The sequence below is a fragment of the Salmo trutta genome, chromosome 38, assembly GCF_901001165.1.
Source record: "Salmo trutta chromosome 38, fSalTru1.1, whole genome shotgun sequence".
NCBI classification, from domain to species: Eukaryota; Metazoa; Chordata; class Actinopteri; order Salmoniformes; family Salmonidae; genus Salmo; species Salmo trutta.
Window position 1 is genome coordinate 6,114,015 of NC_042994.1, and position 72,089 is coordinate 6,186,103.

The 72,089-nt window shown below is 41.9% G+C and overlaps 3 protein-coding genes and 1 pseudogene across 8 annotated transcripts in view; 1 reads left to right on the forward strand and 3 right to left on the reverse strand.

Annotated features, from left to right (window-relative positions):
• Nucleotides 1-14,577, reverse strand: part of LOC115178052 (ral guanine nucleotide dissociation stimulator-like 1) — a 17,240-nt gene extending 2,663 nt beyond the window's left edge. Inside the window, exons 1-15 of one of the 2 annotated variants that reach the window (XM_029739076.1) lie at nt 14,441-14,577; nt 13,835-13,981; nt 11,969-12,179; nt 6,761-6,931; nt 6,436-6,584; nt 5,185-5,229; nt 4,927-5,096; nt 4,546-4,715; nt 4,163-4,450; nt 3,891-3,994; nt 3,610-3,694; nt 2,127-2,195; nt 1,088-1,174; nt 848-880; nt 518-735 (exon numbers count right to left, since the gene is read on the reverse strand). In XM_029739076.1, coding sequence (XP_029594936.1) covers nt 518-735; nt 848-880; nt 1,088-1,174; nt 2,127-2,195; nt 3,610-3,694; nt 3,891-3,994; nt 4,163-4,450; nt 4,546-4,715; nt 4,927-5,096; nt 5,185-5,229; nt 6,436-6,584; nt 6,761-6,931; nt 11,969-12,148 — 1,769 coding nt within the window. In that variant the 5' untranslated portion in view covers nt 12,149-12,179; nt 13,835-13,981; nt 14,441-14,577. Of the gene's footprint in view, nt 1-517; nt 736-847; nt 881-1,087; nt 1,175-2,126; nt 2,196-3,609; nt 3,695-3,890; nt 3,995-4,162; nt 4,451-4,545; nt 4,716-4,926; nt 5,097-5,184; nt 5,230-6,435; nt 6,585-6,760; nt 6,932-9,276; nt 9,672-11,968; nt 12,180-13,834; nt 13,982-14,440 lie in introns of those variants that run through there. The other variant, XM_029739077.1, reaches the window with a different exon arrangement.
• Nucleotides 14,578-23,273: 8,696 nt separating this feature from the next.
• Nucleotides 23,274-30,777, reverse strand: LOC115178819 (coiled-coil domain-containing protein 151-like). Of its 2 annotated transcripts, XM_029740160.1 has the most exons (14): nt 30,523-30,777; nt 29,875-29,996; nt 29,575-29,652; nt 29,262-29,441; nt 29,033-29,068; nt 28,796-28,897; nt 28,358-28,483; nt 27,776-27,898; nt 26,861-27,007; nt 26,389-26,549; nt 25,949-26,105; nt 25,642-25,791; nt 23,949-24,033; nt 23,274-23,854 (listed from the first exon to the last, which is right to left on the reverse strand). In XM_029740160.1, exons 1-14 carry the CDS (start codon nt 30,599-30,601, stop codon nt 23,724-23,726), a joined length of 1,677 nt encoding a protein of 558 aa, XP_029596020.1. In that variant the 5' UTR covers nt 30,602-30,777; the 3' UTR covers nt 23,274-23,723. The 2 variants fall into 2 exon arrangements, with proteins under 2 accessions (XP_029596020.1, XP_029596021.1); XM_029740161.1 differs by lacking the exon at nt 29,033-29,068.
• Nucleotides 30,778-31,046: 269 nt separating this feature from the next.
• On the reverse strand, nt 31,047-58,618 carry LOC115178818 (choline transporter-like protein 2). 4 transcript variants are annotated; one of them, XM_029740158.1, is made up of 20 exons: nt 58,444-58,615; nt 50,854-50,902; nt 50,639-50,712; nt 50,162-50,246; nt 45,530-45,731; nt 45,379-45,439; nt 45,103-45,229; nt 43,384-43,467; nt 42,824-42,936; nt 42,289-42,420; nt 39,853-40,045; nt 39,421-39,505; nt 38,953-39,215; nt 38,592-38,686; nt 38,064-38,167; nt 37,352-37,425; nt 37,068-37,138; nt 36,853-36,941; nt 36,523-36,607; nt 31,047-33,918 (listed from the first exon to the last, which is right to left on the reverse strand). In XM_029740158.1, the coding sequence occupies exons 1-20, from the start codon at nt 58,484-58,486 to the stop codon at nt 33,806-33,808; spliced, it is 2,142 nt and encodes a 713-aa protein (XP_029596018.1). In that variant the 5' UTR covers nt 58,487-58,615; the 3' UTR covers nt 31,047-33,805. The 4 variants fall into 4 exon arrangements, with proteins under 4 accessions (XP_029596018.1, XP_029596019.1, XP_029596015.1 ...); XM_029740159.1 differs by lacking the exon at nt 58,444-58,615 and adding an exon at nt 52,244-52,499; XM_029740155.1 differs by lacking the exon at nt 31,047-33,918 and adding an exon at nt 34,235-36,273 and having other exon boundaries at nt 58,444-58,618.
• Nucleotides 58,619-64,881: 6,263 nt separating this feature from the next.
• Nucleotides 64,882-69,879, forward strand: LOC115178505 (glutaryl-CoA dehydrogenase, mitochondrial-like; annotated as a pseudogene).
• Nucleotides 69,880-72,089: the final 2,210 nt, after the last annotated feature.

The window sequence follows — 72,089 nt, forward strand, 5'->3', positions numbered from 1 at the left end:
ACCCTGATGAAGGCATTAGCCAAGATGCGCTGGTGTGTTTTAATAATGCTGTAGCCCACGCAAAGGCTTTTTAACTTTCAAACCCAAACGAGCGCCTGGACTTTGATTTTTTTAACACCACTTAACAATCATTTGTGGATATCATTTTTCCTTTAGCTTTTCAATGACTATTCCCCTCCAAGAGCACCTGCTGTTGTTTGGGAATACCTGCAGGACTATTGCTACTTCTTTTCCCTCAATAGATTAGGTATATTCCTAACATACATTGTCTTTAGCCAATGGCAGGAGTGTATTCTGTATTTATTAGGATCCCCATTAAATCACTAAATATACTCCTGTCTGTCATTGGCCGAAGACAAAGATGACAGGAGTGGAATGTTAGCTAGAAAAAGACTGGTACCCAGCCTAGCAACAACACAGTGGAGTATTGTATTTGGGTAGACAGTGGCACAGGGTAAATAATAAATTATGTCAGAAAGGATTCCTGACATTTTGGCCATAAGAAGGTCAGACTTACGAGGCGAGCTTCTTGTTGAGCAGGCGCTGGCTCCAGGAAGAGGGTGAGTTTGGACAAGGGTCAACCGGATGCTCCAGAGCGCGGGACAGCTCATAACTTTCCTGGTCATTGAGCATGGTGTGGTTCTGCAGCCAGGCTGAGATGGTCTGGTCTACCGGGAGGCTGTAGCAGGAGCAGAACGCCTGCAGCTGGCCGATCTGAGACAGGATCTCAAACTCCTGATAGAGGGAGGGAGGGAGTGTCATGATACATCCCACTTACACAGTACTGGTAACTGGTTACTGAGATTGGTTGCATTTCTTTTAAAAACCACTAGGGGGTGACACTTACCCGTCTACGTTTCTCAAAGTTAATGAGGCCACCCTGTGAATTGGGATACAAATAGGATTGAAATGAGCTCACATATCAGACCACTGTAAATGCAGAAAAATAATAGACAAGGAAATTGGGTCATATAAATAGGAGTGAAAAGTTGGGATGTTCTGACCACCAAAAAGTCTAGGAAGGCCACATCACAAAGCCACACTCGTATTGAATACATTGGGTTAGATATTAGAATTGTGATCTCACCTCTACTGTGTCTGTGAGTGCAGTATCCAGCATGGTGAGGACTGTCAGGTAGGTTCCCAGGTAGGGGACTACACCACTGGTAGGGCTCTGTTTGAGGGACGATAAGACACTACGTCATACAGCAGCCTATCCTAGATTATATACGCGTCCCAAATGGCACCCTATTCCTGCCTAGTGCACTCATTTTCACCAGAGCCTTGGTCAAAAGAAGTGCACTAAATAAGGAGTCATTGGGACATGTTCTAAACAATGTAAACAGTTTATATTATGTGAAGGACAATGGGATGGTACGTCAAAACAGTTCAGTGTTTATACAGAAAGCATAGACAGAATCATCACCTAACCTTTATATAACATTGACAACGCTGACCTGTGATGATCCACGATGACTAAAAAGGGTCTAAGTTAAGTTAACTTTGTACAACATCAATTCAAGTGTCATTAAAGTGAGCAAAAGGCAAGTGTTGTAATTTGAGCTGACTAAGAGTTTCCACTGGACGAGAGAATGGAAATTAAAAGGAGGAAGGTTGGAACGGAGAGAGATCTATATTAGGGAATCACTGTGTGACCCAAATGGCACCTTATTCCCTAAATAGTGCACTACTTTTGACCAGAAAGTATTGCACTATATAGAAAATAGGGGGCCATTCGGGAAGCATCCAGTAACACAGACAGAGGCTGCATGTAACTTGTTTTGGAGAAGTCGAAACTAGGACAGGTCAGGACCATTAAGGGGTATTCCTACCTCACTTCCTCTTTTCGCTCTAAAGCATTAGGAAGAGACTTGTTTGCTGAGCTAACAGTATTATTTTAGTCTTCTCCACGTATCTCGTGCTCTGTGGTCCAAAGTCAAAGAATAAGGAAGCCACATAATGTCGGCAGATTTGAATGGATTTGCACGATTGTTGTGGACAGTAACTGAATATTATCAGCATGCTAGCTGTTCATACAATATACTGTAGGTGCTCAGACAGAAGTTCTATCATTTTAGTACAGATCATGTTAGAACACCTAAAGCACGGGAAGGAAGTAGTCTTACCATCTGTTTAGACATGGGGCACAGCTGGGGTGACTTGGGGGTGGCGTTGTCATCCGGCTGGCTGCCATCCTAAAGAACAGCAAAAACAGTCACATTAGGCTTGGTTTAAAAAGGGCACGGAAAATCATTCAATTGCCATCCATTAGCCAAGAATCAATAAAGTCTTCTAAAGGTTCCTACACATGAGAGTGCTTGAAATAGCGTGCATTATTCACAGTCACACTACCTGCATCTACTTGTTTTGGGCTTAAACAAGTACCTGGAGTTTGATATGAGATGGGTGGGGCAATCATAGCAAGCCAAATAGCTGTTCTATAATAGTTCCTTGTACAGCGAGTGCAGTACAAGGTTAAGTTATTTAATTAATGAATAACTACTTAGTTCTTGTTATTATTGGGTGTGGTGTCTGATTGGTTGTCCCCCGTCATGATAAGGCTGAGATTGAGCATTGAATCACCAATAAAACCCAAGCACACACCCTTCTTTAGACAATCAGCCAGTGGTGGTTGGTGGTACTTTAAATGGGAGGACGGGCTCATAGTAATGGCTGGAACGGAATTCATGGAATTGTATCAAACACCTGGTTTTCCATGTGCTTAATACCATTCCATTAACTCCATCCATTATGAGCCATTCTCCCCTCACCAGCCTCCTCTGGAATCAACACATACCAAGTCACCTCCGCCTGGTAATAGATGTTGCTAGTTTTACCCGGAGGCATGTGTGGGTTCAGTCAAAGCGGTGTGACTCAATGTGCCCAGCCCAAAACTGGCAGTCATATTGAATACGCCACCTTTAGATGTGGGCCGTTTACAAAGCCAACAAGTAAAAGTGAATATAATATGATAGACAGTGCTATCAGATATGACTGACCCTATTTGATTGTGTGGCCAACGTATAAAGTACAATGGCTCTTTTGTGCTGAAGTGTACACTTCCGATATGATAACAGCCCTATCATTATACTGCATTAACACCCATATCAGTCTTTTAGTTGGCGGCAGGTAGCCTAGCAGTTAAGAGCGTTAAGAACTGGAAGGTCGCTGGTTCGGATCCCTGAGCTGACTTGGTGAAAAATCTGTCAATATGCCCTTGAGGATAGCACTTAACCCTAATTGCGTTTGCTAAATTATTAAAATGTAAATGAAAAAAAATGCTTATGGAACAGAACAGTAAATGTTGCTACTCAGGTGGAAAATGTATTTTTAAGTGGTGTTCTTACTGTTGAACTTGAACTCTACGGTTGTGTTTCCATTCTGTGTTTATTTTTTTTAATTGAACCTTTATTTAACTAGGCAAGTCAGTTAACAACAAATTCTTATTTACAATGACGGCCTACCGGGGAACAGTGGGTTAACTGCCATGTTCAGAACCACAGATTTTTTTTTACCTTGTCAGCTCGGGGATTCGATCCAGTGACCTTTCGGTAATTGGCCCAACGCTCTAACCATTACCATTATTTGGTTATATTCTGTGGTTCTTACCTCCACCAGGATCTCTCTGCTGGTCAGAACACAGTTCTCATCTGGGAACGTCTCACACAGCTGGTCGAAACAGGCCATACAATCCCTAAAATAAAATGAATTGTCAGTTTTCAAAAATGTGCAGTATGCATCTCAGCCACCATATTCAGGGTTGCTTTCCACTCAATGGAAAATATTCAAGTGGTTTTCAGTTCAGAAGTAGAGTAAATCTGGGTCTGAGAAACTTCAGAATCACTGGCTGACAAAATGTAAACCTGCTACCGTGCCTCTGCATATCTCACCTGTTGACGGCAGCCCAGGTCTTCTTGAGGCGGTACACAGCGTTGGACTGCAGGGCTGACAGGATGGCTCTTAGAGAAGAGAAGTTCTTCAGTGTTCTGCACTCCTACAGAGGACAGGACCGAACACAATGCCTACATTTAGCCACTTAAGAAACAGTTTTCCTGTTGCTTTCCTAAATATCTACATATTTTTTTTACAGCTAAACATGTCTCTAAAGATATCAAAATAAAGATAGAACATATATTTATGTATACCATCTGGGCTTGCTGACCTGTGCTATGGCGATCCACCGCTCTATCACCCTGGCCCTGAGGGTGGGGCTGGTGTGGGGGAGGAGAGGGGAGCTAGGGGCCATAGATGGACTCAGGGTTGAGGAGGAGACCGAGATCGGAGACTTTGGCGAGGAGCACAGCAGGGAGGTGATGACCCGGTTGGTGACGGCGTTGAACTGGGCAATGGTGGCGCGGACGGTGGGTGCCACGTTGCGGCTCTCCTTCTTGTCCCGCTGAGACCAGACACAGCCCAGGCACTGGAACGGGACCACTTTGATGAAGAGGTCCTACAGGAAGGAGGGAAATACACTTTGTAAGATTTGTCATTCATGCGGAATGATTGAACAGAAAGGATCGGGTCATAAAGATGATTAACACTTACAGAGTCCAATCGTGTCAGCTGCTCTGCCACTTCTATGACAGGGAAGTCCATAAAGTCTCCAGTCACCTCCTTCAGTACTTCCTCTCCTGATGCCTCCTCTCCTGACCCCTCCTCTTTCTGCTGACAATCACCATTATCTATTGGTGCAGACTGATGCAGACTAATGCGATCTAGGAAGAAAATAAGCAAAAAATAAGCAAAATCACAACTTGTAAGACTTCTACTGGTGAGGTAGGATGCCGTTTTTTGCTTGTGAAAGAAAGAGACAAGGATAAAAACTTGAAACAGCGAGGTACTACCTACATTTGTCCAATAAAACCCCGAGTTTGATTTCTGTTGAAAAACGTTTTTCGACGGTTTGCCTTACTGAACGCTACCAACCTTCTTCCTGGAGCTTCTTGAGCAGTGTCTCAGCTGTTTGTGCAAGGCGACGAAAGGCGAGGCGGTGACGGAGGTGGAAACAGAGCAGCCTCAGGGAGGAGTGCCGAGGGGGTTCCCTGAAGTCCTCCCTGTGTTCCTCTAGCCAGGTTCTGATCAGGGGCACCAGGGTGCTGGAGGAGGGGGTGGTGATTAATATCAAGGGTGTTTTATGGTGAGAAGACATTGTAGAAGTAGTTGAGAGAGTGAAGTTCCTCATACCTCCTTGGGCAGACTGTGTTGTCTAGGTTGGCAATCATATCATCCCTATGGAAATAGAGACATGCAGTACTTAGAAAAAAACAGAATGTTTGCTCAATGGTTACTGCTCCTACAAGGGATTTAGGGGCACAAAGCAATGTTTTGACCAACATGGTCTCTCCTCCCACGCCATGAATCTGACACGCAAGAGTAGCCCTTTACTAACATATAAACTACAGAGACCTGACCTTCGGCGGAAAGCCCATTGCTGTCGATTACAATCCATGTCCCATGGGGCTAGCATATGGTGACGTCAGTTTCATAAGGAAGCCTGTTGCTACCAGCGCAGCAGAAACGAGGGTGACAGCTTAAAAAACAATTAATCATTATCTCTAGGGTTCTAAATGTCATAGGTCAGAGCAGATAGCTTTAAACTCCAGTAAAAGGCTAACTACTGAACTGGTAAGGGGTCTTACTAGTCAATAGCTCAGAAAAGTTCAATACAATGTTATCGCAGAATAAGGTTCCCAGATTTTCCAGAAATCCCAGTTAGAGAATTCCTGGATATCGTGAGGGAATAAGCAGGAGATCCAGGAATCCTCCAACTATGATATCTGAAAACCTCAGTTGTATTTTTTTGGCAGAAAATATTATGAATAACCTATGAGGCAGCATTTTTAAAAAGGAGTCTTTAGACATTCTTGTTGGACCCGTCATGTGGTAGGTAATTAGGAACCGGTTAGGCAAACTCATAACTGAGTGATTGTTGCCTCCCACGACATCACACAAATATGTATGGGGTGAAACTGAATTATTCAAACTAGGACAGACTTACAACAGACTGGTAGTCCTGCATCATGCCAGATGCCTTCCAAATATTGTTGAAAGAGGTGCAACCGAAGTGCAGCCTCGGAGATTAGTCAGAGGTTATTAGTCTGATAAGATTTCAGGTCATTTTGTATGGGTCCTATCTAGGCAAGACTCAAGGGTTTACTTTACAAGATGTCTTTAGTCAACTGTTTCCAATTACTTTTCCCATTTACAAAAACATATACAGTTAAAGTTATCTTAACAGTAAGTGTCTGCTAAATACATTATCATATGACAAAACATTCAAAAGTAACATAGCATCATATAATCTCTGTAACCATCTCACCTCTGGATGAGCAACAGCACTGTGCCACATACCGAATTACATTTATGTTAAATGTATGTTGCTCTGAATAACAACAAAAAACAACAACCACCATGAAATCCTATTCTGTGTCTCACCTCTGGAAGAGCAGTTCTATGAGTGTGTTGGTGGTGGTGAAGGTTCTGTAGGTGGACAGAAACACTCTGACATAATCAGATTCCTGGTGTTCTGAGTCCAGCAGGTGGGTTACCAGGCGCTCCAGGGTCCCCGCTTTCAACCGACGCACCTTCAATCAAATACAAATCTACTTTATTCATAATGAACTTTTTACATTAGCAGTTGTCGCAAAGTGCTTGTCTCCCTCTCCCTACATATCTTTCCCTTTCTCCGCCTCTTGTCTATCCCCAGTCTTTCCTTCTCCACATCTCTCTCTGATCATTCATTCTCTCAAAGTGCTTTTACCTTCACTGTGTGGTACTGGATGAAGTTGAAAGCCGTTGGAGTCGACAGGGACATAGTGAGAGGCTCTGAGGGGTCCTGGGTGGAGGGGCTGGGGAGCACAGGCTCCCTACATAGCGTTATGCCGAACACAGCCCCCTCTTCCACCTCCTCCCCCCACTCCTGCACTGGGTCCTGGTGGGAGACAAAGGGAGTGGAGGTGAGACTTCAATAGAATAGAATAGTAATTGCACATTAAGGGTTGTTGACATTAGCCAAAAGTGCCATAACACACAGAATGAATCAAAATGGGTTTGCCGGTCCTACTAAATTCACAGATGTTCAACTTCAACTGCAGTGAAGTGGCCTACATTTTCCTCATGCTCTATGACACAAACACCACCAGCCAAATGTAGAGATCTTCACATTCAAAGCATTCAGGCAATGAGCAGTTTAAGTGAGAAGGTTAAGCACAGCTACGTCAATAGCACCGTTCCACAGATGCTGCTTTCAAACAACATAGAATTCTCAGTTCAATCTATGCAGCCACTGCAGAGGCATCAATTAGTCTGTCTAGCAGCTGGTATGAGAGCTTTTTAAACATTGATTGCACATCTCACAATGTTAAGGGACCAAATGTAAAACGTGTGGCACATTTTTAGCTAGACATCCATCTATGCAAAAGTAAATGCTGCAGAGGCACCTGCTATTAGATTGCATGCCTGTACAGCAACAGGTATGTGACATCATTAAATAGATATTATACATTCACAATGTATAGGGACCTAAACGTCAACGTGTGGCATGTTTTCAGCTAGACATGTTTTTGGTAATAGATGAATTTACTATACTGTATGATTATATCCCATCTGACTGGTATGAGGGCACATTATACATTTTGAAATGTATAATTGCTAGTTATAGACCTCCATGTCTAAAATGTGGAACGTTTTTAGCAAGACGTGCAACATCGTTGCTCCCTCCACTCAAGCTATACTACATCAACTCCCATTCCATCATCCAGAGCAAAGATAATATTCAATCTCCATCAAAGAGAACCACAATGGAAATACCTTTAAGTTCTCCTCAACGTTTTTAAATGCATTGCATCCATGTGTTGTTCAATTGTGCCATTAAATGGTCAAATAAATACAATTACATAAAAACACTATGGCATTTCCTTCTCTTTTGAAGAAGATGCCAACGTATGGTGTTAAAACCATTTCACACAGAGGGTACATCCCAAATGACAGCCTATTCCCTATGGGCCTTGGTCAAAAGTACTATATAGTGAATAGGGTGCCATTTGACACACAGCCAGATACTTCCTGACATACAGAAGGAGATCCACATAGCCCATATTAGCCCAACATCCCATAGACTAGACAGAGGTTATACCCTCACCATGTAACCAGAGAATCAAGTTTCAGTTTCACTGATAAGGTAGAGTGTAGAGTGAGTAGGGTGTGGCGCTACCAGCTCTGTAGCCCCTAGACTTTGACCCGACTGGGTGGGTAGACAGAAGATCCTACCCAGACCTGTAGCTTTTAGACAAAGCAAAACTCACTGTATCCATGGGGCCTGCCTACCCCATGCACTGGAGAGCACTACAGTACCTCTCAGCATCTCTGTGTTCTGTTCTTGTCTGTAACAAAATCGGAGTAACACATTTCAGTAACATCTAGCAGTTCCCAGTCCCTGGAGAGAGCCCATGAATTCCATATAATAACTTCTAGGGTGAAGATTCTAGCTAGTATCCCACTGACACACAATAGAGAATCAAGCCATAAATAGAGGATGAGGAAACAAGGAAGTTTCCACACGGTCAGACATATTGGATCTGTGTTATATAGATGGCAACGTCCAAACTCTATATCTATCTCTGGTTGATGCTATTCACAGCCACTAAAAGCCCGTCTGTCGTAAAAAACATTGACATTCTCCAAATGAGTGTTTTGTCATTATACAACACCTAATGGAGTCTGGCTGGCTGCAGAGGGAATGAGAACAAGAGCCACTATTTACTGTGCCCTCCATATCTGTGTCCTTCATATCTGTGTCCTCCATATGCCAGACATGCAAGTTTTGTTGATAACTCTCCATGGTACACTGGTCTGGACCAATAGGCTACCTCAATGTTCTGTCCCTGTCTGGTGTGTGAACACAGACACAAATGCACCTTTAAAATATGACATAAAAACCAAAATATGAAATCTTGAAGACAATATTGAGTTAAAGTTGTGATTACACTATATGGAAAACAAAATAATATTAGCAGGGGGGAGAAAAAATAATCACAATATGGCCCTATAATAATACTTTCGATTCTTTGCTTTGTCAGTAAATGTATTCATTATTTGATAAATTATGAAGGTTTCATTATTTTAGGCTATTTTTTTTTTTAAATAGCAAAATCTCACAGGATAAAAGGCTGTGTAATTAATTGATTGCATGCGACAAAAGTTGACCAAGTAGCCTAAAAGAACAGAGACATTTCAAAAGAAGTACAGTAAGCAATGAATAAAAGGTAAAACTAATACCATTGACAAACGCCATTTCCCCATATTTCCCAATCGTTTTAGTTGATGAAAGAAGGTAAAGTTTCCAGTAGTTTAGGGAGAAATTTCTTCTGTTTTGTTGCTGGTAGATACTGATATTCCAATGAAGTAATCCGTGAGTGACCGAAATAAGTATTGGATGGCGAGTAGCCTAGTTCCGTAAATTACCTGGGATGTCGCTGATCCGACCAAAAGAACAATTCTGAATTGCGTATAATATAGAGTATATTTTATATACTGTATCAACTCAAACGACATTAATATATGAATATACTTCTAAGCAGGCTTCAAACTCGATCGCCTAGCCGCTACACAGCCTGTCTGTGTGAGCTTCGCTGTGCGACAGCCGGTTTCTGTGCAAGTCTCAGTGACTGATTGCACCTGAGCGCGAGAGCAGAGGCTGTACTAGCAGGTGAGGGCAGGGCGGGAATCTCGATACCACGCGCTTTTACGTCAACATATTTGGTGATAGCAGTGTCACAGACAGACGGTAACAGGCCATGTCATTCACAACTTTCACACTTGTAATGGTTTTTTTCGGATTATTTAGGCAAATTAAAATAATTTAAAACAATGTAATAAACAAACATTTGCACCATCTTAGTAGGTATAGATGATGTCTGATTACTGTAGGCCTACTATAGCCATAAAGGGAACATTTGCATTTTTTCCTTAAATGCATTAATCCACTTTCTATTCTCTAGGTACAGTATGTTAAAAAACTGGAGGCACTATGAGCTTTTTGCTGTTAGTGTTTTGGGAATTCTTAAACCATCACAAGTCTGAGAAAATTATTCAGACAAGAACCATGGGCCTGTAATGTGCTTCTCAGGTGACTGCTCCTGGTATCTCCTTCATACCTTACTGCCACTATTCTAAAATCCAGTCGGGACAGTTCTCAGGATTGCTCTCAACCCATGGTGTCTAAGAGGTATGGTTGGAAATTCCACAGAAAACTAGTCTGTTTTGTTCCTATTGAGTGTTCCAAGCCAGTGTCACCTGTTGCTGTCCTTTTCTACTGGCTGGCTGAAAGTTCCAGAATGACTTAGAAGCAGACTATATTTATCATTTGGTGAAGAGAAACATGTAGGGTTTCTGTTGAGCCGAACAGTAGCTCTATAGTCCCAATGTTCTTATAGCCTTGGCTTGTGCGAGCCAGAACGAACAGCTGATATAGCAGGATCCTATCTCCTGTTTCTTTAGCATGAGGCAGCTTAATGTACAAGTACCCCCCTGGACAGGACACTAGTCTATCGCAGGGCCTTACCCCCAACATATCTCCTTAATTCTGAGTACCACTCGAGATGCATTGGGTCCCGTTTTTACAGTCTTTGGTATGACTCAGCCAGGGATCGACCTCCCAACCTTTCACTACTCATATCTGATTATAAAATTGTTACTGTAGTCTAATCTACTTTTATCCCTAAATTGTCCCAATGAGAAAGCGCCTTGACCGCCCAATGATAAAAGTGTCAACCATCTCTAGCTCAGCAGATGCCGTTTGATCAATGGCGGTTTCTATTATAAACCCCCCTCATTAGCAAACAGTGGGTTTCAAAAGGGGAGAATAAGTAACTGTTGCTTAATGAGTTTTTTCCCCCCTCTCTCCTCTGAATATCTGAACCATGACCATGGCCATCCAATGCCACACTCTGCCAGTCCAGAGGCACAAAGAATGAGAGGGGGAAGCCGAGGGGGCAGGGTGAACAATTAACATTAATGAGACACAGTGAATTCACAACGCACAACAATTGTCCGATTAGATGACTTCAAAACAAATTCATCTCGATTTTGTATAATCGATGACATGAGTAAACTGTCTTTTTGGAACAATATTTTTGTTGGTATGAAATACGGTTTACAACTGTGGGACATGTCCAAATGATAGCCCTTATCAGAAGAGGCATGTTAAAACCAGCACGCTTCAGAAGTGACAGACACACTTCCTGTTGGACTTCCTTCCTCCTCAGTGTCAAAATAGCTACTGTGTTCAACAACACAAACTACTGAAGAAAAAGGTAACAAAAGCAGCAGCCTACATGAGAACCACATCTGCTCTGACGTAAAACCACCTCACACTGAGGTACATGACCCCTCCCTCTTACCATTTACGCAGTAACCTAACGTAGACAGTAAAGCTGGCCCCTATAAATCTCAACCCTAAATCTGCAACTAACGTCACTGGAGATGTCAGGCTCTTATAAATCAATCCTGGTAAGAGGAAGCTTCCAAAATTAAGGCAACAACTGGATATTCTGACACAAGAAAAGTGTTTTCATGTCATATTCAGGAAGCTCCCACTCACTGGTTTCACTTGCCAAGTCCCTGTAGGTCTAATACCTGACATTTATATGGTTTTAAATGGAGCTACCAAGCTAACTGACTGCTCAAATGTGTATGCACAATAACTAAATAACGTATCAGTCAGACAAAACCCTTCAGCCTCTACACATTGAGACTCAAGCAACTCTTTTACCTACCTGGAAGGGGGAAACACCATGCCACCAAATCTAACCTCCTAAATGAATACATTACCATTTGATAGGTACTTTACACAATACCGAGTCAGACAGACCTTTAATCCTCTATGCATTGACACTCAATGCAACCCACTCCACTCTCGTCGGCCCTTAGCTATAACGAAAGGGCAAACATCACCTTTCCACCAACTCACCTCAGTGACCTCTGTGTCCAGCAGCTGGAAGCGCCTCAGCCAGAGCCCCGGCTCCATGTCCGTTAGGACGTCCACACGGTGGGTGTGTCGAAGGCACAGCAGTCTCTTCATCCTGCCTACCCGGGCTCTCAGGCCCCTGCCCTCCCCTCCACAGAGAGATAGTGTAGACCGCATCGTCATCCACAGGTAGTAGAGTCATCAAGGTTCTCACCTGACAAGGGGAGAGTAGAGAGAGCCCTTACCACCACACAATAGTACAACTATGTAGGACAAGTGACAATGAATGAATGACAGGTCTACAGGACAGAATGAAAGTCATCCTTTGTTATGTTACATTCCGATACTTTATTGCCAATTTTCTAGGAAATTCAGTAATCTTATGTTGCAAGGAAGACGTTCAATAAAGAAGACAAAAGAGTCATTCAAGAGTACAGTACTTTATGGGAATTTCTTAATGGCATTTAGAGGGCTGGATAGCAAATATTTTGGAACACTGAATTCCTGTACATTACCCTAACATATTCATTGGTTCATAGAAGCACAATGACGTCCACTTTCTGACCCAATTCCATGAAAAGGGAATGTTGTCTCCTTTTAAGAACAGGAAAAATACCAAAAATAATTTTTGAAAACTCCTCCAGTCAATCTATGAAACCATGACCAAGTCAATCAAGAAGTAACTGTCTGTCTACATAATCACTGCTCTTTCCAGGACCGACAGGCTTTGTTCGCTCTAAACCCATATAATTCTTTGTTGACTCCACACCTTTGAGGCATTAACATAAGTGACAAAATATTGTGGTTACAGTTTTGTCTTCACTTAAGTTGATCTAAATAAATGGTCCACAATAGTGTACTGTGTGAACATGAGTGAGGCTGGTCATACACACCAATCTGATTCACTATAGTCTTTTACATGCATCTCAACCCGTCCCTTCACCCAAAGGTGTAGACAACACATAGCCTGGTGCTAGACTATGTTCTGTAGCCACACAGAGGAGTTGACTGAAGAACAAACTATATTACCAGGCTAGGAAACACAAACAGTAACTTACATTTGATTGGTGAGCTTCTCCTTAACCACAGTTTAACAGATCAGCCCAGATTTATCTTTGGAGGGATGAAAATAACATTCCATACAGAGAAACTGTTGAGATGCCATATGATTTGGCAAGACTACAAACAGATCTGAGAACCACCCAGCCTTTTCTTGCTAAGACAGATGAAGTAAATAAAAACAATACAAAAGATATGTTGTGTCAACAAGAAGACGCCAGACAACATGTGTTGTCACAACATGCCCTTTTATAAATGGGGCTTATTTTACCAGCTTTACAGAGAAATAGGGAAAGGAGGCATAGCATGACTTAGGCTACCTATAATAATAATAATAATAATAATAATAATAACAACAACACAGCCATTTTACCCATATAATCCTTTGACTCCACTCCTCCATCGTTGAGTTATTAACATAAGTGGTGCCAAAAATAAGCACAATCAAATATTTAGAAGACAAAATGGAATGGTCACTCAGTGATTGTTGATTGTACTGGTTGGTGCTTTAACAACTTATGGTTACATTTTGGTTGTCACTTGATTTGACTTAAATAATGCTCCACAATAATGTATGAACATGAATGACACTATTGGTCATACCAATCTGATTGACTTTAATATGTCACATGCATCTCAACCCGTCCCTTCCCCCAAAAGGTCTAGTCAACACATCGCCTGGGCCTAGACATTTAGAGTTCTGCAGCCAACTCTTCATGGCAATGAATGAACACAGAGAGGAGTTGGCTAAAGCAAAAACAGACTAGATTCCCATGCTAGGAAACACAAATAGACATTTCTGTAACTTACTGTGTTCGATTGGTGAGCTTCTCCTAAACCGCAGTTTGACAGATCAGCCCAGATTCATCTTTGGAGCCATGATGGTTGTATAGTTTCTCTCTGAGTGATGACAAGAGCATTCCATACAGGGAAACTGTGTTGATGGGGAGCTTGGAGCTGGAGAGTGGCATTGAATGGTCACTCAGTGATTGTTGATTGTACTGGTTGGTGCTTTAACAGCTGAACTATGGAGAGAGAGAGGGAAAGAGAGAAAGAAGGGCGGGTGGTCCTCTTTTTTCCTCTTTCCCTGCTCCCCTCTTCTCCATTGTGTAAGGTTATAATACAGTCCTGTATAAGTCATCTGTTGATTACAGATCTGTCTGGTCCAATATCTTTCCGCTTAACTTATCGCTTCATTAAAAATGAGCGAGCCCCCAACTCTGCCGCCTCGCTTTTGTTTTCTTGTTGGCAAACCATCAATACTGGAGAGATGAGCCATGCTACTGTCTCTCTGTGTGCATCGCGCCTGTACTTCTGACAATTAATATATAAGGAAATACTAGTCCTAAGGCCTACAACTATTAAGATTAAACCGTTGTTGACCGTCAACTATATAGACAATAGTTTGTTTCTTACCTGCGAATATCCCCACATTACATGTTTGCATTGATTTTTAACCAGGGCTGATAGTATGTTTCATTGTCATTTCACATGATGGTCATTTCATAAACGTTGTTTTGATTAGAAGTCCATGCATACACACTGGCCTCATTGACAGAGTGTGTGGAGTGGAAGGGTAGTTCAATTTAGGAAAACACAGGTGTACAATGACTAATTGATTGCCTAGCTAATTATCTTAAAGAGGGAGGGTACCTGTTGGTCTCCCTCTCACTCTCTCTCAAGTCATCAGGTTGAATAAGGGAATGAGGTACCTTGCCTTGAATGATGTTCAGACAGGTTGTTAGAACATTCTCTTCAAGAGAACGAAAAATGTAATTCGGGAGGTGTGTCTCATTGGCTGCGTTCACACAGGCAGCCTAATTCACAAAAGATCTGAATTAGGCTGCCTGTGTAAACCTATGAGTTTTATATCCAAAACTAAGATTGAAAGCACACAAATCATGAATATTTTAAAGCTTAGATTAACGGTATAGGCCTATACATGAAAAGGGAAAATGCACAGATGCTTCCAAACCTTATTCCTTATGATGTATTTGTTTACAGGTATTTTTTGCCATTTATGAATGTGTCATTCAATGAGTTTATATGGGCTATAGCAGTAAAGGCCAAATTCAATATTTTCCCCCCAGAAAAAGTATACAGTTACACTTTTAAGAATGAAAAGCATGTTGTATTAAATAATGTGCCCTTTAATATAGACCACATGGAGAATTCAATAAAACTGCAAAAATGTATGTCACATTCGATCTATACATTTCATGTGTAGGCTAATGGGTGTGTCTGTGTGTATGGTGTGAGAGCAACCAATGGAAATCTAGCCCGAGCTCTGTATTAGGCCCTTTGAAATGAAGTCAATATTGTTTCCTGTTAGGAGAAAAAATAACAAGAATAACAAATATACACACCCATTATGCCTTGGCCTTTGTTCTGTCTCTCTGCTTGACATTCACCTCTTACCCTCTGTAGCTGCATGTAGACACACTGCGTCATAACTTCAGAAACGTCAAACACCCAATCTAAAGCAAGCACACCCTTCTTTCTTGTTGCGTCTGTGGAAAAAAATGTACTGCTTAAACATTGATCGCTAAGGCCTGTTACAGCCCTTTGTGTATCAATAATGAAATATCTGATAGAATTGCAGGTACTGCAAAACTACAAAAACTACTAATTGAAACCTGTTCTCATTAACCAAGCAGGACTAAAGCGATTTCCAAGTACGTTTCTTCTCAGTACTCTTACAGTACACTGTCTGAAACATGTTGTACACCATGCATGCCAGGCACTCATACTGTCAAACTCACACAAACACACATAATCCCAATGACTCATTGTGCTGGTTTGAAAAAGCATTTGTCCCTCTGCATGTCCCTCACCCCCAGCTGTCTGTCTGTCTGTCTGTCTGTCTCTGTCTGTCTGTCTGTCTGTCTGTCTGTCTGTCTGTCTGTCTGTCTGTCTCGTTACATAAGTCACACAGCCAGCATCATGTGAGCGAGCATGGAGAAAAGAAGGAAGAGAGAGGGACGGAGGGGAAGAGAGAGAGGGAAGGAGGGGAAGAGATAGGGAAGGAAAGGTAAGAGAGAGAGAGAGAGAGAGAGGGAAGGAGGGGAAGAGAGATAGAGATGGAGGGAGGGGAGAGAGAGACAGAGAGAGGAAAGGAGGGGAAGAGAGAGAGTGAGAAGGAGGGGAAGAGAGAGACAGAGAGAGGGGGAGAAAAAGAGAGAGACGGAGAAAGAGGGAGGGAGGGGAGAGAGAGAGAGTTCTTGGACTTGCATCTCTGATTCTACGATATGAGGAAAGGTTGTCCCATCAACAAAGTGTTGGGAGGAGATGACAGTATCATTAGTCACAGTTCAACTGAAGCACTAACAACTGGGTTGTTACACCAAATGAGTGCCTTTTGCATCCCTTTGATATTTTAAGTAGAAATTGTGCATCAATATTGAATTTTAAAAGCCTGTTATATTAAATGAATGCCCTTTGGTATAGCACATGGAGAATTCAATAAATCTGACAAACTAGTGCCAAAATGTCTCTCCGTGCATCCTCTGTGACTTCTAGGAAGATTTTAACTCACTTAACCCCAACATTTCTACAAGTTTCTCTTGTTTTAATATGGTAAAACTTTAGATAAAAAAAATATCAATAAAATTCTCAAAAGAAACATTGAACATCTAATAGTCAAATCATAGTGTAAAAGTAGATGAGGGGCCTCCCGAGTGGCGCAGTGGTCTAAGGCTTAGCCCCTAGAGATCCTGGTTTGAGTCCAGGCTCTGTCACAGCCATCCGCGACCGGGGAGACCCATGGGCGGCGCACAATTGGCCCAGCGTCGTCTGGGTTAGGGGATGGTCTGGCCTGCATGGATGCTCTTGTCCCATTGGGCACTAGTGACTCATGTGGCAGTCTGGGCGCAGTGCATGCTGACACAGTTGCCAGGTGTACAGTGTTTCCTCTGACACATTGGTGCGGTTGGCTTCTGGGTTAAGCGGGTATTGTGTCAAGAAGCAATGTGGCTTGGCTGGGTTGTGTTTCTGAGGACACACGGCTCTCGACCTTCACCTCTCCCGAGTCCGTACGGGAGTTGCAGCGATGGGACCACGAAAAAGGGGTAAAAAAAATAATAATTTAAAGTAAAAAAAAGTAGATGAGCTTTGTAGTAACCTGGTATATTTATGTTTACCAATAGATGGCAGTATTGACTCAAGATGGGTTTTCGTTCCGCATCAGTAGCCATTTTCTGTCTGCCATATATAACCATGCATGAGAAAGCCTCAGGTAGCTTACGCCAGGTACATTAGGGAATGTTATTCTAAGTTACAATTACATACTAAAATATACTTATGTGTCCGGTGTCATCAATCTAAGAAGCATTTTAAGATACTACATATTTGGCGATGAGGATGACTATGGAGGACTGCGTTGGATCTGTTTGCCACGAATTCAACGGAGTGTTTGGCGTGCGACGCTGGATGTGAGACTCAGGTGAGCGGTGGAAGATTCGGAAGGATTGATTCCCTGGATACGGATAGGACAAATTATTGACTGCGTGAGGTGAGAGAGAATCGGAAAAGATGGCTTTGGCAACAATGGGCTCGCTACCACCATTTGATCCTAAAAATCAGGAATGGGAGGTGTACTGTGAAATAATGGACCATAAGCCTCTGATCTCTCTGTTCCATGAACAAAAGCCAGTACCACAAATGGTCTCTCCAAGAATTCAACGTTGGGCTGTGTGGCTCAGGGCCTACGAGTACAGAATAATTTACAAACCAGGTAGATACCATGGAAATGCTGATGCTCTAAGTAGGCTGCCCGTTCCACATATCATCACTCAGGAAGGAGAAAATGACCAAGTCTTGATGATCGATGTGTTGGATGGCACACCAGTGAACACAGCACAAATCAGGCAATAGACTTCAAAGGATGTGACGTTATCACAAGTCCATGAATTTATCCTGAAAGGATGGCCTACCGGGACAGAGCCTCAGATCATGCCTTACTATGCTTGCCGCTTGGCCTTGAGTGTTGGAGATGGGTGTGTTCTGTGGGGTTCAAGAGTAGTAATCCCATCACAAGGGCGGGGTATGCTACTGAAGTTGTTGCACCAATCGCATCCAGGTATGTCGGGAATAAAAAGCCTAGCGAGGTCATACGTCTGGTGGCCAAAGATGGACCAGGATGTGCAAAATGAGGTTAGCCTGTGTACAGATTGTCAGAGTAACAGGAAGTCACCCCCCACCGCACCATTACATCCATGGGAATGGCCAGAAAAACCATGGACAGGACTACATGTGGGCTATGCTGGAACCTTCCTAGGGAAAATGTTCCTTGTGCTGATTGATTGTCATTCAAAGTGGATAGATGTTTACCCCATGAACACGTCAACATCGCACGCTACGATTGAGAAGTTGAGACAAAGCTTCAGTGTCATGGGATTGCCTCAAATGTTGGTTAGCGACAATGCTACTTGTTTTACAAGCACTGAATTCACAAGTTTCATGAAACAAAATGGAATTCAGCATGTAACGTTGGCCCCTTTTCACCCATCTTCAAACGGATTAGCAGAACATACGGTTCAGACCTTGAAGGAGGGGATGAGGAAGATGCAAGGGCCCAGCATTGAAACAAAGGTGTCCAGATTATTGTTTAGCTACAGGATCACTCCTCAAGCTATAACTGGTTTGTCACCTGCAGAAATGCTGACGTCAAGGAGGTTAAGGTCAACCTTGGATCTCATTAGGCCAGACATGAAAGTGAAAATACAACAAAAGCAATGGAATCAAAAACGGAATCATAACAACAGAGCCACACTCAGACGTTTCTCACCTGGAGATGATGTCTACACAAGAAACTATGGGTTTGGTCCTAAATGGATTCCAGCTACAAATGAGGATTGCCCAGGACCAGTATCCTATACTGTGATCATCAGAAGTGGACAAAGACTAAGGAGACGTGGATCAGATCCGAGCTCGAATTCCAGTTCCATCCGTGGACATGGATCAATGCGAGCAGGACAGGACATTGGAACGCTCCCCAGAGTTGCAGTTGAACAAACAACCTGAGACCAACAAGTCTCAACCATTCCGGGGACGACCTCCTCCTGTGAAGTCTCCACAAAAGGACTTTGTTTCACCATCAGGGGGTGAAGTGCTGGTGGCACCAGCTACACCACCTCTGAGATCCTCTATTAGAGAGACGTCCGCCAGACTATTTCAGATCGTAAGGGAGATTATGTTTGAAAAGAAATGTAATATAAAAATAGCATGTGATTGTTATGAGAAAATCATAAAATGTTTAGTTGGCAGCTTTGGGCTATAAATTGGGTTATTAGCTTTAAATGGGGGAATGTAGTAACCTGGTATATCTATGTTTACCAATAGATGGCATGTTTGACTCAAGACGGGGGTTTTCTTTCCGCATCCGTAGCTGTTTTCTATGTCTGCCATATATAACCATGCTTGAGAAAGCCTCAGGTAGCTTACGCCAGGTGCATTAGGGAATGTTATTCTAAGTTACAATTAAATACTAAAACGAACTTATGTGTCCGGTGTCATCAATCTAAGAAGCATTTTAAGATACTGTTCTACTCTTTTTGGACAAATTTTCAGGTGTTTTGTGGTGGGAAACTGAGTGGGTCAAGCATAATACGTCATTCCTGTTACCCAACTTGCATTCAATTGCACCTCCCTGTGGTTCACAACAAGCTTCCATTCCCCGTCACAAGGGATTTTATGGCTGATTTTAAGATGAAATTGTCAATCCTGCCACAGTTGTTACTTTATTTGGCACTTAATAGGCATTTAATATAGTATTTTTATGTATTTAACCTCTTCAGATGGGAAAATGTGTTTTTATGAAGTTGAACATTTTCAACTTTATGACAGAATGTAAAAAGTAGGTGACCAAGTTACACTTTTCAAAAGGCAACGGATTGGTGGAATGACCCAACTAATTGAATGTCAGGTATAAAGGAGAAAGCAAAAAGAGTCAAAAAAACATTTTCTTAATTAGGACGCTAGATAATTGAATCATAGCACAAGGGTGTAGGCTACGGCTCAGACAGAAAGCATGTCTTTAGATCAGTAGCGTGAGGCTCCCTGTAGTTCCTCAGAGGTGAGGTGTGTGTCTTTCCCATAAGCCCACTGATGTTACACAGGATCTCATGTCAAACATGGACAATGGCACTCGTTTGTTAAGTAGTGTAGTGTATTGGATCGTAAGGCGACCCCGTTATTCACAATAGATGGGTTTGGACCATAAAGAGAGAAAAAACAGAAACAGGTGACCTGCTCTTATGAAACCAAGTGATGCTTTCATACTATTCACAATACCTTAGGTATATAACGGATGTGTCAATATGCTTGGTAGTTTCATTCAAATACACTATATTGTCAGGGTAAACACTTATTCAATTATTTTCAGTTTCAGAGTGTGTACAGTACACAAATTAAAGTTGGTGTTTGGTTTCATATTGTAAAGACATACAGTACAGAATGGCGTGATTGATGTGTAAAGACGGTGGGTCCAAAATTCTAATGCAGCCAGGTAAGAGACAGAATATTATTTAAATGTTTTATTTAACCAGGCAAGTCAGTTAAGAATAAATTCTTATTTACAATGACGCATACCCCGCCCAAACTCAGACAACGCTGGGCCAATTGTGTGCCACCTTATGGGACTCCCAATCATGGCCGGATGTGATGCAACCTGGATTTGAACCAGGGACTCGCAGTGACGCCACTTGCACTGAGATGCAGTGCCTTAGACAGCTGCGCCACTCCGGAGACCCAAGTGTGAGTAATAGTGAAGGAAATGTTTTCGTGGGTAGGCTACCATGTTTGGCATGACAATGACCATATGATTTGGCAAGTCAGTACAAACAGATCTGAGAACAGCCCAGCTTTTCTTGCTAAAACAGAGGAAGTAAATACAAGCAGTACAAAAGAGAGAGAATATCTGTTGTGCCAACAAGAAGATGCCATATAACATTTCTGTTGCAACAACATGGCCTGTTATAAATGGAGTTTCTTTTACCAGCTTTACGGAGAAATAGGATAAGGAAGCATAGCATGACTAATTCAACAGTTTTTTTCTATTGTATATTCTACAAAATCAGGGATCATCAACTACATTCAGCCGCAGGACGATTTGTTCTTGAGTGGATGGTCAGGGGATCGGAACATAATTACAAATAAATTGAGGACCCGCGGGCCGGCAGTTGGGAAACCCTGTACAAAATTAGAGCAGGAGTGCCGCATTCAGTCTTCCCCGAGGTCAAGAGGGCCTCACTTTAAATTGATTATGTTTCCCCGCTGGCAAAATTAGCAAAAATGTCTATCCATTGCTTTTGGAATTTTCCCATGCTCCCTGATTGTCTAGCTTTCGTTCCGATGACGGTTAGGAAGCTGGGCAGAGTGAAGAGACTGTAGATGTAGGGCCATTATCATTTCCAAGGCTCGACCTTAAGGTTTGTCCACTTGCGTGGGGCAAGTAAAACAAATGTCGGACAACCAGAATATATAGATTTCAGTATAAAAAAAAATCACAATATCAAACAATTACTCCGGTCAGAATTGGATCAGACAGCAGGGTAGTAAATTGCCTATATTCCTATTTGCTATAGCCTATTTCAACAAATGTTATATTTACAAAAAGCAAGAGGACAATGTAGACAGAGCTAAGAGTCTCACCAAAGCAGCGCAAAATATCAGGTCAGAATCTTATTTTTTCTCTTTCTTGAATATCGGATGATCTGGGCCAATAGTCAGCCTATTTTAATAGCGGACACTCCGGTGTCTTATTGTTATAGAATCCAAAATGTTCTATTTCCTCTCTGTTTTATATGACTTGGCCTAGTACACCATTCTTTCAGCTAAATACATGCTAGGTTTCTCCTACTGCGCAATTTCATGATCAAACATTGAATTAATCAAACGGAGGTTTTAAGTTGTTTTAGAATACCCCAAACACATGGGAGGCCTAAGGTAGTAATGAGAGACATATAAGATACAATAGAAATATATAATTTTGAACAAACCTTGACAGTTGACCAACGCATTATAAGACAGAAATGATGCATGCATTCTAGGAGTGCAAACCGAACGACCAAAAGCCTAATCCTACTAACTGAAATATCATAAAAGCATTGACAAATTAAAGTTATGAAGAGTATTTTACAAACGATTCTAATGAAGTGTTTAATGTCCTAAAGTTGCAGCTTTCAAATGGGAATAATTATGAAAGTTGGAGTCTATGCTATTCTCATTCACAGATTTATTTTGAATTACATATATTTTAGGCCACAAGAACTGAAATTGAGCAATACCAAGATCGACAAATATAATGAGGAGTCAAAAGAAAACTTAGGCTTCAGCTGAGGAAAGCTGATGAAAGAAATGATGCGTAGTTGGCCTAGACTTATTTCCATGTTATTCTAGCAATGTGAAACCTACCTACAACACATACTGGCATATAGTAAGTAGCCTAGATGTGAATCAGTGTATATTTATCCAGTTGTGAGGAGAGCAGAGTTGCCCTGCAGTCCACGATGATTTACAACCTATCACAAGACGCACAGCCAGCCATCGTTGACTGTGTCACTGCTCCATCTGCACACTTCGGCACACACAGGGTCACACAGCAGTAATCATACAGCAGTAATCATACAGCAGTAATCGTACAGCAGTAATCGTACAGGAGTAATCGTACAGCAGTAATCGTACAGCAGTAATCATACAGGAGTAATCATACAGCAGTAATCATACAGCAGTAATCATACAGGAGTAATCATACAGGAGTAATCATACAGCAGTAATCATACAGGAGTAATCATACAGCAGTAATCGTACAGCAGTAATCGTACAGCAGTAATCGTACAGCAGTAATCATACAGGAGTAATCATACAGCAGTAATCATACAGCAGTAATCGTACAGCAGTAATCGTACAGGTGTAATCATTTATTAGGGGGTGCTGCTGCACCCTCAGCACCTCTAATTCCCACGGATATGTGTACTTCACTCATTTTCAGTCACCCTTTTGGCCTGTGTGACAGACCTTTTTTGGGGGGGGACAAGTGACTTCAGAAACAAGTAAAAATTCTGTCCTACTTGTCCAAAGGACAAGTGGCTAAACAGGTTAATGTCAAGCCCTGATTTCTACAGTTTCAATATTTAAGTCATTTCAATGCAGATTAAAAAATATATATATTATACAAAAAAACGTACCACGGGCTGTGTGTTTGACACCCCTGCATTAGAGCAATCTTACCTAACCAAAGATCGAGTAATCCTTCAAATCAAGCTTTTTATTGATTTTCATTCCTATTTTGATTACAATTTTATCATCTACAAATCAGTGGTGCAAGTGCGAAATCAATTATTTTGTGTTGAACTGCTTTGTGATAAAATCAAGTCTTGCATCCATAAAGTAGCTAATGCGGTGACTGCAAGGTACTATATGATCTGTCACCACAACACCACAACGTTCCCCTAGCTACAGTATCATCAAATATACAATATACATTTACTGTGTATTCCATTAGTTAATAAGGAATATAATTATTTAGCTAACTGAATAATTACATGTGAGGAGTAAGATTTCCCTAAAGTCCCCTATGCCATCTCAAGCAAAGGTATTTTCACTCAATCCAGGGCACAAATATGACCTATGACCTCACACCATTCCAGCAATTATATTTCTATGGCTCTTGTGACCTCTAGCCAGCCTAACTGATCTAGGATCAGAGCTTGCCCTTTTTCTTCTTGGTCCTGGTCTTCCTCTTAGTCTTGGAGTCGATGATGAGCTGAGACTGGTGCTTCAGTATCGCCCTGGTGATAATGTCACCCTCATCGTCCCCGCTCTCCTCCTCTTCTGAAAGAGAGGGAAAAGAGAGAGGGATTGCGAGATAGAGTGTGTCTGTGTGTATGTGTGTGTGTATGCAGTATTGCGTCTGACCCCATCTCACCATCATATGGGTCCTGTCTCTGAGCCTCAGGCAGCTTGATGCGGGTGTTGCAATGGGGCAGCTTCCCCTCGATGCTGGCATGGAACTGACACAGACAACACCACAGACACAGAGAGACAGTTGTTCTCATCATTATAAGATGCCAAAGGGAACATGTTAGTCAAGGAGCTCTGTTAATTCAACCATAGGAGTTGGCTATAAAGCACAAAGATCTGGGACCAGGGCTTATGCCTTCAAAATGTAAAGGCATACAACTTGAGACCAGTCAAAGCCAACGTCATTAGAGAATCCCAGACAGACATTGCTACATCACAAGCGCTAACGGTGTACCACTACCCATACCCTCTGACTCCTGAACAACCCGTACCCTCTGACTCCTGAACAACCCGTACCCTCTGACTCCTGAACAACCCGTACCCTCTGACTCCTGAACAACCCGTACCCTCTGACCCCTGAACAACCCGTACCCTCTGACCCCTGAACAACCCGTACCCTCTGACCGCTGAACTACCCGTACCCTCTGACCGCTGAACTACCCGTACCCGCTGACCCCTGAACTACCCGTACCCGCTGACCCCTGAACTACCCGTACCCGCTGACCCCTGAACAACCCGTACCCTCTGACTCCTGAACTACCCGTACCCTCTGACTCCTGAACTACCCGTACCCTCTGACTCCTGAACTACCCGTACCCTCTGACTCCTGAACTACCCGTACCCTCTGACTCCTGAACTACCCGTACCCTCTGACTCCTGAACTACCCGTACCCTCTGACTCCTGAACAACCCGTACCCTCTGACCCCTGAACAACCCGTACCCTCTGACCCCTGAACTACCCGTACCCGCTGACTCCTGAACAACCCGTACCCTCTGACCCCTGAACTACCCGTACCCTCTGACCCCTGAACTACCCGTACCCTCTGACTCCTGAACAACCCGTACCCTCTGACCCCTGAACAACCCGTACCCTCTGACCCCTGAACTACCCGTACCCGCTGACCCCTGAACTACCCGTACCCGCTGACTCCTGAACAACCCGTACCCTCTGACTCCTGAACAACCCGTACCCTCTGACTCCTGAGCACTCAAACACACACCAGACTTCAAGGTGGCCGGCTGGCTGTGACTCGTTAATAATCAAGATCAAACACCTAATGGCCGTATTTCCATCCAGGAACAGATAAGCTATTCAAGCACCAGTGCACAGATTAAAGAACATGGTCTGTATGTAGCATCTAGTCTGGCTGGCGGTGCTGGTAAAAACCTTGGGAGTACAGTAGCGAATGGATGGAAAATAAGCAGATGGTTTCAGGTCATAAAGCTTTACCCTGGCAGGACCTATTTGAGTAGGTGCTCCATGTACTGTCTGAAACACCTGTCTGTCTCTACAATACCCAATTCACTGTGGGGAGCAGCAACCACCGAAAAAATAATGAGTGTACACATGGGTACTGTCAAATTGGCCTGGTCTAAGGGGCTGTTCTATTCTTTAAATGTCTATGGCAACAACAGTCAATGTTTAACGAATAAGGAAGAGTCCTATCTCTGATCCTCTCCTCCATCTCCTTCCCCTTTCCCTCCCCTTACCCCCACCTCTCCTCCTCCCCACCTCCTCCATCTCCTTCATGATGGCCGCCATGTCCTTCCCCTCTCCCTCTCCCTCCCCCCCACCTCTCCTCCTCCCCCTCCCCACCTCCTCTTCCTCCATCTCCTTCATGACGGCGGCCAGGTCCTTCCCCTGGAGCTCCTCCTGCAGTAACAGCAGCTTCTGCTCTGACTGGGACAGCAGCTCCACCACGTACTCCTCTGAGCCGGGGGGCAGCTGGGGCTCCGGGCCCTCACCCTGGAGGAGGGGAGAAGGTGTTCGAGGACACAATTGACATAATGTTTCTGAGCACCTTCACATTTATTTACAAGGTTTCCCAATGCAACTTGATCTAAAGAATCTGACAGGTCTCAGGTCAGTGTACATTATATTGTTAATGGGGTCTTCTCTGTACCAGCTTGATGTGCTGCAGTTTGTCAGATAGGTGTTCAACCCCGGCCCGGACCGTGTTCAGGGTACGGGTCAGCCAGTCCAGACGTTCCTTGGCGGCGTCGCGCCTCCCCTGCTCCGCCTGCAGGTGGCGCTTACAGTCCTCCAGCATCTGCTGACCACTGTAGAAGACAAGACAGGAAGAAATATCCATCAGAATGACTTTACAGACACACTCAACTCAACACTAGGAGAGAAACCTTTCAGACCAACTTCTGTACAACAACAAGTTGCTTGATTGGTCTTCTCCCACAATGTACAATCCTCAAGGATCTGTTCTGAGGGTCACTGTTTTAATAAATAATACCTTCCGTTGAAGGTGTCAGCATCCGCTTACAACTTCTCTGGTCTGCTATGTTTGCTATGTAATCCCTAACCCTTGACCTCTAACCCCTGCCCACTGACCTGGAGAGCTTGGTCTCCCCGGAGTACTTGATGTCCTGGAAGTGTTCCTGCAGACGGTCCCTGTCCTCCTTCAGCTGTAGCAGGGTTACCTGGTTCTCCTTCTTCAGATCCTCCAGGTGCTGCTGGGTGTCTCCCTGGGAGATGAACCTCTCCACCACCTCCTGCATAGGGACACGGAGATTGATGAACACACACACACACACACGCACGCACGCACACATACACACACACACACACACGCACGCACACACACACACACACACACGCACATATAGATTAATACACACGCACGCACCCACATATAGATTAATACACACACACACATATAAATAGCTGAAAAACACAACACTTGCATACACATACATGGATACAGTAAGTGCACAGACAAACTAACACACATGTACCACGCACACACTTGCATACAAAGACACACAAAATGAAAGAATCATATAAAATGACCTCGTCTCCGTACCCGTGTGTCAGTGACCCCCGTGGCCTCCTTGATGCGTCTGAAGGCCTCCTCGAAGGTGGAGATGGCCCTCTCCTCCTCCCCCAGCCCGGTGGCACTGCGCTGGGCGTCGCTACTCAGCTCGTCAGGCTGCATGGCTGCCCGCTGGGCCTGGAGGGAAGGGGGCAGACATCAGGACATTTACTCTGTAGACTAAGTGATATGTAAGAAGTGTAGGTATATAGCTAAATAGAATGGACACAGCACCTCATGATATATCCCTTGATATGGGTACACCCAGTGCCGTCTCTAGGCATAAGCGATGTAAGCGGACTCTTAGGGCCCTGCGAACACCCCCCCCCCAAATCATGAAAATAACATTTACTTAGATTTGTTTTAGGAAGTCAGTCGGGGTCTTAACTTACTGTTAGTTACAATAGTAGAACAAACAAGGTGCAATTTTGAAATGTGGTTGTGCATCATCAGATTTTCTCTTATGTCAGTCACTGACAGTCACTCAATTAACCATGTCAGCTAACATGTTAAAGATTGCTAGGTAAGTTGCTATCTAAACCTTGTAGTATTCCTGGCTGAATTACTGACCGGGAACGCAAGGCACCTGCCCAGGGGCCAAAATTAGTGGAATCACATATGTTTTAAAACTGCTAAATGTTCTCTCTGCCCCATGGAAAAACATGTAGAATTGCAGGTCATTAACTTGACAATTTTCCAAGAGGGTGGCCACTGAAATGTTTTGCCCGCTAGGTTGGGGAAGCCCCCAACCAAATCTCGAATAGGGCCCCCAAAATGCCAGAAACAGCCCTGGGTACACCCAATATGGCAGCCGGTCCAGCCATCATGGAACGTTGACTTGAATAGGAATATCCATTCTTGTCATTGTTATTCTATGAATGTAAGTGTAAAGTGGTGGGGACCAACCCTTCTCTCCACTCTCTCAGCCTGGGCCTTACGGTCCTCTGCCTCTTTCTTGTAACGGGTGAGGATACACTCTCTGTCCTTCCTCTCCCTATACATCTGTTCTTCTTGACGCTGCAGCTCTGCCTGAGAGAGAGAGAGTCAATTAACTACTGTTTATCGTACAAACAGCAAAGAAAAGCATTCAACTCACAACAAATAACTGTAAACGCAGACAGCTGGACTTTACTTGATGGACACATCAATGACTGTAAGGTGATGCATGAGGGGGAGAGGTACAGGACAGTCCTCAGTTACAATAATAATACCTATGCTGGTCACCTTGGCAGTGTCTTTGGAGAGGAGTGTGTATGTTTGCTGGTCACCTTGGCAGTGTCTTTGGAGAGGAGTGTGTATGTGTGCTGGTCACCTTGGCAGTGTCTTTGGAGAGCAGTGTGTATGTGTGCTGGTCACCTTGGCAGTGTCTTTGGAGAGGAGTGTGTATGTGTGCTGGTCACCTTGGCAGTGTCTTTGGAGAGCAGTGTGTATGTGTGCTGGTCACCTTGGCAGTGTCTTTGGAGAGGAGTGTGTATGTGTGCTGGTCACCTTGGCAGTGTCTTTGGAGAGGAGTGCGTCACTGTTCATGACCTGCAGGTCCTTCAGCTCCTGTCTCTGTCTCAGGATCTCAGCCTCTAGTTTATCCAGCTGGGACTGGAAGGTCAGGCTCTCCTCCTAATTATAATATATGCCAATTAGCACACGCCTTTATCCAAAGCTACTTACGTCAGTGAGTATATACGTTTCCGTATGGGTAGCACCTGCGGGAATCGAACCCACGACTTAGCCACTGAGCCACACAGGACAAAGAGCGAGGTAGGGTACTTTATCATCTGTTAGGAAATTAGAGTAGGTCATGGAAAAGGATTCAACTACCCAAAGAGCACATTGGAGAGGGTGTGTAGGCATGGCTTGGTTGCATAAAGTTAAATGTGGGGCGAGTTGGCGAAACAGCACAAAGAGATCTGGGACCAGGCTAGGACTAACCTGTAGGTGGGCCTTTAGTTTCAGATAGCCCCTCATGATGTGTTCAGCCTCTTGGCACTTCAGCTGAGCTTTCTCCAGACGATTCTCCAGCACCCGCAAGCTCTGGAAAATGACACACACACACACACACAGGCAGACAACACACTTATAGATGGTTGATTGATCCTGAGCTGGGCATTGTGGATAAGACTGGCTAGAATCAGAGGGGTGAGGCAGCGTGGAAGGAAAGAGCGTAACCTTTTGGGGATGCTCCTCAGCCGCCTGTCCTTCACTCTGTGGACCAAGGGCAACACATCAGTCACCTCACCTCCACTATATTCATACCACTATATTCACTATTTTGTGTGTGTGTGTCTGTCAGTCAGTCTGTCAGTTAATCAACCAGTCAGTCGGTCCTGCACTACATAGAGAATAGGGTTCCATTCCAGTCACACCCTCTGCTGCACTGTTTATCTCTATATAGTACCTTGGCCTCCTCGTTGCGTCTCTCCGTGTCTCTCTCTGGTCCCCTGTTCTCTAGCTTCATACTCTGGTACAGTGTCTGTAGGTCCTCCAGGCGACGGCGGTACGTCTGGGTGGTGTGCTTTAGAGCGTTCAGCTTCTTCATCTTGTCACACACCTTCTGGTCCAGCACCTTGAGAGCAGCCTGTCCACCAGGATGCAAAGTAGATCATCTTGATTATCCCCATTGGGCAATTTGCTTTACAGATGATAGTCAATAATACATAAAAATACACATACATCAAACAAACATAGCTATGTGTTTGCGATGTCCCCACCTTCCCTGACATGTTTCTGAAGGCAGCTTTCTCCATGCCTCGGCTTTGGAAGGCTTCCTTTATCACCTGCTCGTCCCCCTGGAATAGATAAAGAAAACGGCCTGTAACAGGGAAGGACTACCTCAACTTGTCTAATAATAAATGCTCCTTTTCATTTTCTGTTCCAAAATGTTTTGTTACGATGTGCACTAATGAATATGACCCTGCACTCCAAAGTTCTAACAGGGAAAAACAACGTGGGAAGTACAAGCTGAGCATTGAAACCAAAACATTTTTGATAGAATAACCAGTTTTACTTACAGCAAGAGCGTTTGCCAACTTCTTGTGTAGTCTCTTGTTCTCCTGCCTCAGCTGAAGAATAGAATTCCTGTTTTTCTTGATGCTTGACTGAGACATTTCATAGTATGCACTTCTGTCGCCCTCTGTTGGGCGAATTCACAATTTCGTTATTTCAGCATCTGACTGACTTTTGGCCTTCTCTTAGTCTTATTCAAAGAAACAGGGAACTAGCAATTACATAACAAGTTGAATCCCATTTATATTTGTGTGTCCCAAACTGTTCCCCATTACTCAGGGAATGTTAATGGCTAGGAAGGTAGGCTAAATATCTCAACAAGCATTTGACTATTTCTAGCTAAGCCCATTTTGCTGGCAACATAGCCTACACATCACCTTACAAAATGATTGCAACAAAGTAGCTAGTAGTTAACGTTCTATCTTTCATCATAGCTTCATGTGGCCATACATTTCCCAGCGAGAGTAAATTAACCTGTAAGTAACCTCAAAGATGGAGGTAGCTAATAATCTTTAGTATAATGTTAGCAAGATAGCGCGAATGCAAAGTCTGAATTTGCTATTCAACATTGCGTTTACACACACAACTAGGCCTAGCTATCTAACTAGCATAAGTTACCGGTCCTAGCTAGCCTGCTGCAAGTCTTAACCTACCAAGAAGTTGAATTTTCCTCTGCAGTTCTGTTATTTGGTCATGAAGGGGCGGCTTAATGGCCTCGGCGCTGAACGGCATTTTCAGTGTGCACTAATCACAAACTAATAGTTGACTTTAGAAGTAGCTAGCTAGCATTAGATACAAACTGACGCACTTTTAGGTCGTTTTATCCTTGTATGAGCGGATTTCGCGTGAAAACGCCGTCGTTCAGAGAGCCTCTCGTTGCCTAGCAACATGTACACTGACTTTCCTGTCAGGTCGAGGCTCGACACCGAACACAAACTTAGAGCAAACCGAGCAACAAAGCAGCACTGACTTTCCTGTCAGGTCGAGGCTCGACACCGAACACAAACTTAGAGCAAACCGAGCAACAAAGCAGCACTGACTTTCCTGTCAGGTCGAGGCTCGACACCGAACACAATCTTAGAGCAAACCGAGCAACAAAGCAGCACTGACTTGACTTCAGCTCACTTTAATTATGTATTTTTCTAGATACAATAACTTTAAATAATAATTTAGTATGTAGCAGTAAAAAAAAAACTTTATTATTTACAACACACCCTGCTCCAAAAACACACGTTTACACAATCCTTCTCTTGAAAATGAAATATACAAAAGCTTGCATTTGAGGTTAAGTAAATAAATAGTCCATGGGCCAGCAGGCCAAATTTCACATATTTGTCTACTTTGGGGTGGTAAGGTCTAATGATGATTTTCATCTAGGTCCATGTCAGTGTTGGTATGATACCCATGATTCTGAGGTAGGTAAATGTGTGCATTTTATGTTTTGACCCCTATGCGGTTAGTTGGGCCTACAGGATTGATGGTATGAAATAATGTTGTATTATATGGGAACAATCTTCTCAAACGAAGGGAATTGTATATGTTATTAACTTCATAATACAACATATTAAGGTATGAAATAACTGGAATGGTAATGACATCTCTATGGTCCCATCTTTCGGGGTCAAAGGTCATAAATGTATGCATTTTGGGGTATATCAAGACAGAATGGGAAGTATACAAATATCTAGTTCCGCTATTTGTAACAGTGTTGTTTCAACGATGAGTCAGTCTAGGTAAATCATTTTGAAGAGATGGCAAAAATGTACCAAATACCATGTTTTTACAATGAGATCCACCCAATAGAATGTACCAAATACCATGTTTTACAATAAGATCCACCCAATAGAATGTACCAAATACAATGTTTTACAATGAGATCCACCGAATAGAATGTTCCAAATACCATGTTTTTACAATGAGATCCACCCAATAGAATGTACCAAATACCATGTTTTACAATGAGATCCACCCAATAGAATGTACCAAATACCATGTTTTTACAATGAGATCCACTCAATAGAATGTACCAAATACCATGTTTTTACGACGAGATCCACCCAATAGAATGTTCCAAATACCATGTTTTACAATGAGATCCACCCAATAGAATGTACCAAATACCATGTTTTTACGATGAGATCCACCCAATAGAATGTTCCAAATACCATGTTTTTACGATGAGATCCACCCAATAGAATGTTCCAAATACCATGTTTTACAATGAGATCCACCCAATAGAATGTTCCAAATACCATGTTTTTACGATGAGATCCACCCAATAGAATGTACCAAATACCATGTTTTACAATGAGATCCACCCAATAGAATGTACCAAATACAATGTTTTACAATGAGATCCACCCAATAGAATGTTCCAAATACCATGTTTTACAATGAGATCCACCCAATAGAATGTACCAAATACAATGTTTTACAATGAGATCCACTCAATAGAATGTACCAAATACCATGTTTTACAATGTGATCCACCCAATAGAATGTTCCAAATACCATGTTTTACATTGAGATCCACCCAATAGAATGTTCCAAATACCATGTTTTTACGATGAGATCCACCCAATAGAATGTACCAAATACCATGTTTTTACAATGAGATCCACCTAATAGAATGTACCAAATACCATGTTTTTACAATGAGATCCACCCAATAGAATGTACCAAATACCATGTTTTACAATGAGATCAACCCAATAGAATGTACCAAATACAATGTTTTACAATGAGATCCACCCAATAGAATGTACCAAATACCATGTTTTTACAATGAGATCCACCCAATAGAATGTACCAAATACCATGTTTTTACAATGAGATCCACCCAATAGAATGTACCAAATACCATGTTTTTACAATGAGATCCACCCAATAGACTGTTCCAAATACCATGTTTTACAATGAGATCCACCCAATATAATGTTCCAAATACCATGTTTTTACGATGAGATCCACCCAATAGAATGTTCCATTGTTGTTTGATACAGTCATTTTCACTGAGCATGTGAACATTCCAACTTGCCTTAAAATGTATTTATCAGCCTTCAAACATTCTATTGCATAGACTCCCATACAACTAGACATATGAAGGTGTGAAAAGCATAGAAAGCTACTCTTTTGGAGTGGGTATCACATCTATTTGTTCATAGGAATGGGGGGAATAAGATGAGACTATGAAACATTTACTACCCCAAAGTGGACTCGATTTTTTACTGGCCCATGGACTACTTAACAAATCTTCAGTCCCAAAACTAATACTGCATTAGAACATGTTGTTTTCTTTACTTTGGTAAGTTACAGTAAATGTACACTGCAATATGCAGCCATTATACAAAGATCAACCAACAGCAGCAATAGTGAAAATAATATTATTAACGAACCTGATGCAAAAATGATTTAGCATTTAAGCAAAACATTTTTGTAAATTAAATGTAAGAAAATCTATGTAATTCATTATACATTTGAGAAAACTTACAAAACTTGGAGAATTCTCATGTAAAACGTGTTCAAATTGAACACATTATACAGAGTCAGCCACACAAAAAAAAGGTATCAAAGTTTTGTATGTTCAAAGAGAGTTTCAAGAGGACTGCAGAAAGTAAAACAGCCTAGCCAAACAAAAGGCACAACAAAAAGCAACAACATGAATTTGAATAAAACAAGAACAGATTTACATCCTTAAAAAAACTAAATATTATAAACTCTGTCATAGACACCTTCTGTGGGAAACACAACAGGATATGTTGGCTACTCATTCAGACCTCTCTGTTTGTGACGATGGCATCATTCTGTAGCCATACAGTATCATGATCTTAAGCCACATTCGATACACACAGCACACTGCGCAGGCGAGGCGGCTTGACCTCATCTTTCTCTGTTCTCCTCACACATACACGCACGCACGCACACACACACAAACAGCTAGTCTACAGTCTTGGCCTGATCCTCGTTGGACTTCTTCAGAATGGTGAGAAGGTTCTGAGACATGAAGTAGGGTCTCTCTGCAGTTCCGTCATTGCGTTCCAGGTCTTCCACTGGAAAATCAATGAATTGATGAGACAACAATAAGAGAACCAACCATTGTCAAACTCAACATCTCTTCAGGTAAAACAGTATCCTATTCCTACCAACCTAAAGGGCCGGTTTCCCAGACACCGTCTAAGCTTAATCCTGTACTGAAAAGCATGTGTTGATGAAAGTGCTTGTATAGTTCAGGACTAAACTTATTAAGTCTGTATCTGGGAAACTGTCCCAAAGTGAATAGAAACTCACCATTGTGTCATTCTCCCACTGTCCTATCATCATTCAATATGATTACCTTTGTCATTTACATACAAAAAAAACTATATATTGATTAATACAACAAACTTTAATCAAACTCTGCATCCAACAGAAGCAAACTGAGTGGAATGTATCATATATAAGTGAAATACTACACCAGCTAACATGTTTACAATGTGACACACACTGACAGAAACAGATAGAAAACATTGACAGAAGGTTGCAAGGTTAGTTTTGATAAAGCACTTGATAGGCAATGTTACTGAAACACCATTCAGCACAGAGATAGGAAGAAGAGAGAGAAAGAGAAAGAGCCTGAAAGAGAGCCAGAAAGAGAGACTGATAAAGAGCGAGACAGAAAGAGAGAAAGAGAGACAGATAGAGGCAAATAAAGGCAAATAGGGTCAATAAACATTAAACAGGGCTTGCAGGGTCGTATTCATTAGGCCATGCAGCGGAAAACGTTTAAAATCATTTTGCAACGGAAAACAAAAACAAGTTCAGGTACGCCTCATAATAAGGCTGGAATGGAGCAAATGGAAGGGCATCAAACACATGGAAACTATGTTTTCGATGTATTTGATACCATTCCACTGATTCCGCTCCAGCCATTACCAAGACCCTGTCCTCCCCAATTAAGGTGTCACCAACCTCCTGTGGTTAATACGACCCAGGTCTGAGAGGTTAAAACGATTGCATCACAGCAACACAATCACAGCAGTTAAGCCAGTCCGAAATTCCAAGGCAAGTAGTTTGTGGAATTTCACTACAATACATTGAGTCCAAAAACGTGTTCTTGGCTGGAGGGAGCATCTATATAATTGATACAGAACTTAATAAGCAAAATAAATAATTACAGACAGATGTAATAAGACATAATAAGCATACTAATTAATAAATACATACTGTACATACACATTGATTCCATTGGAAATCACATTTTCATATCAAAGGATATCAAAGGATTTACCATTTGGTGTCAGCTGGTATCAATGTAAACATTGTTCATTTTCACCGTTAGTTGAAGTTTTGTTTTGATTGACTGTAAACATTGTAATAGTGAATTCATAGTGCATTCATTACTCATTAATGATATGAAGACAATTAAATATTCATAATAACAATTGTAGTAGTCAGGCACAGACAGGTTCAGCACTCACAGATCTACAGATCCTCACAATAAAAAACCATCACTGTCTAAAACCAAACCAACACAATAAATTAATAATCAATAAATAAACATAATATTTTCAAGCTACAGAGATGCACTGGGTTTTTGATCAGCCTTTTACAACCACAGGACCTTGTTAGAACCATCTACCTTTACGTTAAAACAACCTTATGTGTGAATACAATACATTAGCACTGTGAAAAGTCTTGCATTTAAAAGCTGGTCATACATTTAACTGGTTCAAATCACACAGTCGTTAGCATAGAATTACATATTAGCATAGAATTACATATTACGTCGTTAGTAACAGGTACTGTATACTGGCTCCATACGACACGTTATATGAGTAGGGCCAGGAGCATTTCCTGACCTAGTTATGAGGTTTACCAAGCTTCACGTCTCCATGACAACGTAAACTACTACTCCTGGGGTGTAGAAGGAGGGTCTTTAGGCTCCGCCTCTTGAGGTTTCTTTTCCTCCGTCTCTTCCTTTTTAGGTTCTGTCGGCTGGTGATCCTTCTCTTCAGGCTTGTCCTCCTTTGATCCCTTTTCTTCCACTCCTTCCTCCTCTTCTGGTCCCTTATTTTCTGGTCCCTTCTCTTCCTTCTCCTCCTTCACTTCAGATTTCTCCTCTTGTGGTTCTTCCACTTCCGCTGCTTCGGTCTTCTCCTTCAGAGGTTGCTCCTCTTCGTTGGCCTGCATGAACACATCTTGGCGTTTCAGTTGTATCTCTCCATCTTGTTCTTTCAGCGGTACTTCCTCCTCCAGGTGAACTTCGTCCATCTGTGTAGGTTCACTTGGGTCAGCGTCTGGCTGTTCCGTACCATCTTTGTTGTCCTCTTCCTCCGCCATTTTAGTTTTGGAGAGAATCTCGTGAAGCTCCGGAGACATGAAGTACGGCCTTTCTGGAGAGCCGTCGTTTCTCTCCAGGTCTTCGCCTTCGTTGTGTGTGTGTTTGATGTGTATGATGGGGTTATGTTTGTTCGGGTTAGTGGAAAAAAAGAACAGATGCAAAAAGTGTGGAATAAGCAATAGTGAAGTGTGGAATAAGGAGGGAAGAGACAAAGAGAAGGAAAAGTCAGAAACATGACAGGCAAAAGAGGAATCTCAGGTAAAAAGAGCATTTCAGATTTGGAAAGTTGTGTGAGTGACTAAAGAGTATACCAATAAAATAGGATATTACTCACAGAAGCAGAGGAAGAGTGTGTCCACACACATAGCGTACACACTGAAGAATCCATGGGCAATCAGGTAGGATCCCACCACCACCGTCTAGGAAGAGAGAAACAGGCACACACACAGTGTTGGAATCAATACAAACAACACTTACAGACACTCTAAGGCAGTATTTCTCAGCCTTGGGTCAGTAGACCGGCCCTGGGATAATGTTGACCAGTTTTAATGTAAGGGTCCTATGAATAAGTATGACCCTTAGCTTACCAATCCCTAGCCCCAAAAACATTGAGAAACATGACTTAAAGTAACAGTATAAGAATTCATTCAGGCCTGTCTCTCACCAGAATGGGAACCCAGTAGTAGTTGAGAGAGGGGGCAGTCTGCTCCACAGCCTTAATCCTCCCAGAGAAGAAGAAGAAAGAACAGATTCCTAGCAAGAGAAGAAGAGATGCATATTATTAGGATATGAGGGCTTACTGAAAGGTATCACAGATGGTGGGAAACTGTACAAGGTGTAAATCAAGTCTCTCTGCTTGTGTTTCTGAGGATCACTTACCCACAATTCCAACGATGAGGAGCTTCCCCAAAAACAATAGGAAGTCAGTCACCTTGTCCAAGACAGCCACCCTGAGAAGCCAACAGAGAAATGAATCAAAAGAGACGGAAAACCAAAGAGATACATGAATACTGTAAATATGAATGGAGAAGAGGAGTTGTTAAAGATGCTATTGCTCTTCAGAAAAGGTCCCAGAGACTGGGGTTTGAGAAGGAGTTATGAAGGGTTTATGGAGGGTTTATGTAGGGTTTATGAAGGGCGTCTCAGTAGTCAACAACACTCACCTGATTATATTTCTCATGAGGAGGAAGAAGGCATCTCTGGCTGAGGTACAGAAGCTTTTACCATATATTGCCACCTAGGGGAAACATGTGGTGTTACATACAGTGTCAATTCACACAGTTCACACTGTCTTGAATTCACACAGTTCACACTGCCTTCAATTCACACAGTTCACACTGCCTTCAATTCACACAGTTCACACTGTCTTCAATTCACACAGTTCACACTGTCTTCAATTCACACAGTTCACACTGTCTTAAATTCACACAGCCTTCAATTCACACAGTTCACACTGCCTTCAATTCACACAGTTCACACTGCCTTCAATTCACACAGTTCACACTGTCTTCAATTCACACAGTTCACACTGTCTTCAATTCACACAGTTCACACTGTCTTCAATTCACACAGTTCACACTGTCTTCAATTCACACAGTTCACACTGTCTTCAATTCACACAGTTCACACTGTCTTCAATTCACACAGTTCACACTGTCTTCAATTCACACAGTTCACACTGTCTTAAATTCACACAGCCTTCAATTCACACAGTTCACATTGTCTTCAATTCAAAAACAGTTCACACTGTTCACACTGTCTTCAATTCACACAGTTCACACTGTCTTCAATTCACACAGTTCACACTGCCTTCAATTCACACCGTCTTTAATACACAAAGAACTTACATTTGCACAGTTAGGTTGATGAACTCACCATGATGTAGGCGTTTCTGTTGAGGAACTTGATGCATTTCTCCAGGCACCAGAAGCAGCACTTCAGGCAGCTGAGCAGGAACTTAGCAAAGCGATTCTGGGCAGCTAGTGGAGTACATAACAACAAACAGGAGATAATGATTCTGGGCAGCTAGTGGAGTACATAACAACAAACAGGAGATAATGATTCTGGGCAGCTAGTGGGGTACATAACAACAAACAGGAGATAATGATTCTGGGCAGCTAGTGGGGTACATAACAACAAACAGGAGATAATGATTCTGGGCAGCTAGTGGAGTACATAACAACAAACAGGAGATAATGATTCTGGGCAGCTAGTGGGGTACATAACAACAAACAGGAGATAATGACATCTGTTCCTGTTCATTTAGATAACAACCATCTATTCAAATGTAATAATTAGTAGTGACATTTTTTGGTCCATTTCCCACTGTGTGATGTCAATGAGGAAGTATCCCAGTCATTCACGTCTGAGAATGGAACAGGATATGTGAGAACACCACCTCACCTTTCAGCTTCTGGTCCAGGTACTCCAGCAGAACCCTGATGACCTGAACCAGAGACAGGATGAGGGAGCCGAAGGCCAGGGAGCCTGTATGGTATCTAGACAGGGGGAAGAAGGTAAAAGATTGTGTCCAAATTATTGGTCTCTCACTAACTCTCCATGTAACTCTTTCTTTCTTTCTTTCTTTCTTTCTTTCTTTCTCTTTCTTTCTTTCTTTCTTTCTTTCTTTCTCTTTCTTTCTTTCTTTCTTTCACTCACTCACTTGCTCACACACTCCCACCTCCCCCACCCACATGCACTGCTTACACCCACACCACACACACATGCACCCCCCCCCCCCCATCTCACACAGTACCCCTCCTACCTGAGGGCTCGGCCAAGTGAGGAGCAGATGGGATTGGCTGGGATGTCGTCAGGCTTCTTGAAGGCCCAGTAGTAGGATGCGAAGGCCCCAGCCAGGGTCACCTGACCTAGCGCCGTCACAAAGTTAGCACACCAGAAGAAGAGGAACACGTTGTAGAACTGGAACATGATGAGGTATTTATGGTAGTAGGTCTCGCCTCCGTAGAAGGCAAACAGGCACTCGGCGTCCGGGCACTGGGCTGTGATGTTGGTGGTGTTGAACGTCTGAGGAAAGAGAGGGGAAATCTCTGATATTAGCACTTCTGCTGGTATTAAATCAGTAGTCCACTTATATTCAATAAATGAGAAAAAAAACATTTTTTGAACACTATATACAGATAGAATAGAAAGAACATATTAAAGTTTACAAAAAATAAGCCTGATATGTAAACAGGCAGATATGGAAGAACAGAGACATCTTGTGGCTCACCTCGGGATAGCAGGTGTCTCTGGAGTACTCACACTCAGTGGTGTTGAACACTTTGTACACCTGGTCATTGGAGGTGGACAGGAAGCTGGGAAAGGCAGTCAAGGAGGTTCCATCACCAAGGAAGTAGATACTGAGACATGTCATACAGACGTGACCATCTGCATGGAAACTTTCCTGATACATTTAGTTTCTGCAGCGATGACTTGTGGAGGAGTCGTCCCAGTTATTTTCCTTGACGGTCTCAGTCTGTCCACATTTCAATCTGCATGGTTCCCTTCACCATCTACAGCTATCTAGACTAGCGCTACAACAAAACCTATAACTAAAAGTAATCTAGTACATCTCACACCATTACAAGGACCGTTACAGGAGCACTTCTTTCCCTTGACAGACATGTAAACATGAATAACATGATTGACAGCTGAAGGATACACAGCGGTGATGGCCCAGTAGGCTATGACCAGGGCCAGCAGGGCAAAGGTCAACAGAGGGTAGAACAGTGATGACATCACATGGCCAACAGCCCTGCTGGCCTCCTTGATGAGGGCGATGGCGATGAGGACTCTCTTCCTGAGGAAGATGAGCAGCAGGATGACAACCACCTCCACGATGGACAGGATGATCACTGACGGAGGAGCGGAGCGCAGTTAGAGTGTTTGTGTGTGTGTGTGTCTCAACTTGAGTTGAATGAGTTGATGTGAGAGAGCGAGGGAGAGAGAGAGAGAGAGAGAGTGGGAGAAAGAGTATAGAGAGGGAGATTTGAAATCCAAATTTGAAATCCTTATTCAAGGTTTCAAAGACCTCTCTGATGAGAATAGGCTACCTGTCCTGTTGGGGGAGGACGCAGAGAGCTGTGGGTTGGCAGCGCACTACATTGCTGCCTGCCTTAACCTGTTGGGGCTAGGGGGCAGTATTTGCACGGCCGGATAAAAACGTACCCGATTTAAACTGGTTACTACTCTTGCCCAGAAACGAGAATATGCATATAATTAGTAGAGTTGGATAGAAAACACTCTAAAGTTTGTAAAACTGTTTGAATGGTGTCTGTGAGTATAACAGAACTCATATGGCAGGCCAAAACCTGAGAAGATTCCATACAGGAAGAGCCCTGTCTGACAATTTATTGTCCTTCTGTAGCCTCTCTATCGAAAATACAGCATCTGTGCTGTAACGTGACATTTTCTAAGGCTTCCATTGGCTCTCAGAAGGCGGCAGAAAGTGTAATAGATGTCTGCAGTCTCTGGGCTAAGTACAGCAGCTCTGTTTGTTACTGGCCTGCCTGGGGAAAGTGACACTGGAGATGCGCGTCCACGAGACTACTCCATTTTGTTCTTTCAGTCTTTGAATGAATACAACGTCGCCCGTTTGGAATATTATCGCTATTTTACGAGAAAAATCGCATAAAAATAGATTTTAAACAGCGTTTGACATGCTTCGAAGTACGGTAATGGAATATTTTGATTTTTTTTGTCACGAAATGCACTCGCGCGTCACCCTTCGGCTTGTGACCTGAACGCACGAACAAAACGGAGCTATTTCAATATAACTATGGATTATTTGGAACCAAAACAACATTTGTTGTTGAAGTAGAAGTCCTGGGAGTGCATTCTGACGAAGAACAGCAAAGGTAATCCAATTGTTCTTATAGTAAATCTGAGTTTGGTGAGGACCAAAGTTGGTGGGTGTCAAATTAGCTAGTCGTGATGGCCGGGCTATCCACTCAGAATATTGCAAAATGTGCTTTCGCCGAAAAGCTATTTTAAAATCTGACACCACGATTGCATAAAGTTCTGTATCTATAATTCTTAAAATAATTGTTATGTATTTTGTGAACATTAATCGTGAGTAATTTAGTAAATTCACCGGAAGTTTTCGGTGGGTATGCTATTTCTGAACATCACATGCTAATGTAAAAAGCTGTTTTTTGATATAAATATGAACTTGATTGAACAAAACATGCATGTATTGTATAACATAATGTCCTAGGAGTGTCATCTGATGAAGATCATCAAAGGTTAGTGCTGCATTTAGCTGTGGTTTTGGTTTTTGTGACATATATGCTTGCTTTGAAAATGGCTGTGTGATTATTTTTGGCAGGGTACTCTCCTGACATAATCTAATGTTTTGCTTTCGCTGTAAAAGCTTTTTGAAATCGGACAATGTGGTTAGATTAACGAGAGTCTTATCTTTCAAATGGTGTAAAATAGTCCTATTTTTGAGAACTTTGAATTATGACATTTTGTGGTTTTAAATTTGGCGCTCTGATTTGTCACTGGCTGCTGAATAGTGTGGGACGATTTCGTCCCACGTACCCTAGAGAGGATAACATGAAAGACAGTGTCTGACAGACCAACCAACCTGCAAATGTCCTCTATGCTTATTGTTATTGTTCAATGTATGGTTATTTTGACCCTTGATTATTGTTGTTACTGTTGTCCTGTTGACTATATTGATTATTATTATTTTAATTATGTTAACATTGTAAATCTCCAAAGTAAGCTTTGGCAATATGTACATTGTCACATCATGCCAATAAAGCAAATTCAAATGAATTGAGAAAGAAAGAAAAAGTGAGAGCGGAAGAGAGAGAAAAATAAATAGAGAGGGAGAGAGAGAGGGAGGGAGGGAGGGAGGGAGGGAGACAGAGGGAGGGAGGGAGACAGAGGGAGGGAGGGAGGGAGGGAGGGAGGGAGGGAGGGAGAGAGAGAGGGAGGGAGAGGGAGGGAGGGAGGGAGGGAGAGGGAGGGAGGGGGAGAGGGAGGGAGGGAGAGAGAGAGGGAGGGAGGGAGAGGGAGGGAGGGAGGGAGGGAGAGAAAGAGAGACAGAGAAAGAGAGGGAGAAAGAGGGAGAATGAGTGCATGTACTCACTGAAAGCCAGCCAGGTCTGTCTGATCTGCAGGTAAACAGAGAAGTCTGTCTGCAGTCCCAGATCACGGATAGTGACGTCAGAACCCGGCTCTCCCTTCAGGTTGCGGTACTCCATGGCACAATGGAAGATCCCTAAACATTTGAAAGGTAAGAGTCAGCGAAATGACGTTGCACGAGCAGCACTGCAGATATTGAGATGAGCAAGATGAAATACTTTGCTCTCACACAGTGACACACAGTATCTGGACATGTGTACGGGGTTTGCTTCACACTGTTACAGACTATTAGCCATGGGACCAAATCAGCTGAGAAGTTTAGCCTCGCACTTCAACACTCTTAGTTGTTGTGGAAATTGACCCACTATGCTGTTTACTTAGTGCACCTACTTCATATCACTGAGCCTACCGCTAACATTTCTTAATGGCTAACTTGATAAAGCACAATGTTGATATTATTCTTTTGAATGTTACTTTAAATAGGTAAAACAACAGTGTGTTTTCAGTTAGATAGGTTTCAGGAAATGGGAATATAATACCATATCCGATGACCAGTATCACCATGACGATCATGACCCAGATCATGATCCCGGCCAGGTAGCGCAGGAGGACGATGAAGATGAGACTGACCACCATGGCAATCACCAGACCACTGGAGGAGAGACAGGAAATAACATTCACAGAACTTTATTAAGATGAGACTGACCCCACCACTATCACCAGACCACTGGAGGAGAGACAGGAAATAACATTCACATTCACAGAACTTAATTAAGATGAGACTGACCACCATGGCAATCACCAGACCACTGGAGGAGAGACAGGAAATAACATTCACATTCACAGAACTTTATTAAGATGAGACTGACCCCACCACTATCACCAGAGCACTGGAGGAGAGACAGGAAATAACATTCACATAACTATCACCAGACCACTGGAGGAATGCAGATAATAACATTCAAATTCACAGAACTTTGTTGTTCCTGTGAGGGAACATTTATATCTATGGGGATAATAGGGGTAACTGGCCTATAGCGTGTGCAACTTTCTTTATTGTCTTGTGTCATGAGTGTGTTTACCAAGGAGAGACACTCACATCAGTATCCAGTACCAGGACACAGTGTAGTCCTCAAAGATCCTCATGGCTACCTGGCGAGCCTCAACAACCACATTGGACTTCCTGTAAGAACAACAAGTCCACTTAACACTTTGCTAACAATTGACAGACAGACAGGTGGGCGGACAGGCAGACGGACAGACAGATTGAAAGGTTGATTGATTAATTCATACAGTACCAGTCAAAAGTTTGGACACACCTACTCATTCAAGGGTTTTTCTTTATTTTTACTATTTTCTACATTGTAGAATAATAGTGAAGACATCAAAACTATGAAATAAAACATATGGAATCATGTAGTAACCAAAAAAGTGTTTTCAAAGTAGCCACCCTTTGCCTTGATGACAGCTTTGCACACTCTTGGCATTCTCTCAACCAGTTTCATGAGGTAGTCACCTGGAATGTATTTCAATGAACAGGTGTGCCTAGTTAAAAGTTCATTTGTGGAATTTCTTTCCTTCTTAATGCATTTGAACCAATCAGTTGTGTTGTGACAAGATAGGGGTGGTATACAGAAGACCAAGTCCAAATTATGGCAAGAACAGCTTAAATAAGCAGTCCATCATTACTTTAAGACATGAAGGTCAGTCAATCAGGAACATTTCAAGAACTTTGAAAGTTTCTTCAAGTGTAGTTGCAAACACCATCAAGCGCTATGATGAAACTGGCTCTCATGAGGACCGCCACAGGAAAGGAAGACTCAGAGTTACCACTGCTGCAGAGGATAAGTTCATTAGAGGTAACCACCTCAGATTGCAGCCCAAATAACTGTTTCACAGAGTTCAAGAAACAGACACATCTGAACATAAACTGTTCAGAGGAGACTGCGTGAATCAGGCCGTCATAGTCGAATTGCTGCAAAGAAACCACTTCTAAAAGACACCAATAATAAGAAGAGACTTGCTTGGGCCAAGAAACACGAGCAATTGACATCTGTCCTTTGGTCTGATAAGTCCAAATTTGAGGTTTTTGGTTCCAAACTCCGTGTCTTTGTGAGACGCAGAGTAGGTGAACGGATGATCTCCGCATGTGTGGTTCCCACCGCGAAGCATGGAGGAGGAGGTGTGATGTTGTGGGGGTGCTTTGCTGGTGACACTGTCAGTGATTTATTTAGAATCCAAGGCACACTTATCCAGCATGGCTACCATAGCATTCTGCAGCGATACACCATCCCATCTGGTTTGCGCTTAGTGGGACTATCGTTTGTTTTTCAACAGGACAATGACCCAATACATCTCCAGGCTGTGTAAGGGCTATTTGACCAAGGAGAGTGATGGAGTGCTGCATCAGATGACCTGGCCTCCACAATCACCCGACCTCAACCCAATTGAGATGGTTTGGGATGAGTTGGACCGCAGAGTGAAGGAAAAGCAGCCAACAAATGCTCAGCATATGTGGGAACTCCTTCAAGACTGTTGGAAAAGCATTGCAGGTGAAGCTGGTTAAGAAAATGCCAAGAGTGTGCAAAGCTGTCCTCAAGGCAAAGGGAGGCTACTTTGAAGAATCTAATTTGTTTAACACTTTTTTGTCAACTACATGATTCCATATGTGTTATTTCATAGTTTTTATGTCTTCACTATTATTCTACAATGTAGAAAATAGTAAAATAAAGAAAAACCCTTGAATGAGTAGGTATGTCCAAACTTTTGACTGGTACTGTATATTGACGGTGCTTCAGGTTGAGGCATGAGGACTCACTTTGAAGCGTCCAGAAAATCCGTGGCGTTCACCCTCTCTCCCTCCCCATTGTCAAAAATAGTCTCGTTGCCAATGACGACCACACCACCTTTCATGGTACTGAGAGCTGGGAGGCACCGACGAGTGACTGGAGGGAGAGTAGAGAGAGTGGAGATCAAAAATCACTAACTGTGTGGTCACTATACATTTACTAAGTCTTTATAAAAACACAAACGCACGTTCCATACACACACACACACGCATACAGTGCACGCTATGGCTCGTGAGAAGACTTACATGGTTTGCTGGACATGAGCATCGAAGGACACAGGCCATCCCTCAGGATCTCGGGAGCACTCTGCGAAACACAACAAAATCACCCTTAGTTACACATTATTTCCCTAACTACCTACTTTGCCACTGCAAATGTATCTCCTCTGTCACCCACCATTTTGGAGAAGTCCACTCCTTCCTTGCAGAACTGCTTGTAGTACTCCTGCTCTCCTTTGTTCAGGTTGGCTTTCAGCAACGTCATGTGTTTGGTAGGACAGCTTTCCACACATAACTGAGTGGTGGGGCACTGGAACTCCAGCAGGGTCAGGGGACTGGCACACTTCAGGATGTTGAAGTAGAACAGGAGAGGTTTCTTCCTGTTAGAGACAGTTACAGTTGAAGTCAGAAGTTTACATACACTTAGGTTGGAGTCATTAAAAATAATTTTCAACCACTCCACAAATTTCTTGTTAACAAACTATAGTTTTGGCAAGTCGGTTAGGACATCTACTTTGTGCATGACACAAGTCATTTTTCCAACAATTACTTACAGACAGATTATTTCACTTATAATTCACTGTATCACAATTCCAGTGGTTCAGAGGTTTACAGACGTTTGGTTGACTGCGCTTTTAAACAGCTTGGCAAATTCCAGAAAATGATGTCATGGCTTTAGAAGCTTCTGATAGGCTAATTGACATAATTTGAGTGTAACGGCCGTCATATAAAGGGGACCAAGGCGCAGCGTGTTGAGTGCTCATCTTGAAGTTTAATGAAAAAATCGAACACTTTACCAAATAAACAAAATGACAGCCAACAGTTCTGTCAGGTACTTAAACTAAACAGAAAACAACTACCCACGAAAACAAAGGGAAAAACAGGCTGCCTAAGTATGGCTTCCAATCAGAGACAACGATAAACAGCTGCCTCTGATTGGAAACCATACCCGGCCAAAACATAGAAAAACAAAACATAGAATGCCCACCGACCTATCACACCCTGACCTAACTAAACAGAGAAAACACAGCTCTCCTAGGTCAGAGCATGACATTGAGTCAATTGGAGGTGTACCTGTGGATGTATTTCAAGGCCTACCCTCAAACTCAGTGCCTCTTTGCTTGACATCATGGGAAAATCAAAAGAAATCAGCCAAGACCCCTGAAAAAAAATTGTAAACCTCCACAAGTCTGACTCATCCTTGGGAGCAATTTCCAAACGCCTGAAGGTACCACGTTCATCTATACAAACAATAGTATGCAAGTATAAACACCATGGGACCACGCAGCCATCATACCGCTCAGGAAGGAGACGCGTTCTGTCTCCTAGAGATGAATGTACTTTGGTGCGAAAAGTGCAAATCAATCCCAGAACAACAGCAAAGGACCTTGTGAAGATGCTGGAGGAAACAGGTACAAAAGTATCTATATCCACAGTAAAACGAGTCCTTTATCGACATAACCTGAAAGGCCGCTCAGCAAGGAAGAAGCCACTGCACCAAAACTGCCATAAAAAAGCCAGACTACGGTTTGCAACTACACATGGGGACAAAGATCGTACTTTTTGGAGAAATGTCCTCTGGTCTCTGATGAAACAAAAATAGAACTGTTTGGCCATAATGACCATCATTATGTTTGGAGGAAAAAGGGGGAGGCTTGCAAGCTGAAGAACACCATCTCAAACGTGAAGCACAGAGGTGGCATCATCATGTTGTGGGGATGCTTTGCTGCAGGAGGGACTGGTGCACTTCCCAAAATAGATGGCATCATGAGGAAGAAAAATGATGTGGATATATTCAAGCAACATCTCAAGACATCAGTCAGGAAGTTAAAGCTTGGTTGCAAATGGGTCTTCCAAATGGACAATGACCCCAAGAATACTTCCAAAGTTGTGGCAAAATGGCTTAAGGACAACAATGTCAAGGTATTGGAGTGGCCATCACAAAACCCTGACCTCAATCCTATAGAAAATTTGCGGGCAGAACTGAAAAATTGTGTGCGAGCAAGGAGGCCTACAATCCTGACTCAGTTACACCAGCTCTGTCTGGAGGAATGGGCCAAAATTCACCTAACTTATTGTGGGAAGCTTGTGGAAGGCTACCCGAAACGTTTGACCCAAGTTAAACAATTTAAAAGCAATGCTACCAAATACTAACTGAGTGTATGTAAACTTCTGATCCACTGTGATGAAAGAAATAAAAGCTGAAATAAATCACTCTCTCTACTATTATTCTGACATTTCACATTCTTAAAATAAAGTGGTGATCCTAACTGGCCTAAGGCAGGGAATTTTTACTAAGATTAAATGTCATGAATTGTGAAAAACTGAGTTTAAATGTACTTGGCTAAGGTGTATGTAAACTTCCGATTTCAACTGTAGTAGTTCATATGTAGAGACAGTTATATAGTAGTTAATATGTAGAGACAGTTATTTAGTAGTTAATATGTAGAGACAGTTATATAGTAGTTAATATGTAGAGACAGTTATTTAGTAGTTAATATGTAGACAGTTATATAGTAGTTAATATGTAGAGACAGTTATTTAGTAGTTAATATGTAGACAGTTATATAGTAGTTAATATGTAGAGACAGTTATATAGTAGTTAATATGTAGAGACAGTTATTTAGTAGTTAATATGTAGAGACAGTTATATAGTAGTTAATATGTAGACAGTTATATAGTAGTTAATATGTAGAGACAGTTATTTAGTAGTTAATATGTAGAGACAGTTATTTAGTAGTTAATATGTAGAGACAGTTATATAGTAGTTAATATGTAGAGACAGTTATTTAGTAGTTAATATGTAGAGACAGTTATATAGTAGTTAATATGTAGACAGTTATATAATAGTTAATATGTAGAGACAGTTATTTAGTAGTTAATATGTAGAGACAGTTATTTAGTAGTTAATATGTAGAGACAGTTATATAGTAGTTAATATGTAGACAGTTATATAGTAGTTAATATGTAGAGACAGTTATTTAGTAGTTAATATGTAGAGACAGTTATTTAGTAGTTAATATGTAGAGACAGTTATATAGTAGTTCATATGTAGAGACAGTTATATAGTAGTTAATATGTAGACAGTTATATAGTAGTTAATATGTAGAGACAGTTATATAGTAGTTAATATGTAGACAGTTATATAGTAGTTAATATGTAGAGACAGTTATTTAGTAGTTAATATGTAGAGACAGTTATATAGTAGTTAATATGTAGAGACAGTTATATAGTAGTTAATATGTAGACAGTTATATAGTAGTTCATATGTAGAGACAGTTATTTAGTAGTTAATATGTAGAGACAGTTATATAGTAGTTAATATGTAGAGACAGTTATATAGTAGTTAATATGTAGAGACAGTTATTTAGTAGTTAATATGTAGAGACAGTTATATAGTAGTTCATATGTAGAGACAGTTATATAGTAGTTAATATGTAGAGACAGTTATATAGTAGTTAATATGTAGAGACAGTTATTTAGTAGTTAATATGTAGAGACAGTTATATAGTAGTTAATATGTAGACAGTTATATAGTAGTTAATATGTAGAGACAGTTATTTAGTAGTTAATATGTAGAGACAGTTATTTAGTAGTTAATATGTAGACAGTTATATAGTAGTTAATATGTAGAGACAGTTATTTAGTAGTTAATATGTAGAGACAGTTATATAGTAGTTAATATGTAGACAGTTATATAGTAGTTCATATGTAGAGACAGTTATATAGTAGTTAATATGTAGAGACAGTTATTTAGTAGTTAATATGTATAGACAGTTATATAGTAGTTAATATGTAGACAGTTATATAGTAGTTCATATGTAGAGACAGTTATATAGTAGTTAATATGTAGAGACAGTTATTTAGTAGTTAATATGTAGAGACAGTTATATAGTAGTTAATATGTAGAGACAGTTATATAGTAGTTAATATGTAGAGACAGTTATATAGTAGTTCATATGTAGAGACAGTTATATAGTAGTTAATATGTAGAGACAGTTATTTAGTAGTTAATATGTAGAGACAGTTATATAGTAGTTAATATGTAGAGACAGTTATTTAGTAGTTAATATGTAGAGACAGTTATTTAGTAGTTAATATGTAGAGACAGATATATAGTAGTTCATATGTAGAGACAGTTATATAGTAGTTAATATGTAGAGACAGTTATATAGTAGTTCATATGTAGACAGTTATATAGTAGTTCATATGTAGAGACAGTTATTTAGTAGTTAATATGTAGAGACAGTTATATAGTAGTTAATATGTAGAGACAGTTATATAGTAGTTCATATGTAGACAGTTATATAGTAGTTAATATGTAGAGACAGTTATATAGTAGTTAATATGTAGAGACAGTTATATAGTAGTTCATATGTAGAGACAGTTATATAGTAGTTAATATGTAGAGACAGTTATATAGTAGTTCATATGTAGACAGTTATATAGTAGTTCATATGTAGAGACAGTTATATAGTAGTTAATATGTAGAGACAGTTATATAGTAGTTCATATGTAGACAGTTATATAGTAGTTAATATGTAGAGACAGTTATATAGTAGTTCATATGTACAGGAATTACATATACAGTGGTTATAATAGGACATTCAGGACGTTATTTTTTATCTTCACACAGCAGGGTGTTACAGGCTCACCACAGAGCATCAGGATGATACCACAAAAGACATATTAACACAAAGAGACAGATAATATCTTGACATGTGAATGGACAAGAGGAATTCTAAAGGATCAGTACTGAAGAGAGATGTTCAAAGGCAGAATAAATAGGGGAGTAATGGAAGGGGCTTACTCCAGGGGGGTCCCGGCCTGGCCACAGAACTGTCCTCTGCTGTCAGTCGGGTAGATCACCTTCCTGGGGTCCCCCTGAGACCAGGCTGGAGAAGGAGGAAGTATAACAACACTGTAGTTCACATACTGTCCAGTTATCATAACGACACACAATGGAATAGAATAGAATCCCTTCAAATAGAATAGAATATCACTTTACTGTGTCTTGTTAGGGCCTTGTGTTTTGGTTAATCATGTCACATGACCTGGAATTTAAACTTTATTTCAAGCTTTTTCATCAAACTGTCCCCTTTTCTTTTTATGTCAGACGGCCCAGTACCATCCTCAGACAATTGCTTACATTTTTGGTCCAATTACCATTTCTGGAAAAGGCTTAAAATAAAAGTTAAAATCCAGGTCATGTGACATGATTAACCAAAACACAGGGCCCTAGAACTGATGTAATGGCCAGTAATCGTGTAGTTGTGGAGACACTGACCCAGGATCCCCACAGCAAAGTATCCCAGTATGGCCAAGATGAAGAGAATACAGCAGAACACATCTGTGCAGCCCCTGGCAACCACAAGAGCAGAGAGGGAGAGAGAGAGAGATGGTTCGACTGCTATGTTTTGACGTTGAGCTTTATTGAGCTTTGCGATGTGGGTAATTGGTAGAGTGAGGATTGGCTGTCAGAGCTGATAATGAGATGATTACCTGTTGTGGATGGGCCCTTTGAAGGTAGGGTCAAACTTCCGTGCTTCACCTGTGAACAAGCAAACAGAGAGAGTTTAATATGTTTCTTTACATTTATACACAGATGTGTGTCTATGTGTGTGTGTGTTTGTGTGTGTATGTGTGTGTGTGGTGTGTGTGTTTATATCTGTGTATCAGTATATCTGTACGTGTGTGTACACATTAACAAAGCTGAGACGTATTTTCCATAACAAAAGGATTCTCCCGCAAGACTGACATGCCTAGCAACCCACAAAATGGCTCCCCGGTGACTCAGAGCTCCCGGTGGACATTCTTAGGCGCCATAGTAACGCTATGGTAACACCTCAGAGACTAGGCAGGCGCCACATCAGACAGCACGTCTACTCAATTCACCATAGTCTGGTAGCAGAGCAAGACAATTATAATGTTGTGTATACAGTCTGAATGTTCCTGATACAATGTATTTTACATAACATCTAGAAACCAACACAAAAAGCTCAATCATCCAAGAACATGTTGAGTTCTTATCCAGAGTGACTTACAGTACTGAGTGCATACATTGTCGTTCTTTCCCCCCTCGTGGGAATCAAACCCACAACACTGGCGTTGCCAACGCCATGCTCTACTAACTGAGCTACACACTTCTACAATACGCAAATGATGTGGGGCAACATTGTATTTCCTGTTTTGCATCTAAGATCTTGATCCTTATCCTGTTATGACATATGGCCATGTATCTTGTTAATGAACGTGTCACCTTATTTTCTGAACATAGAGCACAGTGTGACTGAGAACATTGTTGCAGCTTCTTGTGGACGTGATATACTGTTCTGTCAACGTGAGATAGAACGGTGAGGCTTTCCATCCTGCTCAACGAAAAAATAGGAAACACCCCTTTTCTTTGGATGGCAGAACAATTAGTTTGACTGTACAGTATCTAAGAACATTATTGTATGAGTGTTGGAAATCCCATTGTACACAACGGCTGCAATGTGATGACACACTGTAACCTACACTCTTAGAAAAAAGGGTTCCAAAATGGTTCTTCGGCTGTCCCCATAGGACAACCCTTTTTGGTTCCAGGTAGAACCCTTTTTGGTTCTAAGAGTGTACACTATTTCACTGTGTCATCAGATCACACACGTTGCAACCATTGAACACCCATAGAAAAAAATATATTGGTTTATAAACAAAAGTGAGTTGGCTCAATCTCAACCACATTCATTTACTGTCTTTAATTACAGTCCATAATGTTCAGTTCAAAACATAAACAACGTCACAGGCAACAACTGAAAAGGCTACTCCCATCATGCCCTCAATCAGTGAGAAGTGAAAGACACAACAGGCACAACAAAAACCGTTACACCGCTGTCCTGAATATTTGCAATACCTTTATTCTTTGCCATTCTCACTCCTCAGTCACTCCTTTTCTGTCTTTTTCATCAACAGGTTGGCTGTATTCATGTGTTGTGTTGCCTATATTTCTTTCAGTACACTTTTACTGCATTAAGTGTGTCTCGACTCTAGACCACCACCTTAGACCTCACTTCCTTCTTCCTGTGTATTGCAAAATAAAGAACGAGTCAAATCTTGTATCTGGCAGAGTTCTGCCTTCCTTTACCGTTATGCTCCCTCCTTTCCCTCGCTCTCTTCATTTCTCCCTCTCTTTGCCTCTTTTACTGGGCTCTTATCATGGGAATGGGTGGCACACAGGAGGGTTGGAGAGGAGGGAGAGAGAGGTAACAGTGTTTTTCTTTTCCCTCAGCGGCATTACTTAACCTTTTTCACTCCTAAAATGACTTTGGTGAGTTCACCCTAATAAGAGTGGATTTTAAAAGCTATACAGGACTTGCATCTATCCTAAAATAGATGGGTGTGGATGCAAAAGTCCGGGTGGCTAGAAACGAAGCTAAACATCTATCATTCTCATGTAGGTCAAGTATGTAGACGCTGATATAATATGATCATTCGTAAAACTCAACTGCAGTTCCCTTCCAATTCTGGGGATAGCAACAGGCGATGCACCTAACTGGGTCGACTGCAAACACCCAGTATGTGGTGCACTGTGCATGACTTAGTTAGGTCAGTGGTTCATACAGAATGTTCCTTCAAATAACATATGCAACCTTATATCTGTAAAAAGCCTACAGGAAGAGGATCCTTCATATGATTCGGTAGTTCTCTCGCTAGCCAGCGATGATGGGACTTGATGGGACTTCTCTGAACTTTCTAACTTCTTGTTTCAAAGTTAAGATGTATTTTCTAACTTTCACTCCTCTCATTGCCTTCACAACCATGCTGAAAGTATCTATAACTAGACTACATATGATTTACAAACAATTGATTAACTATCAAATATATGATCTATAAGTCTATAGTCTATAAATGAGTTTTCAACAAAACACTGACAATGTTTGTAGTCTACCCAGCATTTTATTTTGTACTGTAATATATTTTCATGTGTATTTTCATGTGTATTTTATACTGCATTAGACAGAGCGCATTTGGAAAAGAGAGCTCTCAATATGTCTTCCCTGTCGAAAAAAAGGTTCAATCAAAAATGAAAATGCAGCCTGCATAGATCACCATAGACCACCATACATATCTCAGACGGACTGTTCTGGAAGGATGATACACCCTCCTACATGTTCTCCCTGGTCTGGCCATGACACCTTCCCACCCCCAAGGCCATGTGATAGACAGACAGCATGGTATAGACAATAGCGACTCGTGTGTATTGACAGATTTCAGTCTGACAATGGGACCTAGAGTGGCAGTGCTGTTTGTGCTGTCTTGTCAATTGTCATGACAATGACCTAAGCAATAAAGTTCAAACAGATCTGGGGCCAGCCTAGCAGAAGCTTTTATCCAAAACAGCCAGTCCAGTGATTCCTTTCACTGTGTGACCCCAGCGGGAATCGAACCCACAACCTTGATGTTGCTGGCGCAATGCCCTTACCAGCTGAGCCACACAGTGCTGTCGTGATGGACATGTTCCACTTCCAGACCCAGTGGGACTATTGAATGTCCACTACCTAGACACTCTTAATGGGGTTGTGGTCTAGTGATCTAATGGTTTAGTGTCTGCTGGTCTGTTGTGGTCTAGTGATCTAATGGTTTAGTGTCTGCTGGTCTGTTGTGGTCTAGTGATCTAATGGTTTAGTGTCTGCTGGTCTGTTGTGGTCTGGTGATCTAATGGTTTAGTGTCTGCTGGTCTGTTGTGGTCTAGCACACAGAGACAGGGCATTACTGCCACGGCTGGATGGTCATCATAGCAGTAGCTGCAGATAGGTGGTGGAGAAAGAAGCCTCTCGTTCCAATGCTACTCAAAAACATTGCATTTGAATGTGGATATGAATCTTGTATATTGATGAGTTATTACTAATTCCATGTGTCTGTACAGGAATAGGTTGGAAGGACTTCTCTAAAAACACAGGCTACTATAGTGGCAGGTAGCCTAGTGGTTCAATTGTTGTGCCAGTATCAAAAGGTCACTGGTTCTAATACCTGAAGCAGACAAGATGAAAAATATGTTGATGTGCCCTTGAGCAATGTACTTAAACCTAATTTTCTCCAGTGGAGCCGTACTACTATGGCTGACCCTGTAAAGCAACACATTTCACTGCACCTATCTGGTGTAGGTGACAATTCAACAACAGTACATCATATTGATGTGTATATGGAATAGGTCATGGTGTAGTTTATACTGCACAACTCAACTGCTTCCAGAGTAAACTCTTCTTTGGCAGTAGCCTGAGAGAAGCCATCAGATATTCCTGAGACTGAAGGGGGGGAGGGGGACGTTCCCAATTCCCTTTTCTGAAATGTCTAAACTTGTCGCTGGTTGCCAAATAAATCCAGCCCAAATCCCGCCTGCCGCTCCCCTCTCATCCCCCTACATGGCTCACTACGATCACACTAAGCAACTCTGTCTAACAGTTTTGCTGTGACCTAACAGCCAGAGACAGCATGACAAAGGAACATTGTGAAGCAACACACTCACTCACAAGCAGTGTGTGTGTGTGTGTGTGTGTGTGTGTGTGTGTGTGTGTGTGTGTGTGTGTGTGTGTGTGTGTGTGTGTGTGTGTGTGTGTGTGTGTGTGTGTGTGTGTGTGTGTGTGTGTGTGTGTGTGTGTGTGTGCCTCTTCAGTTGACTGCCCCTAGACTCAGTGTGTTGAGTTGGTACATCAGACAGTCAGCAGCAGGCCTGTGCATGCTGCTCCCGGCGGGTGCTTTAGACTAGACAAGACATCCAGCCGGCACACTGGCCCACTCATACACAGTCAGAGGATATTCATATAGACAGACAACATGGCAGGAAACTAGCCTGGTCCCTGGGCTGTTTGGTCTGTTTTGTTGTCTCCAGGTTGTTGGCAAAACAGCACAATGAGACATGATACCAGGGCCTGTATGTGTCTCAGAGTAGTGCTGATCTAGGATCAGTTTCAATACTCCTACTTCAAGATAAACACTCCTACCTCCTAAATCAGCACTCCTACCTCCTAGATCAGCACTCCTACCTCCTAGATCAGCACTCCTACCTCCTAGATCAGCACTCCTCCTCCTAGATCAGCACTCCTCCTCCTAGATCAGCACTCCTCCTCCTAGATCAGCACTCCTACCTCCTAGATCAGCACTCCTTCCACTAGATCAGCACTCCTACCTCCTAGATCAGTACTCCTCCTCCTAGATCAGCACTCCTACCTCAAGGATCAGCACTCACACCTCCTAGATCAGCACTCCTCCTAGATCAGCCCTCCTACCTCCTAGATCAGCACTCCTACCTCCTAGATCAGCACTCCTACCTCAAGGATCAGCACTCCTACCTCCTAGATCAGCACTCCTCCTAGATCAGCCCTCCTACCTCATAGATCAGCACTCCTCCTAGATCAGCACTCCTACCTCCTAGATCAGCACTCCTACCTCCTAGATCAGCACTCCTACCTCATAGATCAGCACTCCTACCTCATAGATCAGTACTCCTACCTCCTAGATCAGCACTCCTCCTCCTAGATCAGCACTCCTCCTCGTAGATCAGCACTCCTACCTCCTAGATCAGCACTCCTACCTCCTAGATCAGCACTCCTACCTCCTAGATCAGCACTCCTACCTCCTAGATCAGCACTCCTACCTCCTAGATCAGCACTCCTACCTCATAGATCAGCACTCCTACCTCAAAGATCAGCACTCCTCCTCCTAGATCAGTACTCCTCCTCCTAGATCAGTACTTCTCCTCCTAGATCAGTACTCCTCCTCTTAGATCAGCACTCCTACCTTCTAGATCAGCACTCCTACCTCCTAGATCAGTACTCCTCCTCTTAGATCAGCACTCCTACCTCATAGATCAGCACTCTTACCTCCTAGATCAGCACTCCTACCTCCTAGATCAGCACTCCTACCTCCTAGATCAGCACTCCTACCTCCTAGATCAGCACTCCTACCTCCTAGATCAGCACTCCTCCTCCTAGATCAGCACTCCTACCTCCTAGATCAGCACTCCTACCTCCTAGATCAGCACTCCTACCTCCTAGATCAGCACTCCTACCTCCTAGATCAGCACTCCTACCTTCTAGATCAGCACTCCTACCTCCTAGATCAGCACTCATACTCTGAGACACTTTATGAATAGAGGCCCTGGCTAGCAGAAAACTGGGATCCAGGCTTTTACTCTCTATAGGTACCTGAAACATTGGTTTAAAGGCCTTCTGTTCAGTTTCTGACCTTTCTGGCTGATGTGTGACGTGGGGGCAGGGAGCTGACTGAGGACAAGGCCTGTTTACATGGCAACAGGAAAGTCACACGGATACTGTACTGACATCAGTGGCTCCTTAGATAAACCATAGAGCAGGGATCATCAACTAGATTCAGGACAATTCTTTCTTGAGCGGATGGTCGGTGGGCCGGAACATAGTTACAAATCATTTGTAGACTGAAAATTGACTGCGAGAAGCCCAAACAGATAATAACATAATAACTTCAAACCTTGCTTATATTTGTATACGATCATGTCTCTCTATTATGCGTGGGAATACTTTGTAACAGATTTCCAAAATTAAAATCACTTGGAGCTGATTTCTGGTATTTTTACAGTCTTATGTCCACCAATGAAAATTCCAACAAAAAATGATGATTATTCAAATACATTTTTGTTTGGCTCAGATAACTTGGGGGGCCAAATAAAATCACCTGCCTGTTGGGGAACCCTGCCATAGAGAATGTGTCTATAAGTCAACTATTGTCCGTCTCTCACTCCCTTTCTTACAAACTAGTCATACTGGATGGATATCAGTGAATCCAATTTAACATGACTTAGATTACATTGGAATTAATGACTGTAAGTCGCTTTGGATAAAAGTGTCTGTTAAATGGCATATATTATATATATTATTACAAACCTAGGCCTCTATCTTCATCATAGTATGACTAGGGTGTGGCCTAAATGCTGAATTACCAACAACATATTGTAAGCCTGCTATGTTGGTAATCAGTTGAGGTTTGAAGTGTAGGTCTATTCTAACATGTGATGACATTGACTGGAGGGATTAAGGCAAGATAAACAGGACGGAGGACCTCGATGACTCAAAAGATGTTATGAACAACAACTCAGCCCAAAGTCCAACCACCATTTGGAAGTGCAACTGCAGCGAAGAACAGGCTGACTATCAGTCTACCTCTTGAGAGACATGTGTCATGCTACGCAATGAGTGACGTTTTAGAAAGTCGTCATGGCAAAACCTAAATAAATCAGTGTTAATGATGCACTATAGCTGAGGGCCAATTGTTTCTGCTGCGGTGGTGTGTGTGTGTGTGTGTGTGTGTGTGTGTGTGTGTGTGTGTGTGTGTGTGTGTGTGTGTGTGTGTGTGTGTGTGTGTGTGTGTGTGTGTGTGTGTGTGTGTGTGTGTGTGTGTGTGTGAGTAATAACCATATGGCATTCTAGACATCACCACATGGGTGTTGTCACACAAACAACTTCTGCTTCTGTGAGAGAGCAGACTGAGCAAACCTCAGCGTTATAAGCTGTCAATACACATTCATCGTATTGATTATTCTGTTATAGAAATGAATTGGCAATGAATTAATCATTGCCTGCAAAGCAACATTTGACTAATAGCTTTGTCCTATATACCTGTTCAAGTCAAATGGACAAAGGCTGTAGAATAGACTATCCGACTTTGCTATCTGATTCTTCTGATTCCAATTAGTGGGAACAATAGACCGTGTGGGAGACATATAGGCCATAGGGGGTTATTCATTTCCATATGATCAGTGTACATAATAGGGCAACAATGAATATCCCTTAGTCCTTAAATTGAACATAAACAGCACATTTCTTGATAGATGTAGGCTGGAGCAGCACAGCTGCAAGCCTTTGATAAACGCAGGATTCATTCTTTGTAACGGGTATTTTTAATTGGAAACGTAAACTATTATTCTGCACGCTGATTAGGATGATGTTGCGATTTAAATCTGTTTGGGAGTGGGACACACGCGGTCGGTCCCCACCCATCATTCACGAGTCATTGTTTCCATTTTTTCTACCCACACCCCTTTTTTTAAATAACGGTGCGAAGAAAGGGAACATTTCTTACCATATTTCGAGTCCGGAGTCGGATTCTTCTCGTTTAGCTCCATGGTTGAATACTTGAGTGTTCTCGCTGCTGGCTGCTGATCAAATTTTGGACAGTTACCATGGAAATGTCGAAAAGAAAAACATCAATAACACAGTGAGCGACTCCCTATTCGCCGTCAAAACCGAACGTACTGTGGCAAGACCATCCCAAATCATGATACATTCCATACCACGAGAGAGAGAGAGAGAGAGAGAGAGAGAGAGAGACAGTGGCCAATCAGCTATAAAAACTAACAACTGACAGCTTGCTCGGCCAATTAAATAACCCTGAAGGCCGGACCAAAACGATTTATTTCTTGCTGCCACTTCAAAGGAATGTGAAGAAGGGTTGTGCTACCAGACACTATGAATAGCCTATTTTAATTTAAAAATCATTAGGCAAAATTATTCTTTACAACATGCAAATAAAATGTAGAGACTGTAAGTTGTTTAAACTTAAAGGAAATCTCTCACAGCTTTGAGTGGAAAAATTCACTTGATATCAACAAAATCGAAAAGAATGCAAACAGTAAAAAGGTGCATGCAGTGAAGAGAGGAAGAAAGAGAGCACTTGTGTTAAAATAACAGAGTTGGAGAGAGAGAGAGAGAGAGAGAGATAAGGGGGTCTGAGGCTTTTAGCCTAAAGAGCAGTAACCCAGACTTCACCAAAGAAATCTGAAATATAGACATTGTCATCCTGTAAGAAACATGGTATAAAGGAGATGGGCCCTGACAGTGAGTCTCAGTAAGACTAAAATAATAGTGTTCCAAAAAAGGTCCAGTAGCCAAGACAACAAATACAAATTCTATCTACACACCGTTGCCCTAGAGCACACAAAGAACCAGTGGTGACACGCCATTCAGGGCAGGTGGGGCTCCACCCCACATTTTTGGGGGTCTTGCCTGTTTTGCATGTAATTTTGTCATTAATACGTGTCACATATCAGTTTGCAAACAATGTAAAAAAATATATATATATAATTCAGTTAATAAAGCCACATACAAACATGGTCTATTTTTGTTTTCTTGAGTAAGGCAGCTCCATAATGACAGTGTTTCAGCCTAGCTAAGTGCTTTCTGTGGTGGAGGGTCAAGCCAAAAGAAAATACTGAGCTTTACGCCGCAATTGGCTCAGTGTTCTGTCACTCATGGGAACACTACGTCACCGCCTAGTCTAAGGGTAGACCTCGAAAATTCTAGCCCTTTGGGTGCTGCCATAGAGTTAAATTAGAAGTTCCCATCCAAGAAGGCTCAAGGCCACCGATAAAATGACATCAAATCATGTTATATCTACAGTAGCTTTGATTGGACTGATCATGTCAACTTTATACTTTCAAAATCTTAGCTAGCAGTCATCATCATGAATGAAGTCGACAATCTACTGGCAAATCCTTTTTAATCCTTGTCATATGAAGATAAATAATGAAGAAAAATTATAGATAAAACGTATCGGTGCTCATCGGCCATTGGACATAAACATTACACAACAAGTTGTAAATCGTAAATTCAACAATGAGTGGTTTGGAAGGAATCAGTGAAAGTGGCTGTGTGGTCCCAAATCTGGGATTTTCCAAATTTAAAATAATAAACGTTCAACATGGGCAATGCTGTCAATGAAGCGTGATTTGTGCCGCGCTCAAAACAACTGTTAACTCGTAACTGCGAAAACTTGACTTCAGTGAGTTCAAGACAACTGGGAAGTCGGGAATAAACGAGCTCCGACTGGGAAAATAAGTTTTGAACGGTCATCCAACTCGGAATTGTAAATCTGACCTCTTTCTAGTGCTATGACCTGAAGATCAATGACGTCATCATTTGAACGCCGTGTTTTTTTCAGAGTTCCCAGATGTTTTGAAAGCACCATAAATCCAGAGAATGCCAAACTTTGATAACAAAATTTGCCCACGAAGGACCGCCACGCCACCTTCCTGTTCAAGTGAGCACAGCACAATAAGGTGAGTCCAAAAATGTATTGTATGCTGCTGCATAAATCATGTACTATGCCAGGGAGTAGCTAAGAAAGTAATACCAAGTGTATGTTGTGTAGTAAGATGTTAGTAGCCCATGTGCCTCACCCTAATAATTTGGTCTATTTACCCCTCTTTATTTCGCCTACTGTTCTGACTTGGTGGTGCACATGTAGCCTATAGCCTGTTTTAGAGAAAGGTTTTAGAAAATATTGTAAGAGCTTTCATTGCGTGTTTATATGCCCCCTTTATTTATTCTATGGTTCTGACTTGGTGTACAGGGAGAACACTGTAAGAACGGCCCATGTTCTGAATTCTGTCGCTGTATATTACAAAAGTGCTTAAAAAATGGTTATATTGACTACGTCCGCCCTAGCTCGCTCATTAATGCCTTAATCAAAATCACGGATTGTCTTTTATCCGCTTGTCGTCCCCTTATGCCACAGTTTGTACATCTCAATTGTCATTAGAAACCACATTTGTTTAAGCAAGTCAGCCATAGCAGCTATTTTTTTTAAAGGCAGTAAATGAGGCTGAATTAACTGTTTTGCTACCAGACAAGGTTCCGCTGATAGCCAGGTGTAGCAGTGGTAAAATGTTTGGGACTGCTGTTGGGACAGCTTTATGTAGACCCTAACAGTTTGTGGGAACTGTTAGTCACTGTTATAGTACACAGGGCACTGATTCTAGTGTCCTCCTGTACTCTCAAGCAGGACTGTATTGTTTAGTGTTGTGTTGTGGCTTTTCTGGCATGCATCTCACTTTTATTTATTTTTGCCCCACCAAGATTTGCATGCTAAAATCGCCACTGCAAAGAACTATACCTACCTCGACCTGAACATCAACACCACAGGTAACTTCCACCAGGCTGTGAACAATCTAAAAGACAAGGCAAGGGCTTTCTACGCCATCAAAAGGAACATAAAACTCAACATCACAATCAGGATCTGGCTAAAAATATTTAATTCAGTTATAGAACTCATTGCCCTCTATGGTTGTGTGGTCTGGGGTCCACTTCAGCAACCAATAATTTACAAAATGGGACAAACACCCAAAAATATACTTTGTGTACAACGCAAAACCCCAAACAATGCATGCAGAGCATTAGGACTATACATGCCAGAAAAGAGCTGTTCAATTATACAACCACCTAAAAGGAAGCGATGTTGACAAGTTCCACCACAAAGCTCTCACCTGCAGAGAGACAAACCTAAAGAAAAGTCTCCTCAGCCAGCTGGTTTTGCTCCTCTGTTCACAAACATAAAACAACCCCACAGAGCTCCAGGACAGCAACACAATTACTTGACACACTGGAAAGAATCAACCAAGAAACAGTGAAAATTGGAATGCTATCTGGCCCTAAACAGTGAGTATACAGTGGCAGAATACCGGACCACTGTGACTGACCCAAAATCCTTGACTATGTACAGACAGTGAGCATAGCCATGCTATTGATAGAGGTCGCCATAGGCAGACCTGGCTCTCGAGAGAAGACAGGCTATGTGCCCACTGCCCACAAAATGAGGTGGAAACTAAGCTGCACTTCCTAACCTTCCAAATGAATGACCATATTAGAGATACATATTTCCCACAGATTAAACAGACCCACAAAGAATTTGAAAACAATCAAACATTGATAAACTCCCATATCTGTTAGGTGAAATAACTCAGTGTGCAGTCACAGGAGAAAGATTTGTGGCCAGTTGCCTTGAGAAAAGGGCAACCAGTGGAGCACAAACAACATTATAAATACCACCTATATTTATCTGTTTATTTATCTTCCCCTACTATTCCTACTACAATTATTTGCACATCGCTAAAACACTGTACATAGCTGATAATATAACACTTGAAATGTCGTTATCTTTTTTAAACCTTTTTCAGTGCAATATTTACTGTTAAATTCAAATAGTTTTTTGTTGATGTTGTTTTGTATCTTCTCACTTTTGTTTATTGTTTATTTCTCTTGTTTTGGCAATGTAAACACATGTTTCCCATGCCAATAAAGCCCCTTTCAATTGAATTAAGAGAGAGAGAGATCGTACCTCAGCAACCGTGTAGGCCAGGTGACATAGCAAATAGAGGCTATTGTGGTCAGCCCTGACAACCCTATCCTTGCTTTCAGGGGTGTCATGTGGATGAACTATGCCAAGATTCGTCTAACATAACATACCATGAATAATGAATGAGGTTACGCTTCTTATATTTAGTTTCCTGGCCTTTGAATGCTTGGAAGTAATCATGTTTGCCTAATGAATCATTTCTGCATAATGCATTTTATATTGTCGTTAATTTGCATTGACAACTGTAATCATTATACACACATTTCATTCAGCAAACTGATCTATTCAAAGTATTGTGTTGAGCTATTTACTTTTTCTATATGAAAATATCCCAACCACACATGTTGTTCACCAAACAAACAAATTTAGGCTTATCTCATTCAATTCTGATTAATGCCACATAGCCTAATATCAGTGGTGTAAAGTACTTAAGTAAAAATACTTTAAAGTACTACTTAAGTAGTTTTTGTGGGTATCTGTACTTTACTTTACTATTTATATTTTGGACAACTTTTACTTCACTACATTCCTAAAGAAAAGCATGTAATTTTTACTCCATACATTTTCCCTGACACCCAAAAGTACTCATTACATTTTGAATGCTTAGCAGGACAGGAAAATTGTTAAATTCCCACACTTATCAAGAGAACATCCCAGGTCATCCCTACTGCCTCTTATCTGGAGGACTCCTTAAACACAAATGCTTTGTTTGTAAATTATTGCCTAGGTGTTCGAGTGTTCCCCTGGCTATCCATAAATAAATAAAAACAAGAACATTGTTCTGTCTGGTTTGCTTAATGTAGGGAATTTGAAATGATTTATACTTTTACTTTTATTTTTGATACGTATATTTTAGTAATTACATGTACTTTTGATACTTATGTATATTTATAACCAAATACTTTTAGACTTTACTCAAGTAGTATTTTACTGGGTGACTTTCACTTTTACTTTAGTAATTTTCTACTAAAGATATCATTACTTTTACTCAAGTATGACAATTGTGTACTTTTTCCACCACTGCCTAATATAAAGCCTACATTTCACTTCTCAATGTTTAATTGAAAACGTTCAAAAAATATGTTTTTTGTTTTATTTTTTAACAAATATGTGTATGTGTATTTTTTAACAAATATGTGTAAATAAACACTATAATTGCATAATATTTTTAATACCACACTCCTATACAATTGTGGTGTCTTCGGGCTTGGTTTAAGATACAGTATTTTGAACCTAGTCTTCAGAAGCACATGGCCATTTGCCACCTGGATCTATTTTTTACAATCTAGTGGTGCATTGAAGACAACTGGGAACTCAAATATACGACATCAAATTATGACGTCAGTGATCTTCAAGTTCCCGAGTTGGATGACCGTTCAAAATAATATTTCCCAGTCGGAGCTCGTTTTTTCTGAGTTGCCAGTTGTCTTGATCGCACTGAAGTCGGAAGTTGGAGATTTCCGAGTTCCCAGTTGCCATTTGTTTTGAAGGCGGCATATGACGAACATTTTGAAACGAATTGGCAAATAGAAAAATTCCGAGTTCCTAGTTTCGACTAACATTTGAACGCGGCATTTATATAGTCACAGCCAATGAGATGGGAAGGAAGTGTGCCAACGCCCACGACATGCCCTTGGCCAGATGGCTATACATTAGCGCCATTTTGAGTGTGGCATTCTTAACTTTTGGAAATAGTTCCAAAAAGAAAAATCTGTGACAAAAAGTATTTAACTCACACATAACTTTATGAATCATTACACTCTAAATAGTTTTATAATGCATATATATGCATTTGTTTTTATGCTTTAATTCAAGGTTAAAGCATAAAAACTACTTCACAGGTGTCGTCTCTATTGGCTTGATTCGCTTATGATGGAGAAAAGCTGTCCCCACGCCCTCACGTAGCCATTTGACGTCACACTGCAGCGATTACAAAACAACCAGCATTGCATGAGATAAGGCCATCATCATGCGACGTTATCAGATCATCGATACTATGTTGTGCATGAGGTTGCTCACTGCAATGTTATATTGTTACGGAATAAGACTTGTTTTTACTGCTACTGTTTAGAACGTTTATTTTTTTTTACCTGCTGGTCAACATGTGTTATACAATGTTTTGTAACAGGCTTGTGTAATGAAGGACAGCTACCATAAAACATGACATTTCTTATCTTATTCGTTCAAATAGAGCTATGGAACACCAGGAAAATGATATTAAAACAATAATCTGTACCATAGCATTTTTTTCCTTTTGATTATAACTGCCATTATTGGTACAGTATGTTACAGTATTGTCACTAAAATGCTTCAAATGTGATTTTTGACCATCACATTGTTTTAAATGTCATACATTTTACGCAAAATGAATAATTCACTTGATAATATGATAATATCATGTTTTGTAAATTTATAATCTTTACTCTCTTTAGTGTACCATTAAATGTGTCTTGTGTTGTAATTTCTTTCAGACTGTGTACCATGGCTCTCAGAGGTGCTGTGACTCGTTTGCTCTCCAACGCTAAGAAATGTGCTGCAATCTCAGCCTCCCGGGCACAGGGCACAGCAGCAGCTTCACCAGCCCAAAACGGGGAGTTTACATGTGAGCATATAATAACATAGAATGGGATTGTATTTAATTAAGTGACATTTTTAAGTGTCTAGAATGTATTGCTGCTTTTTTGTTGGTCTCCGTTGATGACTTATTGTGCCGTTGACTCTTTCAGAAGCCGAAGTGGTCGCCAAGAAGCACGTAAGTCATTTATACAAGTTATACAACTCGTAAAGCTACAGTATTGGACAAACCGTATCATATGTACATTACCAATGTATTACATATGTAAACTTAACCTGCTAGATGCCACTGGCTACACATACAGACATGGTGTATTATATTATGAAACGTGGTGGTGGACAGTATGACATCACCTTGTTTGTGTCGCCTCATGTTCTAATTCCCATGGCCCTCTACAGCCAAGGTGCAGTTTAACTGGCGTGACGCCCTGGAGCTGGACGGCCTGCTGACAGAGGAGGAGGGGATGATCAGAGACTCTTTCAGGACCTACTGCCAGGAAAAACTAATGCCACGCATCATCATGGCCAACAGACACGAACGTAAGCACTGGAACAGTGTGTAAGCACAGACATAGGCTGAGGCATGGCCATGGCCAACACCGACAAGCTGAGGCACTGACAAATGGCCAGCGGACACGAACGTCAGCACTGACACATGGCCAACGGAGATAAATGTCAGCACTGACACATGGCCAACGGAGACATATGTAAACACTGACATTTGGCCAACAGACACAACCGTAAACACAGGCTGAGGTGCTATTCCTGGAGAGAAGACTTCTCATGTTGCACAATGAACTTCTCTATAAACTATTTATTCATGCTCACTTTCTGTTTGTTTGTCTCCCCCCCACAGATTTCCACCGTGAGATTCTCAGAGATGGGAGAGCTGGGTGTCTTGGGGCCAACCATCCAAGGTAAATAACATATGAAACATGCATCATCCTGTTATTGATGTGTTCATATTCAATCTTCATGCTCAACTCGATTAGTTCACTAATTGTCCTTCTTCCTCAACTTTGTCTCTTCTTCACCCAGGTTATGGTTGTGCCGGCGCCAGCTACGTGGCCTACGGGCTCATTGCCAGGGAGGTGGAGAGGGTGCACAGTGGCTACCGGTCAGTCATGAGTGTCCAGTCCTCACTGGTCATGCACCCCATCAATGCCTACGGCACAGAGGAACAGAAGGAGAAGTGGCTACCCAGGCTAGGTAAGCAATAACTACTATATATTCCATAGTAAAATGACACATAGTATAGAAACTAGAGCTGGGCGATATGGAAAAAAAAATCCATATCCTGATAAATTGACTGAAGTATCACGATAAATTGAACGATAAATTCATAACATGTGCGGCAGTTACTTTTTTACATTACCCTTAAAACTACTACTACTTTAGATGTTGTAGCTATCGATTGAAGAAAGGAAAAACCCGCACTCACTCAGATATCACTTGGCCCATTAGCAATAGCCCATATTAGCAGACTTACTTCATTTCAAACTTCACATTCCTCTAGTAAAGGCTACTTATCGTTATTATCGATATCAATGTCCTCAATAAATGGTTGGTTCGGTCAGTATCAACAATTTTCGGTTTAGAAACTGTGTTGGGTTTCAGTTCATAAGTATGAAGAAAAAGAACATAGATGAACAAACAACAGGTGTTTATACATAGTTAATATTGGCACATAGACAAAAGTCTAAGTTGTTGTACAAAGTAAATGTGGTGCGAAATTGAGAATTAAACTAATGCAGACTGAAGAAGAGCTCATATTCCAGTTAGATAAGGCCTCTTCATAATCCCATCTCTCTCTGTGTAATGATGCAGCTCGTGGGGAGATCTTGGGCTGTTTCGGCCTGACTGAGCCCAACCACGGCAGTGACCCTGCGGGCATGGAGACCAAGGCCAAGTACAACCCCTCCAGTAGCACCTTCACCATCAGCGGAGCCAAGACATGGTAAGGTTCTTCTAACCTGGGTACCAGTCTATATGACCAGTCTGCATGTAGGTCTGACTGGGTAGGTTCTAGTCTGGGTTACCATACCAGTCTGTTTCTGCTTTAGTTCACTTCTTTGAAAGACCAGGCTAGGTAGGTAGAGTAGTTATGAGTCAACTATAAAATGTCCCAATGAGGAGACATATCCCTTCAGTTATATGGCTGCTGAAAAATGCAGGTGTAACAAACAATACTTCCACGATGTTTGTTGTCTCCACTGTGGGAACTTTAGGTGGCATGACATGAAGGTTAGATGTATGTGTGACTGTCTCATTACGGAAAGAACATTATGAGAAGGACCTCATGCACAGCTTCATGCATAGCCATCCATATATAGATAACCTTACACCAGTTGTTGGCAAAGCCCACGCCAGACTTTTGGAACTGTTACGTCTCTATATATGTTTCGTAATGCAAGCAGTATTTCCCTCATTAAAATGCAACTTATTTCCCTCATTAAAATGCAAATCAATTTATAACATTTTTGACATGCGTTTTTCTGGATTTTTTTGTTGTTATTCTGTCTCTCACTGTTCAAATAAACCTACCATTAAAATGATAGACTGATAATTTCTTTGTCAGTGGGCAAACGTACAAAATCAGCAGGGGATCAAATACCTTTTTCCCTCACCATACATTCTCCCTGCCTGTCCCCCCCCCCCACCATATTATATACCCTTACCCTCGCATATGATGTAGTTGAACCTATAATACCCTAACTCTCACTATGGGTAACTAACTTAGCGTATTCTCTCCCCTATCCTCCAGGATTACCAACTCACCCGTGGCGGACATCGCGGTGGTCTGGGCCAAGTGTGAGGATGGCAGGATCAGAGGTTTCATCCTGGAGCGTGGCATGAAGGGCCTGGCAACGCCTAAGATCGAGGGCAAGTTCTCTCTGCGGGCGTCGGCCACGGGCATGATCCTGATGGACGAGGTGGAGGTGCCCCAAGAGAATATGTTGCCCAACGTCTCTGGACTGGCTGTGAGTAAGCCTAACTTTTGGACTCAAACACATAATGCTGTTTAGAAATACTGTAAATGGAATGTTTACTATAGGAACAATTCTGACTGAATCAAAGTTGCTGGCCGAGATACTGTATGTTTAGAGAACTCTTGAGATGCGATCTAGAAAACAAAGTCAGTTCTCTAAAGATGAAGAAAAGGTGTTCTGTTAAAATATAATATATTGAACTGAACATACTGTATATGTCTCATTTCTGGTCAGGGTCCTTTCGGCTGCCTGAATAACGCCCGCTACGGTATCGCCTGGGGAGCTCTGGGTGCTGCCGAGTTCTGCTTCCACGCTGCCCGCCAGTACACACTGGACAGGTAAACATCTCCCTCCCTACTCATTATGTCATCAACCCTATTAATTCAGAGCACTTTTTGGTATGAATGGACGAAGTAGCTTGTTCAGGAAGACGTTAGCTCAGTAGTAAAGAGTATTGAAGGGAGTCAAGCTGCCATCCTGACTCTTCTTTCAGCATTTTAGGACCCTATTATATGTCGCTGACATCTGATTCGTTCTCTTTTGTTTTGGTCCATTCAGGATCCAGTTTGGCGTGCCCCTGGCCAGGAACCAGCTGATGCAGAAGAAGATGGCTGACATGCTGACAGAGATCACCATTGGCCTGCAGTCCTGTCTGGCCCTAGGCAGACTCATCGACAACAAGAAGTGAGTGGAGTCCCCACTGAGTGAGCGAAATGTTTGCTTTTGGATGTGAGGAGAGACTGCAGTGTGTGTTTATGCATTGGTCTGTGTACTAGTTTCATGTTGAATATGTGAAGAGAGACTATCTCATTGTGTGTACTGTACGTGTCCATCTTTCTTCATTATATTAAACACTGACCTCTATCCTGTATGTCTTCCCTCCCTCAGAGCGGCCCCTGAGATGATCTCCATGCTGAAGAGGAACAGCTGTGGGAAGTCCCTGGACATCGCCAGGCAGGCCCGAGACATGTTGGGAGGCAACGGCATCGCAGACGAGTACCACATTATCAGACACGTCATGAACCTGGAGGCCGTCAACACATACGAAGGTGAGGAGAAGATTGATTGAATATGGTATTTAAAGGATGGAAAGGCTGGATAGAAGAACAGGTGAATGGAACATGAGCAGAAAGTAGTCTGGATTGGAGCGAGACAATGAGACTTCATGACCAGCAGAGGTCAGTAGTGTACAAATGAAGTGTTACAGTTACTTGTTGGTTTTGTGGTATAATTCTCAGTCAGTGGAGGCTGCTGAGGGGAGGATGGCTCATAATGTCTGGAACGGAGTAAATGGAATGGCATCAAACACATGGAAACCATGTGTTTGATGTATTTGATACCATTCCACTTATTCAGCTCCAGCCATTAACACGAGCCCATCCTCCCCAATTTAAATGCCACCAACCTCCTGTGTTCTCAGTATGTATGTATTACATATCCCTACAATATCTAATTTAAATTAAAAGTTTAGCCTCACTTGCACATTTCTCTTATCAAATAATCAACCCACAATGCCTTTGTGTTTGCTTGTTCTTCTAGGTACCCATGACATACATGCCTTGATCCTGGGCCGAGCCATCACTGGACTGCAGTCATTCACTGTTGAGAAGTAAACTCTCCTCCTTGTCCTCCTATTACAACAGACTGAATAACGGACTTAAAGTAGACTGGGAAAGCCTTGAGCTACCCATCTATCTGTCTTATGAGAAGTAATCACTGAGGGTGTGTGCCTGACTGCTGATGGACTTCCATCCCCAAGTGCCTCTGTTTGGTGATAGTATATTAAAGTAAAAGTCAACCTGAAAGAAACACTGGGTCCAAATATGAGACGGTTTTGTTTTGCTTATGTACCTGTACTCAATCAATCGACGATTGAAATACAATGTCAGCTTGAATGTTGATACAGTAGCTTCAGTCTCCTACTACGAAGGGATGTCACAATGGTATGTAGCATGTTGATAAGGGATCTGTATAGATTAGAAAGATATGTTATGGAATAAGTTAACTTAATGGGTGAGAGGTTGTACAGTATGTATGTGTGTCTTTAGAGATTTGTTCGCAACTGGTCTATTTGATTTATTTCTAGGTGAAAGAAATGAACTGTACATAAAGAATATTTTGAAATGATGAATTGTATAATTTTGTAATTGTGATACCGACGGCTGACCTAAATCAGTGCTCTTTTTGAGGACAGAGAATGTTCCAATTCAGTGATCTGCCATATCGAAATAGTCATAGGATTAGGGACTCATTTGCAAATGATTTTTTTTCACATTCTGGTCAAAAAAGCCATTGACATGCAATCACACTAACTGAAATGACAAAGAAGCGAGCCATGGCTTTGTAACAACACACTCAGGTTTATTAACCAAAACAGCACTTACAAAAGCACCAGACTTAAAACTGCAGAGTAGGTATATTTAATCAGCTAGTTAACACTTGAACCAGCACAGTTATACTATAACCAACCACCGCACGGGGCTGGCACAGTACAGTACAGTGGGGTCCTCAATGGCTGTCCAAAGGCTGGCAAACTACACTTAGAAAAAAGGGTTCTTTGGCTGTCCCCACAGGAGAACCATTTTTGGTTTCTATGTAGAACCCTCTGTGTAAAGGGTTCTTTATGGAACCCAAAAGGGTACTACCTGGAACCAAAAGGGTACTTACTACCTGGAACCAAGAAGGGTTCTCCTATGGGGACAGGCAAAGTATCCCTTTGGAACCCTTCATTTCTAAGAGTGTAGTCACTCAGTACTCCGGTGCAGAGTCAGGCCCCTGTTGAGTCCTGCCAGGGCCTCGGAGACGGTGTGGAGCTCAGTGTTGAGCCTACTGCAGCTCTCCAGCACCAGAGTAAGCTCCTGGAGCGTGGCCTGCATGGCATGGCTGTTTTCCTCATAGACAGTGTACATGTGCTCCTTCATCTGCCCGCAGATCTCACCCACCTGATGGAGAGCATTGACAAGGAATAGTATCTAGAGTACACTATAATGAAACTGTTGGACAGTCTATGACAATGTAGTACAACACAACGGCCTACAAATATAACATACCCATTTATACGTGCATTTGGTTTCTTGAAGTTAATACACATTGGGAAAGTACATTTTGAACTGTTGAGCAACTGGTGTGATAACTATGCCCTATGTACATAGTCATTGAACACTGGTCACTTTAATGATGTTTACATACTGTTTTAGCCACTTCATATGTATATACTGTATTCTAGTCAAGGCTTTTCCTATATAACTACTGCTGTACACAGCTTTTCTATTCATATACTGTCCATAATGCCTTTACACACCATCATATACATTTATATTCTGGACTCTGCCATTGCTCGTTGTAATATTTTTACATTTCTTAATTCCTTTTTTATTTTGGGGATTGCGTGTATTGTTAGGTATTACTGCACTGTTGGAGCTAGGAACATAAGCATTTTGCTACACCCGCAATAACATCTGCTAAATATGTGTACACGACCAATAAAACGTGGTTTGATAAACCGTGATGTTGGCAGTTAGCTACATACCTTTTCCACTAGCTTGTCCTGAAAGTTGTCCATAATCGTCTGGTCCATGGTGCGGCTGTCGTTTATCTTCCCAACCAGGTCCTGGACCTTCTTGCCAATGTCATCTATCCTGGAACTTAAAGCAAGAAAGTACATTTAGTTCATTCATCTTAAATCAACATTATGGCATTGGTTGACTTTCCACAGATGACGTGACTTTCCTTTGAGTTTCTTCCTTTACTATGTGTCCCCAAATCGCGCGATAAATGAGCTGAAACGGAGATCGGAGTAGGACTTGAACTATTCACGAACGAATAAAGAGTCTTGACTAGGGACTTCAATACCTTATCTGGTGTTCCTGACTCTCATCCGTGCTCATGGTCATGGATGAAGATCTCTCACTGGTTGAGTCGTGGTCAGTGCCAAGACCTTCATCAGGGTCCACCTGGGGGCAGGAGACATTCATCTGCAATCACAAGAACATACAGCGGAACTATTAGAATCAACGAAATCCGATTTAACTA

Coding starts and splice junctions, on each gene's coding strand:
- LOC115178818 (XM_029740155.1), bottom strand. CDS start 58,486: ATGGAGCTAAACGAGAAGAATCCGACTCCGGACTCGAAATATG. Junction 36,942..37,067: donor CCTCATCGTTGGAATTGTGG/GTAAGTGATCCT, acceptor TTCTCTTGCTAG/GAATCTGTTCTTTCTTCTTC. Junction 36,274..36,522: donor CACACTCTTCCTCTGCTTCT/GTGAGTAATATC, acceptor CACACAACGAAG/GCGAAGACCTGGAGAGAAAC.
- LOC115178819 (XM_029740160.1), bottom strand. CDS start 30,601: ATGCCGTTCAGCGCCGAGGCCATTAAGCCGCCCCTTCATGACCAAATA. Junction 27,899..28,357: donor TCTCCAAAGACACTGCCAAG/GTGACCAGCACA, acceptor TCTCTCTCTCAG/GCAGAGCTGCAGCGTCAAGA. Junction 26,106..26,388: donor GGGGAGACCAAGCTCTCCAG/GTCAGTGGGCAG, acceptor TGTCTTCTACAG/TGGTCAGCAGATGCTGGAGG.